The following is a 60,645-nucleotide window of genomic DNA, read 5'->3' on the forward strand; positions in this document are numbered from 1 at the left end:
TTAGGGAAAAGTTATTGTTTTGAAATAGTATTTCAAATTGAAAGAAATCACACATCGAGAAACTCAAGAACACTGGCTTGGAGCAGAAATTTTGTCCTCATATCAGAGACAGTTCTCCGATGCATTTACAAAGTCTGAAGGATCTTTATTTACATGATCCGAATTGGATTTGTTGGTATTTGGTACCTAAATTCTCTAAAGATGTAGTGGCACCAGGTACCTCCAGCTCAGGCTGTAGAGGCTGAACACAGTTTTTTCTGTAGCTGGTTTTCTGGACTGTCAGGAACCAACATGTTGTCATTGTTGGAGACGTCTTCCTCCCCTGAATCACCACAAGTCCATCTATTAGTGTTTGGAGGAGCAGCGAATTCCCTGTCTGTCTACCACTTGCCATGCTTTGCTTAATTTTGTGGAGTGGTCTTGCAGTGCATGAGTTGCACTCCTGCAAAGTGAAATTATTAAAGGGATATATGGTTCTAATGTAAAGGAGGGCCCAGCCCATGAAAGGTTGTTCAAAGTGAAATGCCCTGAAAGGTTTATGGCGTGGATACTGGGTCCTGAGAGCATACCATTTCACTTCAAACGTCTGCTCCCATCAGGCCACAGGATTTGCCAGTGAAGACATAGCCTTTCTGTAGTCTAAAGAAGTAGCAATTTCCCTTATGAAATGCAGAGGACAAAGACCAGGCCAGGGAAAATGAAGGTATAAGGAACCTATCTGAATATAAAAATGGGTTGGTTTTTATCAGTACATGCTATGAAGTTCATTTAGATCTTCAGACGGTGAGTCTCAAACTAGTATGAGGAAGCTACGGCAAGATAAATGGGAGGCAACTGCGAGTGGAAGTGGGAATGGAACAAAGAGCTGGGAGGAGAGAAGCAGAACAATGGCTGGCAGCATCCAAACCATAATTCAGTGAATAGGTCATGGGTGAAACCTACAGAAGTTTTGCCACTGACTTCATCCTAGAACTCCACACTGCTTTACGTCCACCAGCTTGAGCAGGGTGTGATTTTAGGGCTGTTACAAACATATTTGAACTTTCAAACAAAAAATTGCCCCATCAACACCTCACTTCCTGCTCTCATGCTGTGATTGTGCCCGTAGCTCTAAACTAAGCACAGCCACTCAGCAGGAATAAGCTGTCGTTGATCTACTGGCTTAAATAGCAGTTTCTTAGATTTATACCTGCCTGATACCCTACTCTTGGAATTTGGCAGCTAGATGAAGAAAGAGCTTATTCTGAAAACTTTCATATTTTAAGATGAAAATGTCTGTGTCGTCTAAACCTAAGTATGTACTATAAAGCCTATTACCAGCTGTAGTTTACTGGCAAGGCAATAAGATACATGAAAAGAAAGAACAGGTTGCGACTCAGGTAAATCAGAAATCACTTCAGGCTTGATAATATTCATGACTCGTACCTCCTGCAGTAAGTTGGTTAGTTGGCAGAGGAAATGCACGGGATCACTATAAATTATTTAATTCAGAAGTGACAGGAAAAGATTATTAATGGGTGACGCTATGATATAATGCCCTCATGGTGAGACCACCTGTAGTTCAATGAATTAACATTGTTACAAGGATCTTTGCTTGAGACTCATACATTTAATTTGATTGTGTTAAACATGCCACTTATTTATCTTTATTAATGGGATTTCTATTTTTAGATATTGGTCTCAACATGAGCAATGGGACAATACAATCAAAAGCTGCTTCCATGATATATACTCTCTAGGGGAAGAGTGCAGTGTTTCTGTGTGCATTCCTTCCATTCTTTAATTTTTCTTCTGGTCTTGCTGCAACTACAAGCATAAGCCATGACAGAGTCAGCATCTAAGGAGCAGGAGATTATACAGACTAATTAGGTGATGCAGGAGGCTCACTCCTATCAAACAGCTTTAACTCCATATAATATTTTTTATTACAGCAAGAGAAATGTCATATTTAAATATGAACCCTGCTCTGTGCACAGTGCTCTTCTGCCTACTTACTTCCCTCACATGGCCATCATCCCAAAAGCTGAAGCTTCCCCTTCTTTTCCTTGACTCTAACACTTCATGCATTTCACCTACTGCTGTCTCACAAATCCTCTTTTGTAACCTGGTGCAAGACCTTATTGAAAATATGGAGCCAATCAAGCCTAAATGAAGCCTCAGACCCAAACTGGAGAAAATATCAACATGGAAAAGTCCCACTTAAACAAGCAGTTATGAAAAACAAACAAACGAACAATAGAATCAAAAGTGGTCTCTTCCACAACTCCCCGGCAGAAAACACTAACATAGATCACATTTGAAGCCCAGTTTTGGTGCAATTAGAGTCAAGTAAGTTCAAAAGATATTGCAATATCGTCAATATGGAAAATTCTGTAAAAACTACTAAAAAAACAGGAAAAATCCTAGTACAGTCATTTACTCAAAAATCCATTCATTGAGAAATGAAAAGTTAACAATGAAATTTTTTATCACTTTCTTTGCTGACCTAAAACCACAAAAATAAACTTGCCTTTCTTACAAAAAGTTGGCAGTTACCATAACTGCCCTAGTCTGAAGAAGAGCTGAAGCTCAGGTTACCTTTCAGAACCTACATCTTGAAGGAAATCTGAAAGACAGTCCACTACAAATACAGTTTAAGTTTTATACACCTACATAAAATACTGAAATGATCTCCTGTCCAAATACCCCAATATTTTGATTCATTTGTCTTATTTGTTTGATTATATTGAAGAATTCTTTCATTTCCTTTCCCAAGAAGAAGAAGGACAGCAGGATCCTGAGGCAGAGGAAATATTTCAATATAAAAGTAAAAGCAACATTTTGTTTTACAAACAAGAATGAGAAAATGACCCACTCATAGGTGAGAAAGTGCCTTTGGTGGGTGTCCTGGTAATTTCCTCAGTGCCATCATTTTGTTTACAACAGAAGACCATAACAAGAATTAAACATGGAAGCTGTATCTTAAACACATTTTAAAACAGTTACATTCTTGCAAATAATTAACAAAGCTCCCACTACACTAATTAGATATTCAAATTCACCTAGTGGTTTTGTTGACACCTCCTACACATCTCCTGATACAGCTATGGATAACATGCAGGAACCATACAGTTATTTTAGGAATGTCTTCATACAGAAAACTGTTGCAAAACCTCAGTAATGATGCAGAAACGTGCAACAAGAAGTTCTTCAGTCTGATGGTGGGTTTTACACTCCTTCTGCATATAAAACCAGAAATCATCATGTAGCAGAATTCAGATTTTTAGCACTGCTTTACAAACACAGAAGGTATAAAATAATTCCATGTACTTATAACTTACTGTCACTTATGTCAACAACAGCAAGTGTACCTGAAGCAAGTTTATCATTTCAGAAAGCACATTCTATGAATCTGCTCTGCTCTTTACTGAATTCAAAAGAACTAGCAGGTGCATTTTAGAGGCAGATATTTGCTTCTCAGATATTTCAAAGGGGGCAGCGGGCACACATTGATGTTTGCGGAAGGAGCTGTAGAGCTACAAGGAGCCACAGTGACAGTAGCAGGGCCCCACAAGCATCCCCTACTCCAGGAACTGGCCATCAGTCTCAGAGCAGGGCAGTGCTGGCACAGATGAGGGCATCCCCCATCCCTGTGCCTATAGGACGACATGGCTGGAACCAAACCTGGCCATCCTGGTCTGTGTGTGACCCCTGTTCTCCTCACCGGGCCTGATCCTGATCCCCTCCCATGGACTGACATCCCATCCCAGCCTCAACCTGTCCATGAGTTGAGGATCCTCCACTGGGGTGGTGGGCTCCTGGCTGGTACGCCACTGTCTGGCCCCACACAGCCGATCTGACTTTGAGCCACAGCAGGGCGTACAATGGCATTTTATGTTCAGTTTGTATAGAAAAACATACAGGTTCAAGGCAAAAGTTTCAGGCCCCTTGTGGGACATTCACCTCAACTGATTTTAAGAGTAGAATCCAGCTGCCAGAACATGAGCGCCTGGTGTCACACAAGGTCCCTTAGGCTCTGCCACCTGGCCTCCAGCACTGCTCCAGTAAGGCACAGATTTCCCACCACTCCTGCAGTACACCCGCAGCCTTTCCACGGGCTGGGCCGTGTCTGAATGCCTATTCCAGGGAAAGCGAACTGAGCCCTGACTGTCTATATCATAAAACTGAAATTCTTCTTCAGTTTAAGCATCTAAATTTAGCTATGACAGATGTTGCCATGGGAGACGTGTCTAAGCTCACATCATTGTCAGTGGAGCTCTAGTCAATACAGTCAGGGGAGGTAAAGAGCTGCCCAGACAGAAGCTGTTTACTTTCTAGTGGGCTAATTCACCATCTTGAGTGTCAGGGAGCAGCAGGAGTGGTTCTGCTTTGGAAGGGGAGCTGGAAGCTGAGGGTGGCAGCAGGGCAGGCAAAGTTGTGTCCTCACTGACACTGGACAGTCCTGGAGCATCTGTGTGAGCAGAGCTGAGCAGAATTAGCTGAAAGCCCTGCAAGTCTGTAGTGGCAAGGCAGACCTGAGGCCAGAAAGGCAAATCAAGGAGCCAAGGTCAGGCTCAGGGAGCTGCAAGGTGATGCAGGGGCACCCATGCACTACAGCTCTGTTAGAGACCAAGCAAAAGAGCTCCCAGGTGATGGAAGAGCTGCACCCCACTGAGTCAGAGAGACTTGCACAGGTCCTTGGCAGCAAACTTCATTATCTGCACTGAATAATTGACTTCTCTGTCCAAGGATAGGTATTTTGTGCTTTTGGGATGTCCTAGTGTACCCCTCCTGACATCTAGCTATTGCTTCAGAAGGGCTGGTGTCTCCTATGGAATTTAGACACCAGTCCACACCATGGAGAGTCCTACTTGTAGACACCTAGTTGTAATCTGCAGCTAAATCCCACTCCAAGGGTCCTGCCTGAGCCAACTGTCTGAACTCCCTTTGCTAGCAGTGCTGAGAGAGAAGCAGCTCCAGAGACAGTTCAGCTCATTTAGGTAAGTTGGAGAAATCTCTCTTTAAAGGTGCGTTCCTCCCTCTGTATAGAGGAACCTAGATGATTGATGAGAGAAGATAGCTATCCAATAACCAGCTAAAGTTTAATGAGATGTCCCTCACCTTTTGTGTTTAGATATGTGGCTGTGCAATGGACACTGATTAAAGTCTACAGCCTAGTACAAGTTCCTAGTGCAAGGACTCACTAACACTGAGGACAGCTACACTGCATGTACACCTACAGTGTAAAACTCTGCACCTGTGTCTTCTCAGCCCTGGCAACACTAGCTCCTAGCTCCTCAGCTTCTGTCTGTACCCTCTCAGGATCTTTGTAGAAGCTCTCTGTTTTATCTGCGGCACTTGAATGACTGAAGGAGCAAAGCTGCGTGTGCTCTAATACATAAGGGCCCACACAAAAGCAGCAAAAAGGACCAATTTTCTCATTTTAATTCAATAATTTAGTCAAAGCAACAGTCAACAGATTGGAGACCTGGGCTCAGTGACCTGCTCTAAGCCTTACATACCACTCCTCCAGAGCCCTCTCTGAAGGCAGAGAGAAGAAACCGTAGACAGAAAGAATACTTGAGAGCATCTAATCAGATGTGTAAAGCACTCATCTGAGAGAGGAGAAATCAGCACTTCAGTTTCTGCATCAGCTATTATTTATTTCATCAAATGGCTGCCTGATATAAACCACAAACATTAATTGGCACAGAGAGCTGTGGTATCAAAGTTCTTTGTTCTTGTTCTTATACCCCAAGTAACTACGGATTCCAGTGAAAAATGCGTAAAAATTACATAATTCATTTACTTCTTTATACATCAACTCATCAAAAGCCTATTGAAATATTTCTTCCTGCTCCCTGCATCACACAACCCCACTAATCAAGCCTGGAAGTTTGTTAAGGTGATTAATACAGCAACTCAGTCTTTTGGCATGGATTGATATAAAGGTGGAGGACAGAATGAGGACAGAGCCAGGCTCTTTTTAGTGGTGCCAATGCCAGGACCAGAGGTAACGGGCATAAACTGAAACAGAGGAGGTTCCCTCTGAACATCAGGAAACACTTTTTCACTGTGAGGATGACCAAGCACTGGCACAGGTTGCCCAAGGAGGTTGTGGAGTCTCCATCCTTGAAGATATTAAAAAGCCAGCTGGATATAGTCCTGGGCAATGTGGTCTAGGGTGGACCTTCTTGATCTGGGGGTCAGACTAGATGACTTGCAGAGGTCCCTTCCAACCTCAGCTGTTCTGTGAGGCTGTGCTTATTTCACTCACTGGGTCTGGAGGAGCGCCAGCTGCATTGTGTCAGTAGGGTATTCCAAGTGCTTCAGGGCTGCCTCCTGAGCACCAAAGAACTCAGGCACCAAAGTTTGGAGACTGCTGAAAACCTCTGCAGAAAAGAGAACCTTGTAAAAAGTAAATAGATTACTTGGGCACATGGCACATGGCACATTCTGCTTTGCCCCAGGGAAATCTACTGGAAAAGGTCAATGATTCCATTTATTTCTGACCCACTTTAAACTCTGCAAAGCACATGATTTGGTGAGCTCATTTACACTGGGTTGAACAGCACAGTGAATATGCCTTGGGTGTTAATCATTTCAATTAACAAAAACTAATAATTTTGACTGAAAAATGAAAGCAGACTCATACTCTCCCTCACAGCCGAATGCACAGAGTCTCCATTAATTTCTGTCAATCCATAAAGTGCAGCTAGGATTGTCTCCTCTCTTTGAGGCCAAATTCAGTATTTGGCTGCAATCTGCCCTCTTTCTAGTCTCACCTGTCACTCAGTGGGAAATCCACAATCTCAGTAGTTGTTTCAGGACATAGTTTGTCCTTCCAACAAAGGGCATCCTGTTTTTCTTTATTAGCTGGTCTTCCTTTCCTCAACAAAACCAAAAGCCTTACATAATTAAAGCTGTAGCTCTGTTTCAAGGTGTTTTTAAAGACAGTCTGAAGGAATGTATTAACAATAATGCACACAGCAATGTGAGTATAAAACGGTACACAGATTCTCCCTTAAACAGTGAGAAATGGTGGGAAACAAATTGTTGTGTTATGAAAACTGACTGTGCGTCAGAAGCAAATTAAAACAATCATTCAGAGGGCAAAATGTGATTTTTCTGGAAAACTAGAAATATAATCAATGGTGTAAGTGTTTGAAACAATAGCAGAACTCTATTTAAAAGGTTTGCAGCTTTATTTTTCAGTAGCTCCCTCTAGCTTAGCAGCTGGACCAAAATATTTCTAAGTTTAGACCCATGAAGATGCAGACTAAATATAGGATGTAAAACAACACTTTTTGAAAACAAAACTCCAAAATTTTCAGCGGTGGGTGTCTTTGGTAAGAGGTTCACTCTTAGGTGACTGGATGCAGGTCTTACTCATTTCAGTGGGATTTGTGGGACTAGGCAGTTCTGAGCTCATGGACATTTTTATCCAGCCATGTCTATGTACATGAAGGGGTTTTGAACCCGCTCTTCATTTTCCAAACAATTTCTTTTCAGCTACTTTTTTCACTCTGCTTCCCTATATAAACCTTTTTCTCCCCCACTCTTTTCAAACAAAGAAACACATCATTTGCTGAATCCCACACATCTCCAGTCTGGAGATCTCCTTGCTATACCGTCAAACTTCCTAATTTTGATGACACCAGGAGGAATGATATTCCCCTCTAGTAATAGTGGAAATACCACAAGATGTTGCTCGGCGGAGTATTGACTGGTTTCATTTCATGTCATCTTTCAGTAACATATGGAATGTAAATTCACAAGTTGTAATGACAAAACAGGAGGGAACAAGTACTGCAGTCACAGATTCCTTCATAAAGTTGAGGAAGTTATCATACTGTTCAGCCATCACAAGTCCCCCAGGAGGTGGAGGGCCAAGCCTAGCTATTACCAGGTGTGGTCTGCACATCTTTGAAGATATTCCCCTTCTCCAGCTCCAGCAGTTAATCTCATCTTGCAGAATTTAAATTGAATTGTTGGGAAGAGTCTGGTTAATGTTATAGAGCAAGAAGAAGACACTTCTCTTCAGTATATGCATAAAGAACCAAACTCCAATAAAATTAACTGTGATCATTTTGCTGTTGTGGCCTTAAGTCAATCTTAAGTACAGAAAGTAACAGTAATCACAGAATAAACATCAGGCAACAATATTGTTTCTGGCTCAAAACAAGAAAGTTAATTTCAAAGTTGGAGCAGTTACTCTTTTCCACATAAACTGTGACACTTCTTCAATGAAACTTGACCCAGTCAAGGCAGAATGAGAGCTATCCTCCTTTAACAAAACAACATATGACTACTCTTTTCTCTTATCTATGACTAACCCCAATTAGAATTTACTCTTTTTATAAATATTCAGGCATCATTTGACGTACTGTTGAAGGAAGATAAATCTGAAACCATTCTGGAAGAATCACAAAGATCATTCACAGGAGGCAAATGCACTCATCTGTGAGAAATGGGAAGTGAAAGCTCTACAAGGATGGAGCACTCTCAAACTATCTGAAGCACTTGATGGATCTTTTCCCACCCTCTGTGATTAATAGAATGCATAAGCTATTCAGTCGCCAAGCATTTTGCTTGAGGAAGCTTCGATTTGAAAAATGAGACAAGTGCTTCCAGTGCTGTCATTGATAGGAAATTAGGTGATAAAAGAGAGCGCATTTAAGCAGCTCTTAAATATTCATAATTAGAGCTGTCAAACTGCTATACTATCCCTCTCTCTTCTTGCATTTACCCAAACGTTCTGTCAGGAGTAATGAAAAAAGCAAAGCCAGGGGGATGTGACAGTACTGAAGTGCTTCAGAAGTAATCACAGGAGGACAAACACAGTGTGGTGGTGGTTTTTTTTGCCCAGACCACAGTACAGATACAATCATCAAGTCAGTTGTACCTAACAGTTAATTTGCTATGTTGTGAGGTTTTGAGTTACTTTTCTTTTAATGAATGGCACCATCAGAGGCTTCTCCTTCTGCTACTTCCTCTCTGTTGGGTACAGTAACAGAGCATTTGACTTACCAGCTTTTGATTGTTTTCCTAGAAATCCATCCCAGGATGATTCTTCTCATGACTATGAAAAAAAAAGAAAAAATTATCTAATGCAAAATTGTAATAATAATCTAAAAAATGGCTAATTTGTTTTAATGTTGTGAAAAAAATTATATGTGTATATAGATCTTTTGTTTTCTGACAGAAGAGGCTCTCAAGCCAGGATATCCCAAATATGAAAGTAGGTATACTCAAAAAACGAGGGATTCAATTGTTAGGAACTTCATTAACTTTTGTTTTAGCAAGTTATTAATTTAGAAGAACTACAACTCAGCTCTACTTTTTTGGTCATTTTTGTGCACAATGTGGCAAGAAACTGCAGAACTTTATCAGCAGCCTGAGATGTGCTTGAACAGGCAGTTGCACAAGCAAAGCAGCACTATACATTTCAGGTTGCTCCTAACTAGACCAAATCTCTGATAGGCATTTCCAGACAAGCAATATCTTCTTGGGTGCAAATTCTCACCATTTGGTTCATCACTACAAAAACATCTGCTCCTACAGAAGACGATCTTTGCTTCATTTATGTTTTTCCATACAGCTTCTAAAGGTCTGAGTTCTTTCTGTGTTGGGAGGAACACAAGCAAGCTATAGCTGCAGCAGTTCAGGTGCAGACAAGGCCTTAACCTGATGTAAAGCAAACTGCAGTGACTTCCAGTTGCCTTCAGTGTCCACTAGGTTGACCCTTAAGGAACAGCAAGGGTGGATTAGAATGTGTCACATAGCATCTATAACTACTGCTGGGACCATTTCTAAATTAGAACAGAGTTAAAATATTGACTTGAAACCCACCTGAGAGGCAGAGAGCAGTACAAGGCAGTAATCGGTACACAGTAACGTTGTTCTCTGCTTTTGGTACAGGAAATGAAGACAAAAAACAAGACTAACATGTAAAAATTAAAGGGATTGGCATTTCAGTTTCATGAAATGAAATGAGATACCTCTCTTTTCTGAGAGGTACCACATGGTTAGAGCTAGGAAAAATAACTGATTGACAAAATATATTGATCATATGGAAATTGATTTTATAATAGCAAGGAATGAAAAATCCCAAATACTCCAGAAAGCAAATTGAGTCCAGGACAGACTGTCTGGGTGGAGGATGCTGTATGCCCCTGCATGCCCAGCTCCAGCATCACCTGAATCACCAGCAGACTGGTTTACAGCTGTACATAAGCACAAGCACTTGCAAAACTGTAAAGGGCTGTAAGGAGGACTGGACTTTATGGCTTGTTAGGCTGCATCACTATGATAGTCTTTCTGGAACAAGCAAAATACTGTTCTTCATTCCTTTGTGACAGTGGTGGGTGGATACCGAAACATTTCAGCTGTCACTTTTCGATTTTATGTTATGTAGCTTCACGTTGAGCCTTAATTTGCTTCTTTTTATAGCTCAAGTGTAAGGAATACAGTTGAACAAATGTTACTACCCCCCCCAAGAAACAACAAACCTGCTGTGAATATTGATTTGCATTTCTGAACAAATTCACTGGGATTACACTCCTAACTCATCTCCAACAAGTAATCTGGTGAATTCTCTAATGAGAAGCAACTGCAACAGTGAGCTGGGAATGCTGTGCCTCAGCCGTCAGACAGGATTAGGTCTACCGAGGACAAGTGAAGGGGCTTTGGCCAAATACCTTAAACTAGTCACCCCTTCTCACCTAACAGGACCTGGCTACAGCTACAAGGACAGTGACACAATCTGGCTTCCCCTTCATGCAGGTCAGGACATTACTTGTTCTCACACCCCAAAGCCCTCAGGGAGGCCATATTGAATTTCTTCCTCAAAGGTTGCAGAAGTACAAAGCAAAAGATATTGGAGACTTCTACTCCCTCCCCATTCCTTTGATGGATGGATCCACAGAGCTGACCTACAGGTGTTTTGGGAATCACTCCTGAATTTTGGTAGCGTGCGCACGAGTGTAATAGCAATACATAAAGCATAGCTGTATAAGTGCTTTCTAGTGCAAGGAGCACCCTGGTTTTAATGTTATACTGAAATATTTACAGTATCTTTGTCTTTGACCATGCAGAATAAGCAGGAAAATATTGACAGCACTATAGAAACACAGCAGCAAGTAAACAGCTTTAAATCCTGAGCCACTGAAGCCAACAGGAAATTTCTGAGCAAGCTGAACTGGATCATTGTGTACTACCTCTCCACAGACGTTTTAAAGACCTATCTACTGCTTTTATACTGTACTCAGAGCACAGGCTGCTGTACCTGAAAGCCTGCAGTTTCAAGGAGAGCAAAGAACAGAAATTGCCACCTCTCTTCTTTCCCTCACAAGAAAACTTGCTCATTTCTAGTGCGATTTTCTGCCCGTCCGTCCCTAAACTGACTCACCTGAGGTCAGGCAAGTGCCAGTGGCACATGGGAGTGGCAAGGTTCCACAGCCAGGGAGACAAGGGAAGAAAATGGCACCACAACCCTCTTTTGGCAACACACAGCCCCTAAAGCAGTTATCTGTGTTATCACTGCACCCTGAATGTCCCAGCGCATGAGACTCCTGGCGCTGGATGAAATACATGAAGCTGCCATGAGAGGCTCCAAGTAGCACAGAGGATTGCCTGGAGTAGGCTCTGTGAGCATAGGATCCACTGGATAACACCAGCCTCTCTGCTGTGCACAACCACTTCTCCACATTACAGGTTGGATGACCAGCTGCATCTGGTATCTCAGGTCAAGGAACTGAAAGTAGGTGAGACATAGTTGGGGCAAGAAGAGAGCATTTAGCAAGGGCATTCAAATGAGTCTGGCCAGTTGACTGGCCTGCTTTCCACCTTTAGCCTTCAAGAAATGAGTAAAGATTTTCAAGGAATTCCTTAAGAATTTTGATTACCACACCCATTTATATAGCTTCATCATCATCTCAAAGCACCCAAGTGTAGAAGAAAACTAGACTATGAATAAAAATGTAAGCAAGAGAAGAAAAGAAACAGGAAAGGAGAGTGGAGGAGGAAAAAAAAAGAAGCTCTTCAGAGGACATAAAAAGAAGGAAAGAAGAAGGAAAAAAGATTCTGGACAAGGAATATATATGTACTACCTGGAATGTTCTCTACCTGCCAAGATCCCACACAAGAAAGATAGGATCCTCTCACCTACCTGTGACAGCTACATAACAAGGGCTATACTTGAGTAACTCAAATTGCCAGTAAGTTTACTTAAGAGAAACAGGCACTTCTAGGGGAAGCTTTGCCTTGTCTCAAAGGAGTTATCCAGAATATTTCAGTGTCTCTCCACTGACTCTAAAAGGAGCCTAAACAATCAGCTCTGTGTGGACACCTATAGTGTAGACACCTAGTCAGTTGAGGTTAATACCACAGTAATGTCCCCCAGACTCCTGCATGGTCTCTTCTGCTTCTTGGCATACTTCGAGCTCTGTGTTTCCCACTTCTCAAAGAGAGGTGCCCAACACAGACAAAAGCTGTCATACTGCCAAGCTGGAAATCAGCTGAATGCTTGGGAAACCAGGACCTGGCACACAATACACGAGACAGGTAGACTAAGATGTCCCAGGGTATCACTGACATGCACAGTCAGTTTCTAGCCATAAAGCCAATGCCTGGGCAAGTAGCAATCAGTGTATTCCTCCCACTGTGAAGACTTCGATAAATAACGTAGAAACAGCAACTATGTCTACTTCAAATTTGTCAAATACAACTGCCTGTGGTAATCTGCCCTCCAGAGGCTGGGTTCAGCTCCTGTGTAAATCTGCTGAAATCAGGGAGAAGCCTTAATAGAAACAGAGCACAAGTCCTAGTAGAATGACAATAGCAGGCACATTAAGTAGCATACTAATTCAGTTCACTAAATTGGGCACTTTCCCACTTTATTTAAATAATTATAGTGAAAGAGACATTTATAGAATGAAAAGTTTGGAACAAAGTTCAATTTAAACAAAACTGAATGAAATAAAAAGGTACATTTTCAGTTGGCAGAAAGAAATAGACTATATTTGGATTTCGGTCAGAAATTCAAGGACTGTTTTTATTGCCTCTAAATATGGCAGCAGAATTCTGAAGTCCCTGGTTCTGGAAGTGATTCTGGAGGCACATCCTCTTTGGAAGAAGATTAGGGTAATTTTCCACACATTTGTGTTTATTAATAGAGGAGGGAAGAAAGTTTCAGCTGTCTCAGAATTGATGGAACCTTGTATGAGCCTCAGTGCTGGGAAAAGCTTCTGTCCAGAGCTTGTACTTGCTGCATTTAACAGGCACCTTGCATCAAAGCATTGCTATTTTTAGTCACCCACTTCTTCCCAAGAGAAGTTGAAAAGTTACCAGGAATTCCCGATCCATTCAAGAATTTACTTTTGAATATGTTTTCAGGCAGATATTCAAGTAAAATGATGCTGATTTCAATTCACGCTGATGAGTTAGGCCACGAATGGTGATGATCCCAGTTTATGTCCATGGTGGCCTTTCAGAGGGTGTTAGCAGAATATGCAGACCCTTGCTGAACAATGGCATGGCTCAGCTACTTTCCTCTTTTCTGGGATGCCAGCCTGACTAATTGCTGGCTTTCAGTATTTTTGGATGTATTTGGGCCAACAGCCAAATGACCTTGAGCTTATTGTGTTCTGCCAGCTGTTCAGTGATGCTCCCTGCCTACTTCTCACCTCCCTCCCAATTCTCACCTGCAGAGCTCAGGGGTGCCGGCTCATCCCAACAGGACAACTTCCCTTGCCCCCTTCTACCCAGCAGAAAACATTCTTCAGACAGAAAAGGCCACATTTCTCAAACTTGTTGACTTCAGTGGAATAATTTCAGGTTTTACCTGCAAAACAGAGTGGGGATGTGCAGTGAGCACTGCTGACATACCAGTGGGGAGCTCTGGGGTGACACAGCTCTTCCAACATTTTTGTGCAACCTTGTGCCCTCCACGACACCTCTGACCTGAAGTTTAGGCAGGAGACACTTGCCAGGGCTGAAGAAGCACTGAAAATTGGAATATTTCCATGATCCAGAGCTCCTCCAGGCACACTTGAGTCACCTTCAGCTGCTAGCTCTGGCACTGACAGCAAGCATTTCTGCACAGACTGTGCAAATCTGCCCAGGACCCTGTGTGAACATTTGGCTGCGAATGTCCTCAATGTCCCGATTCCCTTGTTATCTGTACCCATGCCAGGAAAATTCAGGTGAGCTCAGGATGGAAAGGCGAGCCACAGTCTGCCCCTTGAACTGCAGAACAGCAAAGGTATAAACCAAAACACTGAGTACATGGGACCTCTTCGTACTTTGAAAATGCAAGTGCAGCTGTTGGCACACTGGATGGAAGAGATGTAAACAGACTACACATCCCTCCTGAAAACTTCCTGTGTACCTACATCTGCACCAATCTCCCTCTGAAACAGCATCAGATTAACTATGCATTCATAGAATCACAGAATCGTTCAGAGGCTTTTAAACCTTGTGATGGTACTGGAAGAGGAAAGAAGAAAGCAGGGCACTTATATATAATGAAGGCATTTACAGAAGCAAGACTCTTTATCTGTTTACTGTGTGGTACCAAATAGAGGATTCAGTGAGCATGTGCATCAGATAATTGTGAAAAATGTATCTGCATTATCTTTGTTAAATATCTCACTAATGTGAAACAAAGACTAAAGGTCATCTGTCAAATGTAGTTGTGAGGCAGGAAAAAAAATCTCTTATGTTGGATATCTTGAAACCTTTAGGCTCATGATACTTTTCTGGAACAGAGAAAATGTGATCAATGAATCATTAGGAGTCCTGTGCCTGACAATGGAGGTCAAGAGTGCCTTTTGATGATGAGTTTAAGATGCTTTTATTAACCTGTCTCAAGATGGTTGATTGCTTTCTAATAGGATGAGACCCTCTGCACCACTTGAATTTTAAATATTTAGAGATCTTCACTGTCAAACATTTCTCAATAATTCTTCACAATAAATGAATTATTGTGCAAATGAAACTCAAGGTAGTTTTTAATAAAATCAGAGAGATTTTAGTATTCTATAAAGACTAATCATGCTTTACAAAGTATTTTCTAAAATAAAGGTAACTAATAGGAAGAAACCTGGAAATGAATGAGGAACTAGGTGGACCTCATTTTCTGTTCACACTAAGTTTCTGAGTATGTAAATACATAATTTCTAATTCTAACTGCCTCCAGTTGAATTCTGGCTCATTATAACAGTGCATATGTGAGAAGAAATTAATTCATCTATGCTCAGGTCCTAAGGAACAAAGCCATTTTCAGCCTTGATGTTTTTTGATACAAAATCTATTTTGCACCTCATTGGCTATATAGATTACATTCACATTTGCTTCACAATTCTGTTACACAGTTAGAGAAGTGCAAAGGGATGTCTGACTAAATGAGAATCAGGCCATCACACATAAATTTTCACTCCTGTTTCAAGATCCCAGTTCCCATTTCATTTACACCAAAGTGAATCACAAGTAAATCCTTTTAAATCCACCAGAAATAATGAATAGGAAAACAGAGTAAGGAAGATCTTAATTAGAGGAGATGAGCAGCAATATTCCGTATAAAAATGGCTGCACATTTTGTAGAGTTAGAATATATAGGATTTTGTTCATGCACCTGTTTTAAAACTCTAACAGTTTAGGCTTTCTTCTTGAAAGGTAGCTTGAGTATCACTTCTGAATTTATAAGCAGCAGAGGACAGTTTTTCATTAGGTCCTGCCAACCCCAACTATTCTTAGTAGATGAGTTTCCCGTATCCTGTTTTCACCTTATGATACGTTAGAAGACAACTTATTAAGTCACTAACTAGGCTCGTAGCTGTTCAAATTCATATAACTTTACTTATTTATTGTGCAGCTATGTGGCATAATGCTCAATTGTCTCATCTGCCATCTGCTTTGGTGTCAAGATGTGCTTTTTCCAAGTGACATTCTGTTGTCAATTGAAGCATTCTTGACATTTCTAAATGTCTTTGTTAAGAAGTTTGTGGTCTACTTCATGTTTCCACAAGAAAGTGTTACTGATCAGTACCACCAATACCATGGGACTTACTGTTTCTGGCAGACTGAGGGACCGCTCACCCTGCCATTTCTAGGCAGCACTCTAGAAAATTTTGAGGCTTTGCAGTCATTTCTTCCAATTCCCTGACAGTTTCACTTCTCGGTGAAGGATTCAGATGGCTTCACTTGCTCCGTTTGCTATTTTGCTCTTTACTTTCTCTACACGTTCAATATTTTTCTGACACTACATGCAAGTATGAAATCAGAAAACTTAATGCTGGTTGTGAGGCCTTAGTCATCTCATACAGGTCAGGACTACAAAGAGTTAGTATGTTATTGAGATGCTCAGCTTGCTGTTCTCAATTTAATATGGACTGTGTACTGTACTATGTTATACTGTGTACTGTATTGCAGTCTATAAAGGGGAACCTCTCATTAGGCAGCACTTGTGCACAAAACATTGTTATACTGCCTCAAAAGCCAAATATGAATCAAGTGTGTGAGGATAAAATAAAATAATTAGCTGGTCTTATTCTTTGAGGTACTAAAAGAGAGGCCATTGGCAAGACCTGGGAAGCATGTTACTGACTCTCATTTAGGGTATCAATGCCTAAGAAAGATGTAGGCATATTTGAAAGCTTTCAGGGGGACAGCAACAAGAATAAAAAGACTGGAGAACCAGCAACAGACAAGGATGGCTTAGAAGCAAAACCATCATCACTGTAATTTCTGGAGGTCCTACCCATTTGCCATGCTGCAAGCATGTGATTTTTGAATCCCTGACTCAATTCTTCCAGCCCACAAACACCAACATGTCCTCTTGGGGATACTTTTAAAGATCCCAGGAAACTGTAGGGAACTGTGGGAGAGGCTGCCTTGCTGCAGGCTCATTCACAGTGCCCACGTGGATATGTAATTCAAGTTACAAGGATGTTAATAATTGTTTGAGCATCTGCAAGACTTTTTTTTCCCTTACATACTGTTTTCAACACCTTGGCCTGATTGTATCCTTTGAGGATACCTAAGTGTATCTTGCAAATATTCGCCTAACTAACTGTGTCCTAACTGTACCCTCAGAAACAAACACCACAGAGCAACTCTTCAGCCTGATTCTATAAAAATGTTTCCTTTCAATTAGTCCCACTGACAGTCTGTGCAGAAAACCGGGCTTGGATAGCTGGCAGAGCTGATGTAACTCAAGGCCAAGTCACACCTGTCAAGGATTAGGCTGTAGACCTGTACTGTAGCAATGAGAATATTTGGTTCACAAAAGCTTTCAGGAATAGGCCCTGCATAGATTTCATAATGCGTTTAAATAACTTATCTTAGACACTGCAAAAAATAAGTGGTTTGTGCCATACAGAAAAAAGTCACAACAACACATTTCAACAAGAGGTAATTAACGTATTATTTGGCCTTTCATTTGTCAGTTCTTATAACATGGTGCTCATGGCCAGCAGTTACACAAGGACTCTGTTAGCAGAGAAAAAGTTCATTAAGAAATTCTAACAGTTGCATGCAACAGTTATTAAGTATCATAGAAGGTATTTGCAGACTTCCACTTTTCCGCTTTAGGGTTTACACTGAGAATAAATACACAGTGTCTTTGTGAGGCGCTTCCCATAAAATATGTATGCTAAAACAAAATATATGCCCAACAATCCATGCTCTATCAGCACAAATGCTCCTTCATTTTGATACCACAGTAAGAATGAGGGGCTTCAATGTTTTGCTCAGTGAAATACACCACTGGGGGATTTTTCATCCAAAACTTGCAGTTAAATACATACCTCACTTCAAACCCCGAAATCAGCAGGACTCTTCATGTGCTTGAATACCTTCCTGAATCAGGCTGCAAACAACTGGAGTTTTACCACATAGCTTAGCTAATGAAGCTGAGAGATGAAGCAAGGTAGCAGCCAACATATTTTGGTTTGTCTCAACAGCTCTCACCCAGCATTAGTTCTCATTACCTTGGCAAGCCCCACTCACTGCCCACAACTCACGGAAAACCTGACTAGATTTCGCTCTTCTCTACCTAACAGTCATGTAATGACATGCTTTTGGTGCTGCTACAGAAAACGTTTGCTAAAAAAATACAGCTAAAGTGTGTCTTCTGGACTCTGAAGTTCTATCATCCCATTCATTTTCAGACAGAAGCATAATCTGAAAGCAACTTCTCCTTGAAAATTGCTGTCATGCTCCACCCTGAAAGATGGCAGAACAAAAAGTATTTCAAGTGATTTCGCGGACGTGTACATCTGGGCATTTTGCAAAGTTTGCAACAATTTGTTGAATTTTCCAATATTATAATGAAATCAACTCAGAATCATAGCCTGTGTCCTAATTGATCACATCTCAGCAAATCTGCACATAAAAAATGATAGGTTTCTAAAAGGAAGGGATCAAAGCTCCAGTTCATAAGGTCTTTAAATTCATGCTTAATTTTATCTGCCTGGGTTGAAACATCAAAATCTAAACAAAGGAAAACACAGGTGGTTAGCTTGCAAAACAATCATTCTTAGCTGAACGTAGGTAGGAAGACAGATTTACACGCATATTTTATTTCTATATGTATGTAACCTTAAACTAGTATAATTTACATGGAAAAGGACAGCAATCAATATTGCAGTAGAAGTGCATTTTTCCTATATACAGAACAAAGATTTCATGCCACCTTGAAGACTACTGCTGAATCCATTGAGATTGTGTACACAAATCTGGGAATTTCCAGTCCAAAAGCAGCCTTTTTAGCGAAGGAGATGTTTGATAGTATCCATCTAATTTTCTTTTAGTTCAAACTGTTTGAGTTTATAGGGTATATTTAGAAGACACAGGCTTAGGGTCAGATGTTTCCATCATAATAACTCATAGCCTGAACAAGAGCATCTCCCAAGACCTGTTTTTATCCTCAGTAAAGTCCTAAACCACCTAAAGGGGTTTCCTTCTTTCTCTAATCAGCAAAAAAACATAATGAGAATATGCTTTATCTAGAGCTGTTTTGCACAGCTTGAGTAAATTGGAGTGAAGGAAAAGCTGCAATCATTCAAACCACTCATTTAAAGAGATGTTGCTCTCCTTCTTCCCTACTGATCCTCTACAACTCATTGATGAAGTATTTTTCCACATAGCTTTCCTCTTCCTCCCTCTACTCTCTCCAATTGCAAATGTCTGTATTTTCATTGATGTAGGATACAAAGGCCAGCAAAGGTCTTACCAAGTGAGTGAAAAGCAACTGCTTTCCAATACATAGCACTGCCCTCACCAAATGTACAGATGGAATTTTCCATGATCCTCTAGTTGATAGATAACATCAATAACGGTTGAGTCATAAGCTTAATTCACAACTCAACTATTTCTCAAACTTACCACCACCTGTTTCTCACACTTATGACACCATTCAAACTTATCACACCATTTATATCAGTGCATTATAAGAAAGTTAAGCCTGGCTCACTCACGCAATTTAGTAGGTACTTCTTCAGGTCCCCAGGAGTGATCTGTAAACCTGCAGCAGAAACACACGTTCTCACACACCTTGGCAAAGCAGGTGGCTGTTTGGTCCACCAACAAACTAGTCCAGTGATATACTGTGGACTGGAGCAGAGTTGCTCCACAGATCAGGGGAATTCAGACTTGGTGCGTCACAGAAGTAAGTAGAAATACTGACATGATCATGGTATAGACTAAGAGTAGCTTCAAATACAAGAGCAAATAAGTAAACACAGCAGAAATAACAGGCCTTTGAGGTCTGTTCATTAATGCAGTGAAGAAGAAATGACAGAAGGGATGAGAGCAAAACAAGGATCCAGGTGACGGGTTACATGGAGCACCTCCAAGGCACTCCAGATGGGTCTGTACGAAGTCAGGAAAGCACTGAGAAACCCAGAGAGGAGGCAGGTGCAGGATCATCTTCAAGAGAAAAGGAAGATGTCTTTGTCAGAATCGGGGATATTTGGAGAGCTTGAGTGCAAATGCCTGGCCTTGTAAATACTATGAAGAAAGGAGCAACAAGGAGCAACAAGGAGCAACAAGGCAGCCCAGCACACACACTCCTATTTCCATACAGCACCTCATGCTAACAGGTAGTCCCAGCAGCAAAGATGGAACATGAGTTGTGTGAGACATCTTCAGGCTTTAAACCAAGAGTTAACAGTATTGCAGATTCATGTACCCTTGGCTAAAGAAGCAAAACTTTTCTCCCTTTCATTTATTATGTGAAAATACTTATTTATCTTCATTTTATTGCTTCTAACTACTGCTACACACAGAACTGCTCTCCCCTGCCTTAAAATTTCCTTAGTAACTGAGGAAAATTACAGACTGAGCAGCTCCCACAGTGCCTGTAGAAAGATTCTGGAAACTGAGATTCTACCCCACTTTGCCCTTTCCCTCTAGTGCAGAAGCTGCCGAACAGAGGCACACTGCAGAAAACTAGAAAAATAAGGATGCAATGTGCAGAACAGTTGATTTGGTTTTGTGGTGGCACGAGGGAGGCTCTGAACAGCTCAGAGAATCTCATCCTCCCCAAGGACTCAAGAGCTCTGACTGCAGATTAGGACGGGGATTTCCTGCCTCAGCTCTGAGGGCTCAGATTCAGCAGCAGCAGGGAGGTTATCTTGTGATGGCCAACATCATTCATGTTCCCAGTTATCCCCCCACCCCTCTGAGATGCTCCCAAACCCCTTGCAGGAATGCCTGAGCAACCTATTTAGCCTCTGGTTTAGTTTATAGTGTATTATAATAACACTGAATTGCTTCCAGTTTCCTTTAATGCACCAAGCTACAAGCTCTGGCTGCTACAGGAGAAGTCACGGGAGATCTCTGCTGCTACATGAGCAGTTATGCCATCTTTACAAGACAGACTTCTTCCAGAAGATGCTTGGTAGGCTGCTGTAGTCATGAACCATGGTTTCTCCTCCAAGGGAACTATCCCTGCTTGTGAGTCAAGCTGTGGCTGATTCTCACAGTGACAAAGCCAGTTTGAGAGACTGATATTCTCTCTCGAATGCCTAGGCACACTTTCACACTCCCACCCCACCCCAGAAGCTACCTCCCTCAACTGTGCTGATTCAGCTACCTTGTGAGCATAGTCTAAAACCTGTGAATTGATTGTGTTAATTTCTAGGACTTCTTTTTCAGTGCAAGAACTATTTTAACCAAATCTGATTTCACTGGGTAATGACACAGAGTCACAGCTTTAGGCTGTATGGCATTCAAAATTAAAAATATTTGTTTATCAGAAATTCACCTAATTTACACTGAACCACAACATATACCCTAGGTAGAAGCTCATAGAAGCTTACAGAAGATATTTGCCTTACATGAGTCACCTGTGGTTACATGTGGTTGAAAACCTTCCTAATATCTTGGATTGAACCTATAAAGTGCCATATTCCTGTGTACAGAAAGATCTAAACCAAGACATTTTGTCAGAGGAAAATGTATTAGCAAGACTTTGAAGTGACTACAAGCAATGTAACTGAAACATCAAATTTGAAGCGCAGCACTTAGTATCTTTTACTTGGACACCTACAGTGTACATTATCAAAGTAGCTCGTGGGAGGCAGAGTTGCACACACAAACAATTTTCCTGCTTCATGGAAGAACCTGCATGTACATTCCCCACTCCTCATCACACCACCTTCAACGTGTATTTCATCACTCTGTTGTGAAAGGTAGCTTTAAGAACACACCACTCTGAAAACACATTGAGGACAAAATTCCCTCCTGACTTATCAGCCTTGCTGATAAATGGAAATGTGGAGGATAAAAGGTTACAAACAGGGTCTGGCGACTCCTTTCCTTGCCAACTGTCATGTAGTGCTGAGGCTTTGAAAACACCTCTGGCAACCAGCACTTCAATCACTGTCACACAGGAAGGGCTGGGAGAAGATTCAGGCAGTTGTGGTGCATGAAATGGTTGTGGCATGTGTATGAAATGATGCTTTGATCTATGCCTAGCCTCAGGTTGAAAGTTTCCCTGATAAGTCACTGAAGAATCATGGCCCTAAATGCATTGCACTGTCTTGATTTGAGATCAAGTTTCATCCCCCTTCCTTTAGTAAAAATCAACATTCAGATCTCACATGCACACATGAATGTTGCTATCTGATAGGCTTAGCCACATGTATGCAGTATTTGCACATGTACATAAAACGCTGATTTTTCTATTGAAAACATGTCCCAAGAAGCTTTTTCCAAGGCCACGGTTGGAAAATTGACTAATGAAAGCATTAGAATATAGGAGCTGGCACGGTCATTGTCAGCAGACATACAGAGATTAATGTTACTCTCAATTTCACATTTGAATTTGATTTGTTTCCTTCTGCCAGTAAAACTGTATAGTGACTATGGCACATTCTTTGTGTCATGGATGAAGACTTGCATGTTCCATCTCACTCCCAGTGCCGGAGACATTTCCAACCATGAACCCAACCCAAGAACAGAGGAACAGGTTTTGTTCGTCTGGTTGCAAGTGTAGACTTAACCTAGGACAAATCTCTGTACATGACAGATTTCTTCTAAAGGAAATATGTTAATTGGTCTTTTTTTTTTTTAACCTGTAGAAGTAATCTTATGTCAAAAAGTAGGTCTACTGTAGACAGGTGATGAGAAGGACTGACCCTGGAAAAAGAACACATTACTACGCTGCAGTTCTTTCCATCACTGTCTGATGAAGTTCTCACTCTGTTCTTTAAATTGTCCTTAAAAACACCTAATAAAACCAAGCCACATCATTGTTGGTATTTCTAATATTAAGACCACACTACAAGAAAACTTTCCTTAAAAAAAGAAATTAGGTCACTGTAAAGCTCATAAAAAAGCAAACCACATCACAATCTGTTTTCAGCCTGATTCCCTAATGCATAGCAAGATAGGCATCAAGCACTTGGGAAGGCCACAAATTAGCCTAGCTTACTTTTGTTTACCCAAAATCAGCTCAATGAAACCACACAGGCACAGCCAGTCAACTGATCAAAATAGATTATGGTCTACCAATCACTTTCCATAATGCCTGCAGTTATCCAAATCTCCCTGCTATCTTGCCAGCTATCTATGTTCTGGCTTCTGAACTAAAAATTAGGTTCTGCTTAGTATCCACTCATAACTGCATTTCCAACTACCCAGTCTTAGTTTTGGAGCTGGAGTTACAGCCTTCTGAGTTTCATCTTCATGGGGTTTTTTAGCATTCTGCTAAAATCACATTAAATCCTCTGACAGGAAATCTAATTCTGCTCATTTACAACCCAGAAATGTTTTTAAGCATGAGCACAGGTAATATCATCAACATCAATAGATCTTGCTTAGAATTAAGCATGCCCCTTTGTGTATTTCTATTAAGGCCTTACAAGACGGAATGACCCATTATCTGTAATGGGCAATTTAACTCTTGTGATAGTAAAACCCATGACTACCTAGGCATATTTTTTCTATTTTAGTGCTGAAGTAAATCCTGGTATTTGATAGAAGATGGTGGCTCAGGTCTTTGAAATTTTCTTTTATTCCTTACAGACAGTTATTTCACATTATATGGACTAATGAATAGGAAAAAGTCTTTGTTTAGCCACATTTTCACTCCTGTGCTTTATTATTTGGACTGCAAAAGCACTTACAAGCCCCAGGAAATAAGATACACACTGAAATACATTAAATACACTTTACAGGGGTAAAAAATGTATCAGGAAGAAGAATTTGGTCCACAAAGTGTTGTACTAAATTTAGCTTCAGTGAGCAAACAACTTCTCTCTTACAGGAAGAAATTCTACAACACAGATTTTTACTTCAAAGTGTACTGAACAAAGTCAATGGAAAGGAACGAGCTGGTGACAGTATGGGTATTTTAAGGGCACTTTCTACTATTTGCCAAAATTACCAGCACTTTGGGTTTTCCTGATAAAAGTGTTCTTCATAATGATCCTCACAGCAGGCTTATGAATTGGTTGAATCATCTTGTAACTACATCTACTGCCATCCAGAGGTAATTGGCAAAAGTTTGAAAAGTAAATCTAAGTTAATGGTATCTAACAGTGAGACACGAATACTGTAGATTAGAACAGTTCTTATCAAACACAAATTTAAAAGCTGTAGCCCAGCAGAGCAGAAACTACAAAAAATAAAAGTCAAGTAGGATAACTCTTTATTCCTTTCCAGCAGAAAACCAAAACCAACAGTATGTCACATTGATGCTGCAGTTCTTTTGGTGCATCACATATATCCTGCATTATGCTTTCTATTAACCTCTCGGACAAGTGTTTCTGCAAATTACACTCTGCTATCTTTTGTTTTCCATGCAGACCCCCACTGTAGTTAAAAAAAGCAACCCAAAGCCCTACTGCCTTCACCTCAAAGAAAGCCTGCACTTTGCAACAGCATCCAATTTCTGTATGATCATATCACAGTAAGGAAAGTAAGCAAACACTAAGGGATTAAGCACATACAAATGTGCCATGACATGTGTCACTATTGTTCATACTGAATAGATGGAGAACCTCGTGGACAGAGAGAGTAATGATGAAATTGTTTAAGTATCTATGGACTGTGAGTGCTCACATTTAGGGATAACTGCTTTCAAGTCCTACAGCTGAGCACTTGCAAATGTATCCACAGGCATTTCCAGAAATGTGATATTTGGGATTCTAAAACTAGGAACCCAAAAGCAAAGATGATCAAAATGAATAAACATTTCTAAAACTTCATCCTTTAAAAAATGTTGGAAAAGTCTATTAAGAAAGCTGGAGGAAACATGAAATAATAAAAACATTTGTTTCCTAACAGCTAATTCTATAATTCAATATTGATGTCACCATTTCATCTTTTCAAAAGCTCAAATTTTCAGCAGTACAGACACACCTGTTCATTTATGAGAAGCTCTGTGCCTGCTTGTAATTCTCAGCTCTAAACCAGGCGTTCCAAGCTGGAAGAGTGGCTATGATTATGACAGTGAGCATCTCAGAAGCCACTTCTCACAATGAGATAATTTCCCAAAATATCCATGACTCTATTTACAAATCTTCTTTGGTTTACAAACCCATTCAAATATTCTTCCAACTGCCACCTTCCCAACCACATTGTGAAATCACAAGCTCAGAAATGTCCTGTCTGACTAATACACCATCACTAAGTACAGCAGTAATGATTTTGCAGTCAGGCTTCTCTATCAGGCACCACTGTGCTCAGGACACTTGAAGCACAGTTGAACAAGGTTCCTTCTTCAGTATGTCCTGTACTTAAAGATTAAAAGGTTTGTTATTGCCAGGAAACTAAGCAGATATTTTCTTCTACACATCAGGAGAGGGTAAACTAAGACTACCGAAGTTCTGCTTATAGTAAGTACAGCCTGACTCTGCCAAGGAATACAGTAAAACCATCCAAGATTTCAGTTCAGTCAGAGTTTCTCCCATGCTCTTTAGAAGACTGAATCCTTGAAAAGATGCAAGAAGCTTTTTCAGAATTATTCTCTAAACAGATATTTAGATTATTTCTTTGAAGGCATTTCTCAAAATAGTTTTAAGAATGTGTTGGAACTTGTGACAAGTTTGAGACATAGCTAATTTGCTGAAAGTGAGATTTTCATAAACTGGAAAAAAAAAAAAAAACCAACACCAACACGAAAATATTTACAGATTTCCTCTGTTGATTGTTACTGTTGAATCCTTTGTGCAGAGACTAAATACACTGAATCAATTCATCTCCTCCAGCAATGGAATACACAACAAAAACCAGTAAAAGGAAAAAAAGGCCATTAAAAAAAAATTCACCTTTTAGCTCCATCTGAGACAAAGTACAGAATTTCCTGATACTGATCCATAATCATAAGGGTGCCTCTATTACACTATTATCGAAAAATTACACTGAAGCAATTGAGTAAAAGAACAGTCCCATTTATGGCACTGGGACCACTTATGCAATGAATAACAATTTCTAGAATATACAAAAAGTCTGAAATTCAGTTCTACACAGTAGTTGCCAGAAAGTAATTCTTGCCTTTTAAAGTAATTCTTTTTTTACCTTCCTTAACAGGTTCATGCTATCAGGTAAAACAAGACCAGTTCCTGGCATGCACTCCTTATTCTGTTCCTGTGACACACAGTAAAATCACGAATGCTTAAAGCAACTTTGGAAGTGCAACAGATATTACCAATTACCTCCTCTCAGGTGCAGACATTACCGGAAGGCTTCTGTGCTTTGTAATAGTACAGCACAAAAGAACTCAAAGAGCTGCATAAGGATAAACCAGGAGGGTATAGGGATCAGTGAAAATATACTGATCAGGCTGCCAAAACAGTAGACCTTGCAGTTCAAAAGTATAAATTTATGCCTAAATCTAAACAGTCCATGTGCATATTTTCAAAGAACTACCTTAAAAAAATTTAATCTGTAATTCCAGGCGGAAGTATGAGCTGTCCAGGACAGGGAACAAACTATTATTCAATGCAATGCCATCTTGTGGTAAACGGGAAAGCTGTCTGTGCCAAAAATGCACAGGGACAGAGACTCTGCTGCTCCGCAGTATACAAACCATGTTCAGAACTGCTGACTTGAAAACAGAAAAAAATATATATATATATATTTTAGCATAGTTAGACTTACAAAATGTAAGTTGTGATATGCAAGGCATTAGAATTCGAGAATCAGCTCTGGAGTTCTCAGTACAGGAAAGACATGGACTTGTTGGAGGGGGTCCAGAGAAGGGCCACAAAAATGATCATAGAATCATAGAATAGTTAGGGTTGGAAAGGACCTTAAGATCATCTAGTTCCAACCCCTCTGCCATGGGCAGGGACACCTCACACTAAACCACACCACCCAAGGTTCTGTCCAACCTGGCCTTGACCACCACCAGAGATACATCATTCACAACTTCCTTGGGCAACCCATTCCAGTGCCTCACCACCCTCTCAGTAAAGAATTTCTTCCTTATATCCAATCTAAACTTCCCCTGATTCAGTTTTAACCCATTACCCCTTGTCCTGTCATTACAGTCCCTGATGAAGAGTCCATCCCCAGCATCCTTGTAGGCCCCCTTCAGATACTGGAAGGCTGCTACGAGGTCTCCACACAGCCTTCTCTTCTCCAGGCTGAACAGACCCAACTTTCTCAGCCTGTCTTCATATGGGAGGTGCTCCAGTCCCCTGATCATCCTCGTGGCCCTCCTCTGGACTTGTTCCAACAGTTCCATGCCTTTTTTATGTTGAGGACACCAGAACTCCACACAATACTCCAAGTGAGGTCTCACGAGAGCACAGTAGAGGGGCAGGATCACCTCCTTTGACCTGCTGGTCACACTCCTTATGATGCAGCCCAGGATACGGTTGGCTTTCTGGGCTGTGAGCAGAACACTGAAGCCAGCTCATGTTCAGTTTCTTATCAGCCAACACCCTCAAGTCCTTCTCTGCAGGACTGCTCTGAATCTCTTCTCTGCCCAACCTGTAGCTGTGCCTGGGATTGCCTTGACCCAGGTGTCGATCAGAGGGATGGAGCACCTCTCCTATGAGGAAAGGCTGAGAGAGTTGGGGTTTTTCAGCCTGGACAACAGAAGGCTCAGGAGAAGCCTTAGAGCAGCCTTTCAGTTCTTAACAGGGGCCTATAAAAAAGCTGGGGAAAGATGCTTCAGCAGGGCCTGTAGCTACAGGGTGAGGTGTGATAGCTTTAAACTTAAAGAGGGGAGATTCAGGCTGGACCTGAGGAAAAAATTCTTTACAATGAGGGTGGCAAAATCCTGGCACAGGTTGCTCACAGAGGTGGTGGATGCACCATCCCAGGGATAGCATTCAAGGCCAGGCTGCATGTGTTTCTGCCCAGAATCAGCTCAGGTGGTCATGGCGATATAAGCCAGATCACTGCGTAGGACTCTATAAATTCTCCCAGAGCCCGTCTGTTTATAAATAGCAGGGCGGTATCTCTGACCCGGTAATGCAGGCAGTGTCACCTCACTGGTCACTATCCCTGTCCACCCTCTCCCTCCGCTGCGGGCAGGCTCACCCACACAGCCCGCCTCACTCTATGGGGAGCTGCCCTCCAGCACTGCAGTTTTGACCCTGACACCAGCGCTTGCAGGCATTGTCCTACACCAGTGACTGTCACACATAACAACACGCTACCAAAAAAGCCCCCAAACCCATGAAAAACCTCGGGAGAAGGCCCAGGGAAAGCCCGCTGGAAGTAACAGCTCCCACACACGCCCTCCCCAACCCCATAGCCCCCTACGCTGAGGGGACTACATTTCCCGGCAGGCATTGCACAGAGCCCGCCCTCCGGACACCGCCATTCCGGGCGCGGCGGCGCGCTTTCCGGCGCCGTAACCGGGAAGGGTTTCCCTGCAGTTCCGGGGTCTCCCGGTAGGAGCAGCGCGCACGTGTGGGAGTGGTGCGGCCCGGCTTGACCGCCGCTATGGCGGCCGTGCGGGTGGAGGAGGTGCTGGCGGCCGCCGAGGAGCAGGAAGCGGAGAAGCGGCGGAGTGTGGTAGTGGAGAAGGAGCTGGAACTGGAGTTCGACCTGGGCAACTTGCTGGCGCTGGACCGCAACCCGCCGCCGGCGGCAGGGCTGCGCGGGGCCGGCCCGCAGCGGGAGGCGCAGCTGCTGGCTCTGGCCCGCGACAACACGCAGCTGCTGGTGGCCCAGCTGTGGGAGCTGCCGGCTGAGCGCGCTGGCGGGGCGGGAGGGCCGCTGGTGGCGCGGCTGCCCGAGCCGACCTTCCGCCTGCCGCGGGAGAAGCCGCCGCCGCGACCGAAGCCGCCGACGCGGTGGGAGCAATTCGCGCGGCTGAAGGGCATCCGGCGGCGCAAGCGGACTTCGCTGGTGTGGGACGAGCAGGCCAAGGAGTGGCGACGGCGCTGGGGCTACCGGCGGGCCGGCGGCGACCCTGCCCGCGCCTGGCTGGCGGAGGTGCCGGCGGGCGCCGACCCAGAGGAGGACCAATTCGCCCGGCTGCGGCGGGAGAAGCGGGAGCGGGTGGCGCGTAACGAGCTGAATCGACTGCGCAACCTGGCCCGGGCCCACCGGGCCGGGGCCGCCGTCCCCGCCGCGCCCCTGCACCCCACCGGCCACCAAAGCAAAGAGGAGCTGAGCCACGTCGCCCGGGTCGCCCGCGTTTCCACCGCGTCGCTCGGCCGCTTCCAGCCACGGCTACCCAAGGAGCCGGCAGAGCCGCCATCCCGCAGCGGCGGCAGGAAGCGCCGCTTCGAGCCGCTGTTGGGCAACCTGGCGGCGGAGCGCAGCCGGCAGCTGGAGCTGCTGAAGGACATGGGCAGGAAGAAGCCTGTCCTCGACATCACCCGTGCTGTCAACAAGCAGCTGCGCCAGGAGGAAGCCGAGGCGGCCGCTGCCAAGGGCAAGAAGCAGTCGCAGCGGGGGAAGCGCGGCCGCCGGCAGCAGCGGACTGGGCGCAGCAGCAAGAAGAGTGCGGCCCGGCGACAGCAGCAGCGGCCTGCGGGCGGCAGCACTGGTGGCAGCAAGAGAAAGAAGGCATGAGAGACTACATGGAGCACGGGGCTGGGGGCGCCTGCTGAGGTGTGGAAAGGGACTGTCACTGCCAGCCTCCTGCCTCGTGCTCTATTCCCACACCTATTTGTCAATAAACATAGTCTGGCCTTTCTTAAAATGTCCTGCGTGTGGCTTTTAGCTGGCAACCGAGGAGGGCTGTGTTCCCCATCCAGGGGAAACTGGTGGTGCGTCGACGGTGTCAGGAGCCCCGGGTCCCTCCAGGCAGGGTGTTTCGTGGGGACAGTCAGGTAATGTTATCAGGTAATGCTTCACGGCTGGCTGTGGCTGGAGCATTCCCAGGCAAGACTGAAGCTGTGCTCTGCTCAGGGCAAGTGGCCTCATGGTGGAGCTCTTGCTTTGTAAATCAACTGTTGCTGCTCAGCTCTCTACCGGGCTGTTACAGAAGGAGCATGAAAACTTACTGCAAGGCTTATTGCAGGGCCTAAGAAATAGTACAGATTTCGTAGAGAGTTCTGTTGAGTAAAAGAAAAAAAAACAAAGTCAAAGTTGGTGACCAGCCATTGAATTAGAAATTTATATTGAACAGCAGTTAAAACATGAGTTTCTCCTTGTATTAGTAGTAATCTCTCATTTCATGGAAATCGTTTCACGGTGTTTTTCTTTACTAAGAAGTTTGAGACCAGAAGTTATCTCGGACTTCTGCTTGTTATTCTTTTTGACTTTGTAGTGTCTCCTGTACACGTGAAATAAAAGAATACACAGTCTGCTGGCCCAAAGAGGGGAAGTAAAACAAGTTCCAGCAATCTGAAGTAAATTAAGTTCTCAAACTTGCAAGTAGTAAACTCGTGAGTGGTTATTGTCATAATATTTTGCTGCAAAACAGTTTTTGAAAAAGGTGACTAGCAGTTTTGTTGTCTTACTCTTTCAGTTCAGTAGGGTGGCAGCATGTGCAGAAAGTAAAACCTCTTTGTAAGGCAGTTGCTGAGGGCAGAAGGGGTACGTGCCCCTTGGAACTGAAGGGATTTGGGTGTCTTTGATGGACTGACTATAGTGCTCAACCTATAAGCTTTGCTTAGGATGTGTTCTTTGCCACTTAAATGTTCCTCACAACTGTGCAGAGCAGACTGCACCACTGCAGGCTGCTTCAGACTTGCTGGTGGCACAAATGGTCTTGTGGGCACAAGCCACTGAATACCAAACCTTCATCGTAAGCAGATAGGCAGCGCAGGGGCAAAAAGTGTTTGGACAAGTGGGAAAAGTTGCTTTGAGATACATTCCAGACCCCTGATTCTTTCCATAGGGCACGTCTGGTGCGTCCTTAGAACAGGTGTGGGCTGCGTTTGCATTTGAAGGACCCTCGGTTACCTCAGGAGCGCTGGCTGCGGGAGCTGAGCGAGGACGGCGCTCGCTGCAGCCTTGGTTTGGTCCCGGTGTGACTGACACCGGGGTCGAGGAGCGGACGGGAGCCGGCGCTGCCCCGCCGCCAGCCCCGAGAGGAGGCGCTGCTGGTGGCTCGGCCCCGAGCCGCGGCCCCCAGAGCCGCGGCGATGGCAGCCGGGAGGCAGCAGGCAGTCCGCCTTCTGCGGCAGCTGCAGCGGGCCGCGTGAGTGTTGCCGGGCCGGGCCGGCCCATGGGAGCCGCCGGTTCGGCGGGGCTGGGGCCGGAGGCCGGCGGGGCCACCCGCTGGGTTCCTTCCCTTTATGGGCAGGTGCCGGCAGTGGGGCGGGGGCTGAAGTCTGGCGGCCGCCGCGGGGGTTTCCCAATGCCCCTGACTAGCGCTGACCTCCCGCCTCACATGGGTACTCCCATGGGCCAGCTACCAGGGCCTACGCGTGCTCTCCTGCCGGTGGGACCCCAGCCGCCGGGCTGCCGCTTCCCGCTGCGGCCCAGGCCTCCTCACAGCGTCGGGCTATGCTGGCAGGCCTCGCTGGGGCTGGGCATGGAGGGGGGGGTGCACACAGGACACTTGTGCAAGGACAGATTTGTGTTTCTGCTTTAGTTTTCCCGTTTAACCATGCCGTTCTCTTTTACGTAGATGTCGGTGCCCAAGCCATTCCCACACTTACTCCCAAGGTAAGACTTGATTTGCATCTCCAAATCTGTGAGAGACCATGGTCCTGTAGAGCCAAACATACCAGTGTAACCTGGGCAGATGGTGCAGGTAGCAGGTAGGAAAGAGAACAATTTACAGGATAAGGTAAGCACTTTGTTATTTTCCAGCTGTACAATTATAGTGGTTATTGTTGGAGAGATTTATTGTTTCCACATAAACCACAACCAATGCAGCCTGTCCCTCCCTGCCTTTACTATGAGGCAAGTTGGTCAGAAATCTGCTCTGACCAACTATTGCTGTCATCACCAGGGCCATCTCAAGATCTGCTTTTGAGGGGAGCAATGTGCATTTATTACATTGGGAAAGAAACAGGAGGTGGTATGGATAAGAAGGACCTGTTCACAAAGGTCTGCTTTGGCCTGGGGAGTGTAATCTCCTTAGGGGTTTCATACAACTAGCCCTGAAAATGCAGCTCACATAGGCCAGGGTTGTGGAGTAAGAGCAATATTGCTGTGCTGCGTCACCCTAGAAGGAATTTCTGTTTGCAATGACTGCAGGGAGGCTATGGGAATAGCTGTCCATGTGCTGGTCAGTATCCAGATCCAATAACAATCAGTGTTTCAGGCCGTAATTTCAGCAGTGTGTAATTCTGAGTGCCTTGGTTTCACCTGCTTTACTTAAGACACTCTTTAAAGAATTACCATTACCATTTTACAAATGGAAAAGCCATGTATGTGTTCAGGTATTTGTTTTGCCCAAGACCATCATACAGCAAAACAATAGCACATCTGAGAAATAGAATCTCATTCTTCTGCTTGTCTGCTTGATGACCTACTCAGTCAATTCAAACTAAGCCCATGCTAAATAGAAGTCTTCATTAAAAAACCCTCTCTGAAAGTTTTAGGCAGCAGTTGAGTCTATAATGTAGCAAGCTGGTATCAGTTCAGTAAGTCTCTAAATAGTGGGAACTGATTTAACAGTGACTGTAGCAGACAAAAAATGTTTGTTTTGTTTCTTGGCAGTGTTCAAGCAAATAGTGGAATTTTCAACTCAGTAAAATTCTTCCTGAAAGTTAAGTTTGGCTCAAGAATATAACAGCAGGGCATCTATTGTATTATTAGAAAGCAAGAGAGTAAATGGCTTTGACATATTCTGAGCCTGTCAAACTAATGACTTGAGAGTACAGCGGACTCAAACTCCAGGAGAGGTCAAACATGTACAGCCTGGCAAGAGACAGCAATGAAAGAGCTGATGGCAGCTGGCCTGAGCTTGAATAGAAAGTGCATAAAGGATTTTAATACATCTATCTGTTACTGTTGTGGGTCAGTGCTTCGGTGCACGCCATCGTGTCAGTCAGACTCATTATCATGGCTTCGCTCATTCTATCTGAATCCAAATCACATATTTTCAATTAATATAGCAGACAGAAGGCATGACTTCAGCAGGAAGAGCAGAATGCCTCTTCTGATCTTTTCTTGGAGAAGAATGGGCTGTTTCAGTTCATGTAGTTTGTTCCACTTTGGGGCAAAATCAGGATATGTAAGAAATTGAGAGTTTTGTGGTAATTCCTGCAAGAATGACATGGCAGAGAGGGGATGTGACTGAAATACTATCCTTATAAATATCTTCTCTCTTCTACTGAATGAAGTTGATAGTGACCCACTGCTCCTTATTAAAACTCTGTTTATTATGAGCAGTGCATGCAGTTTCTTAATTTTCAAGCAAGCAATTCAGTTTCAGCTGCAAGTTCACGACTAGGCAGAAGTAAAAAGAAGTGTAAAGACCTGTTAGTATCACTCTTACATGTATAAAAGATGTTCTCTATCCATATGGAGGATGTCTCATGGATTTGTCTTAAAAGTTGTTCTGAAAGTTATCATGTAGACCCTACACATTTGTAACTCCTCTCAACCTATATGTAGCAGCCTGTATGCTCTGAAGATAGTCAGTGCTACTTGGAATGTGCTGCTTTGGGCTTTGCAGACAGCAAACAAATTCTCGTGCAGACTTTGTGCTGAGTTACTCAGGTTTTACAGGAAAGAATTAATTCTTGAAAGAATGAAAAAAAACACACTTGATTTGACTTATATTAATCAAATCAAGTACTTGGATCATTTAATCTCACAAACAACAAGGGCTGAAACGGGCAACTGTTACCCAGACAAGCCAAGATGACCTGTGCAAATGTATTAGTGATTTTAAAAGCAAAGGAATCTGTCAACTCTAGTATTGAGATACAGATTAAAGTCACTTTTTGTTACCTAATTTTACTGTTTCATTTCCATTCTAGTCCCTGAACGGCCTACCCTGGGAAATACAGACTATGCATTTGAGGTAGATTGAATAATAAAATATATTTGATTTAAAAGTAGTATCTTTTATACTTACAAATATGTCATTTAACAAATGTTTAAGTTGGTAAATATTTGTATTTCGCTTTGACTGCTTGGCACTAGATGCATTTCTCAATTTTTCCAGAAAAAATAATTATTTTTTTTTTTTTTTTTTGGTAGATGGCCATTTCAAACATCCGATATGGAGAAGGAGTTACTAAAGAGATTGGCATGGTAAGCTCCCATAGCATAAGTCCATCACCGGTGAAGAGTTATTTTCTAAAGGGCTGCTTGTGCTATCAATCCATTTTATAAGGGAAAACTTATATATGGTGTGTCTGAATCTCTACTGCTTTGCAGGCGGTGTAGTCACATATGTAAGCGTAAAAAAGGTTGGAAAATACTCTTTACAGAACAGAAGCATGTTACATCGATGTTGCTGTGGTAAAAGTGAGCACATGAAATGCAGCTTAGTGGATAATGAGATCGTTGATGATTTACCAGGATTATACAAGAATATTTTTCTCTGACAGGGAATTTAATGCAAAAAGCTTTGAATCCTGGTGACTCACCAGGACTTTCTCAAGAACACTTCTGTCTCTTCTAGTGCTCATTAAAATGAATCAGAGAGTTTCCATTAAATTAGCTGGATATTCTAAGTTTGCACTGTGAAAATGTATAGTTTTTGTTTCAGCAGTGGGAGATGATTCACCTGAGTACATTGTTTCAGTTTGCCTTTGTCACCGGGATTCTTCATTTGTCACTTTTTCCTCTCTTCCTGGCATTTATGGCGTTAACAGTTCTCTTGTCTTTGCAAATTTTGTAAATTAATAGATAGTAAATGAAGTTAAACAGAACTTCTGTCTTTAAACAGCATTAGGATTATTTAGAATTGCATGTATTCAGTAGCTATTGTGACAATTAATTTAGCAATGGTTAGCATGTAGTAGTATTTTTCTTCTTTTTGCTACCTTATTTTGATTTTTCCTCAGTAAATTAATATTCAGTCTTAAATTTTGACGATTTTAATGCTGTGCTTTGGTAGGCAGTTAGGGGAGACCTAACCTGTGTCCAGAGCTTTTTATGTCACAAATTGTGTAGGAAAAAAATACTTCAAGAAAATATTTCACGTTCTACTGTAGTCTTAAGTGGCTCCTCATGGTTTTCACTTATTCAACATCTTTATCATTAGTTTTCTTCTGTCATAAGACTTCACCGATGTAAGCTGGGCACCCTTATTCTTTATGCTGTTTTCTGCATCCTCTATGTATGTGGTTAATCCTCTTTTTCTTTAGCTGATACTGTTTCAAAAATTTTACAACTATAACCAACTATTTTTAGGTTGGGTTTTGTATTATTTTTTAATTTTTCCAGTTGATTTGGATTAGTATTTAAATAGTTTAATTCATGATTTTATACCAGTTTTTTGTTTTTTTTAATTTCATTGTTATTGTAGGACCTGCAGAATCTTGGTGCTAAAAGAGTTTGTTTGATGACAGATAAAAACCTCTCCCAACTTCCTCCTGTAAATGCAGTATTGAATTCCTTGGCAAAATACGGTATAAACTTTCAGATGTATGATAATGTCCGGGTGGAGCCAACAGACCAAAGGTACTACTTCTGATAACATGCTTCTCCAAGTGCAGCTGCTTAAATGCTCCCTTGTGACCTGTATGCTGGTCTTAATAGTTAGTTTCTCTATATGCTGTTTTTCTCCCGACTAATTGGAAAGCTTTTCTTGTTTTCCAAGTTTCCTGGATGCCATCACGTTTGCTAAAAAGGGAGAGTTTGATGCTTATGTTGCTGTTGGAGGTGGGTCTGTAATGGACACCTGTAAAGCTGCCAACCTCTATTCGTCCAGCCCTATGTCAGACTTCTTGGATTATGTCAATGCTCCTATTGGGAAAGGGAAGCCAGTCACTGTGCCCCTCAAGCCACTTATTGCAGGTAAAGCAGGAGGAGAAGAGGACTCATTCTATACTCTGTATGATATTTTTGCTGAAATCAGGTTACCATGACTATTTCAGCTTTCTTTCAGCTTACTGCTCCTCAATTTGTATTCAGCAGCAATTTTGCTATTTACTTCAGTGGAAATAAATCACAGGTTTTGTCATTAGTTTGTCTAGTTCAGCCAAATTTGACTTCTTTTACTGAGAAAAGAGATCAAAGTTTCTCTTTGACTTGTTGGCTTCTGATCAGGGATACTGCCACGATTTCCTGGGTCCTGTATTTTTTGTGGCATTGCTATTGTGGGTTTATTTATTTATTTTTCAATATTATGTATTATTTATTATTTGTTGTTATCCCCGTTCTTCTTTTTAAGTTCCTACAACATCTGGAACTGGAAGTGAAACCACTGGTGTTGCCATTTTTGACTTCAAAGAACTAAAAGTAAAAACCGGTGAGGTTTGGTTTTTTGTCTGCAAGTCAAGACAATGACTTTTCCAATGTCTTCATTGTTTCTCTTCCTTAAAATAAAGGGATACTGCATGTCATTCCAGGTGTCATTCTGTTTGATTGAACTACCACAGGCAAATTTGAAGAGCTTAAAGGTTTCCTCTTTGAATTAAATTTATAGCATAGTGACATAATGAAATACCTATGTAATATAGTGGATTATAGTTTGAAGGCAAAACAGGAAACTAAGATCTTTCAAGTTCTTAAATGGCAGAAAATTTTAATTACAAAGGAAATTTCTACTTACATCCAGGGTCAACCAACTGTTCCTTATTTCCTCTGTATTTTTCTTTCTGCTTTTAAGACTTCTGTTTCTTTGTTGTATAATTGCAACCAAATGTTCCTTTTCCTGACTTTTAAAACCTCAGGCCTAAGATGATCTGCAAGTGCGGAGCACTGTCTTCCTTTGGCCTTTACATCCCTGGCAAATAAAAATTAAGGCTAAAATGTCATCTTAAGCTTCACAGCTGTTTCGAGGTTTTGCTCAAACACAACATGTGAATTTTATATGCCGCAGTCTGCAGTACATGGGACCCAAATGGGTGTGCTAAAGAGTTCTGCCCATAGCTCAGTTTCCTAGTCTGTGTGTAGTCAGTCTGTCTGTATGTCTCTCTCTCTAAGCTACATCTGTGCCCTCGTAACAAAAATATGAAGGCACAGTTATTACGAGTACTGAAGACAGCAATTAGCAATGGCAATTGATTGTAAACACAAACCAGTCTTGCCATCTGATTGTTCACAGAAGATACAAATCTAAGAATATTGTTGCAGATGCCATTCAGCACAGACATTTTGAAAGCACAGGGTACTCAGGAAGGGTTACAAATGGAGAGAGAACATTCTGGTGTAATTCACTTCAGGCAAAAGTCTCAAAGCATCTAACTCTCTCACAAGGACTTAATCATCGGTAAGACTTACATTCATAGGTACTCCTCAGTGTCCCTTCTTTCTCTTTTCTTTTATCTTCATAGTTTCAAATCATTTCCCCTCATTATTGTTAAGTTTTGAACATTAAGCTTGCCTTTCCTATTCTGTTGCAAAGAATCTGTAACTCCTTTTTCTTACTTACATATTGCAGGTATTGCTTCAAGAGCCATTAAGCCAACATTAGGCATCATTGATCCTTTACACACACTCTCTATGCCTGAGCGAATAGTGGCCAACAGTGGCTTTGATGTGCTTTGGTGAGTTCTCTGTAGAGGCTGCTACTTGAATTTCCAACAGTTTTGGTTTTTTACTGTGATTATTGCAGAAAAAATATAAGGCGCAGAAAAGGATGATATTTTTTCTTCCTTTCCTGTTCTTGTGAAAGTGGTCTCTGTTATACTTCTATTTAATTTCACGACCTCCCTCAGAATGTATGGGAAGAAATCACTCATTTGCAGAAATTTTAGTATGTTTGCAGTGCATTGGAGAAGCTATTTGCTTCCAGGATGGTTGTTGTCAGGAAAGAGAGTCCAGGCATCCCTTTTTAAGAGATCCTGTGTAGATGACTAATCACAATTGCGACAGCATTTAGCATGTCTCATAGACATAGCAGGGAGCAGAGAGCAAGGATTTTCTAATAAAAGCCACAGTGTGTCAACAAAAATTTTTGATGACTTGTGGGATGTTGGCACATCTTAGCCCATTTAAGACCATTTTCAAACCTGTCTCATAATTTGCTTTTCACTTGGCACAAAATTTTCTCCACCCTAAACCTACAGCTTTTAACAGCACAAAATGCATGGAAGTTTCTGTTCAGAGGGGCAGAGCTTAATGTGCTCTGGATGCTGTGTATATAGAAGTAAAAAATGTATAATGAAACTGATTTCTTGGGCTGGGTGAAGTATCCTGAACTGCAGTGTCTGTAAGGGAATTGAGGCATTTGTTTGTATGTGAAAATGGTTTGGCTGTAGTTCTGTACATCTGAATGTGGCTATGTAGGCAGTGCCCCTTTTTTATGTGGTCAGATTCATGAGTCTCTGGGAGATGAGACTGTTGGCAGTTCCATTTAGCTTAAATATCATACTTCTAATTTTTTAACAGTCCATACATCTGAAAGAAAGGTAGTTTACAATGCTTCCAGTGCTAAAGTCTCTTACGGTCCCTGTCCTACAGAGAAGAAGTGCAGCCATTGCAGATGCACAGCGCTCTTCGGTGAAAAGCATTACACACCAAGATGCCAGTTCCTGCAGCCTAAATTTAAGCATGGTGTGACCTGATAGATTGTGACGGTGTTTGGATTGTCTTCTGTGTGGAAAGTGAAGTGCTCTGGAGGTGCCCAGTATTCTCCTAGTGGTCTATGAGATTGTATTCCTATTTTTGGCAACTGTTAAAACACCAGAACACCAGAAATAAATTAGAAGAACCTGCATTCACAGGACAGCAGGGGAGTAATAAGGAGCTCTCCCAGTTATATAATTCATGTTTCAATCTTCCTTTTAGCCATGCTCTGGAATCATACACGGCTCTTCCTTACAACATGCGCAGTCCCTGCCCTTCAAATCCAATTAACCGGCCAGCTTACCAAGGCAGCAACCCCATCAGTGACGTCTGGGCTCTCCATGCTCTGCGCATTGTGGCTAAGTATTTGAAAAGGTAACACACTTAACAGCCACCTCCCTCACAGTATGTTCAGTGTCCAAAAAGGGGTGCTTAGAACTTTAGGCTAAAATAAGGTGAACTACAACATTAAACCTTCATTTTCTACCCTAGATTTCTCTTAAATAAAGCAAAAAGTTTTGAAAGTAGTATCAGGGTTACTAGGTTGTCTTGAAGAGGCAGCTTTTTAATGCTCTGTGGATCTGTTTTATAAATCCTTAGTTGAAGGTGTTTCAAGCTGCTCAGTTAAGTATGGGAGCAACATTCACATATTTTTGTCAAGAATCCGTTTTCAGTGACAGTATAAGGGGAATATATGACAAAGTGAATGAAATACTGTGATTTGTGTGACCTTCAGTGTAAATTAAGATACTTATACGTCCACCAAGAAGGTAAATATGTCCACTTATGAAAGTGCAGAATTATGCATTTACTGAAAACTAACTCATGCGTAGAAGATCTTCAGTTTACATTAAGTTTTTACTTAACTGGGATCAGTTTGGTAGGAACCAAACTTCAGTTTGATCCCTAAAAAAATATATTCAGCCTGTACACAGTTTTTATATCCCATGTGCACTTCTATTAAAGATCAGTGTGAGATTTCATATTTTTAAAGACTTTTTACAGTACCTGGCTAGTCAAAGTAGTTGTTTGTTGTCCTTGTGGAATCTATTCATGAGACTTTTTCTTCATCTTGTCAAACTACACAAGCAGTCTGATGCATAGGAAGGCAAGGAGCTCTTCCCACACAGATGGTGAGGTCCAGACCACCACCTAATGAGATGATGAGAAAGCTGGAGGGATCTTGGAGTGATACAGAGGATTGCCAAAGCTCCTAAGCAGAATTGTTAAACTGCTGAGGTGAATATGGCTAAATTCACTCTATTTACTCCGTTTTTGGAAAAAAATGAAAGGAAACTTGCCCTTCACTGAACCAGTTTGATCTAGGTATCGATCCAGAAGCAGTTCTCTGGCTGAACTGTGACCTGATACTATTTCCAGCATTTTTATCTCAGCTTATCTTTAAAGTTTTTGTATATCTGTCTGTAAAGAAGCCCTCTCTGGCTTTTCAATACTGAATTACCAATCTGTTTGTGAATTCACATTGTTTCCATGGTGCACAGAGCCGTCAGAAACCCTGAGGACCGTGAAGCAAGAGCCAACATGCACCTAGCAAGTGCTTTTGCTGGTATTGGCTTTGGCAATGCTGGTGTTCATCTCTGGTGAGTATGGAAAAATATTAACCCCATCCAAAGTCAGCTTCTAGCTAGTGTTTGCTTCAGATTGTCAATCACATTGCTGCTTTTGTTGCTGAATATACAGTAAGACATTGTAGCCTGGCCTGTGATGCAGGGCGAGTCCTGTGCTGTGAGAAACTGATGGGCCCTTGGCATTTATGTGTATAAAGATTGTGTATTATGGCTTCTGATACTCAAATCCAACCATGTGAAAGTTACAAAACATGGCCTTCTTTACCTTCCTTGTCAGTAAAACACATAGGGATAACTAAAATCAGTGGCATGTAAAATGTTGGATTTCGTGCCAGATTCTGCAGTGGGACAGCAGTGAGGTAATTCCTGAACTGATGCATTTGTCTGTAAGTTTGTCTATGGGGTAGGCAAACGGCAGGCTAAAATGAGCTGCAGTTAATATTGCAAGGCAATGTAGTTTCATACAGGTAAAAATCACAAAGGAACAAAGCCTAAGCCTGAATTGTGTGGAGAATTTATTAGCAGTCATTCTCTTTGGAGACCTCCTTTCATGCCTTTTGTTTGAAAATACCCACTCTTTAATTATACTTCAAAATTCATGTTTATTTTTCTTAGTCAATGTGATCATGTAAGGGTGCAAATTATGCTATTTTGGGCATATCTCCATTACTTTAGTAACTGAACTTCTTTCCAGTCCAGTCATTGGAGTAATATAACTTTGCACATGCAAAGTAAGGAGGTACTGCTTTTTACAACTAAGTCCATAAGGTGCAGGAGGTGAGTCATCTGTACTTAATATCCATACAGATTGAGTATTGGGACTGTTCATCAGGGACTGTAGTGATAGGACAAGGGGTGGTGGGTTTAAACTTGAACGGGGAAGTTCAGGTTAGATATAAGGAGGAAGTTCTTTACTGTAAGGGTGGTAAGGCACTGGGATGGGTTGCCCAAGGAAGCTGTGAATCCCTGGCAGTATTCAAGGTCGGACTGGACAGAGCCTTGGGTGACATGGTTTAGTGTGAGGTGTCCCTGCTTATGGCAGGGGGATTGGAACTAGATGATCTTAAGGTTCTTTCCAATCCAAATCATTCTATGATTCTGTGATTCTGTGATCTGTACTGAAGAGACTTGCATACCAAAGGCTGACCACACAAGGGACCGAACACAAATTTTCCAAATACCAGGAAAGCTGCCCTAACCACTTTCTCTCTGCTCTGTTCCAGCCATGGAATGTCTTATCCTATTTCTGGTTTGGTGAAAACTTACAAACCAAAGGATTATAATGTGGATCACTCTTTAGTGGTAAAACTTGGTTTATCTTTGGGTTTGTATTGTATACATAAATTATTGCATAATTTCAGTTCTTTTATCTCAAATTAATGGAGTGGGACTTTTTAAAAGGGCATGTGACAGGACAAGAGGGAACAGTTTTAAACTGAAAGAGGGTAGATTTAGCTTAGACATGTCAAAGAAATTCTTTACTATGAGGGTAGTGAGACACTGGAACAGGTTGCTTTGCATAGTTGTGGCTGCCCCATCCCTGGCAGTGTTCAAGGCCAGGTTGAATGGGGCTTTGAGCAACTTGATCTAGTTGAAGGTGTCCCTGCCCATAGCAGGGCGGTTGGAACTAGATGATCTTTAATGTCTTTTCCAACTCTAACCATTCTATGATTCTATGAACGAGCAGTAAAGCACATTGAAGTTGAAAATAAATGTCCTGTTGATGTGATTTTATTCTTTCTCTTTTTCCCCTCCCAGCCACATGGCCTTTCTGTGGTGCTGACATCCCCAGCAGTGTTTGCTTTCACGGCACAGATGCATCCTGAGCGGCACTTGGAAGCTGCAGAGATACTAGGTAGAATCTCTATAGGTACAACTGACTCATACAAATGGAATTCTTTCCAAAATGTCTTTTGGGGAGGAAAAAAGAAATGTGTACAAGCAATTGTAGTTGGGTATTGCAGGGGTTTTAAGTTTAAAAACGAGATTCTGGAGTCTGAGTTACACATAATGCAAACTTAGGTAGAATGATGCTAAACTTGGATGTTGGATGATGTACATAGAGAAGCAAGCTGGAGAAATATGCTTCTTTGCTAGAAAACAGAAAGGTTGAAATTAACTGTAGATCTGTTACTAATCAGGGGAGAGTAGCTGTGATTGGCATCTGTGTTGGTGCTTAATGGAAAGTAGTTACCTTAGAGACCATCAGACTAACAAGTATTTACCTGAATCTGTTAGCTAAAAGGAAGCACTTTGCCTAACAAATTCCCTGCTGTGGCAATGAATTGGGACAGTGATGCTTTGAATTGCTTCTGATCCTTTTCTGTAGCACACAGCTGTGTTTTTCCATCTTCCTAATGTAGGCCTTAGCTTGTTTGTAGGTGTTGGAATTTTTCAGTGGCCAATGTCAAGGCAAAGCATGGAGTAGGGGTTCTGCGATGGCTGAGAAGTGAGTTAATGAACAAAGTGGCCTTTTCTGCTTCTTAGCAGAGTAAAAGTAAATGCTGCAAGCTGACAGTTCATTTAAAGGTTACCTTTTCATACAGTGGTTTCTTATCTCTGCAACCCATCACCAGAAGGTGTTCTAGAGAAATGGTACCTCTTCATTGCACCTCCAGTGTGACTGTGTGTACTAAACAAGCTTTCAGTGAGGTAATCTTGGAGCTGTTAGCAGTCTAGCTGTGACAGCATAGATCTGCCATTGGCTAATTTGTTTGTATCTAAGGTCAGGTTTTTTGTCTGCACCAGATTCTGTGTTGTAGCTAAACTGCTGCTAACACCCAGGCTCACTAATGAGCCATCAGAGCCACATGTGCAGCAGTGAAAAAAGTAGAGGGAAAGTGGTTAGGGCAACTCCCCTTGTGTTTGGAAAACTTGTGTTCAGTCCCTTGTATGGTCAGCTTTCAGTATGCAAGTCACAGCCATTCAGTCACATGTAGGACTGACTGCTTGTGTAAGTAATCCGAAAGAATTCTGGATTTCAAGAAGGAGTGTGACTTTTATATAGACAATGAAAATATCACAATATTTTAAAGAGGATGTAAACCAACATGGTCAGAAAAACTAGAACAGGGGAAAACTGTTTATTTTGTAAATGTTTATTTTGTAATTTATTTTGTAAATTTTGGTGGTTCAGCCTTCCTCCAAAGTACACAGTCCTACCTATGGCCAAAACCAGAACACAAAAGTAGTCAGAATCATATACTAAGCTACAAAATGTCGGTGTTCTTACAGCAATAACACACAACTCAGAGTTGACTAAAAAGTGTTTCTGGATAACTGGGCAGCACAGTGTATCTGAGAATTTGAACTCTGGCTTCTTGATTTTAAAACAAGTGGTTGCAAAGGAGTTCCTGTAGGTTTTGTGGTATGAACTGCTGCCATAAATCCTGTCTCTGAAAGATGTGTTCATTTTCTCAATAGAAATTTTAACTATGTTACTGTCTGCCTTGCTGTGCTGAAACATGTCACATGGAAATAATTTGTTAATTCCCACCTAGGGTGTTTACTCCAACTGACTACAGTAGCCAGTTCAAATCTGTCATGTTGCCAAATGCAATGCCTAAGAAGATATTTTATGACAAGAAGCAAATCACTAAATAGTTATGTTGTGTGTATATACAGCTGTGAATTGGGTACAGCCAGAAAAAAGCTTAATACTTCCCTAGGTGGATTCTTGAAATATGTGTGCATGTGGCCAAAAATTTTCTAAGTGCAGCCAAAGACTGATGTATCCTTTAGGTTGAGCAAAAAGAAAGTGCTAAAACTACAGCAGTATTTTAAAACTGCCCTTCACATTTGCTGTCCTTTTTTTGCCCCTTCCTCCCTTTCCCTTTTACTTCAGTATCTGAAGATACTGGATTTATGTTCCAGTTACTTCTGTACAGCAAACCCCAGGATATACTCAGAATGTATGGCATAATCCCAGTAGCATAAAATTTTGTACAAGACTGTCATACCTTATTTATCAATTTGCCAGTCTTACTACCCGACTATCTGAGCTCCTCAAATGGGTTTGTTGATCTCCTGTTCATTCCCTTTGAACATTACACTGAACTGTGTGAGGATCAGGGAAAATATTTTTCCTGTAGCCATGTTGTGCTATTACTCATCTCTCAGTATTGCACTTGGGCCTAACATAGTTCTGGTGTAACATCATTGAGGTTACGCAGAGAACAAATTTAGCTCAGCTTATGTTGAAAAGAAATTGTAAGGAGGAACCTGTGTCTTCTATTTGAACATGTTTTTCTTATTACTCTTAAATCCTGACTGTTCATTGAAGAAGGGGAAGGAAGCTATTCTGCAAGAAATATTGGCAGTCCTTCACTTTATATTGATGCTTTCATAACTTGTTCAGTAGATATTTCAAAGATACCAGTTTTCCTCTATGTTCTATGTTCTCCTACGCAAGTCGGTACATATTCAAATAGCATTAAGTTTAGTATTTATTTAACCCCTTGAATACTGCTCTGCCCTCTCCTATCATTCTCGGCCTACATGGTCTTTGAATGCGTAATTAAACAGAATAGTCAGCAGTTTCCGTGTCCTCTAGATGTCAGCAAACTCAAGGCCTTAAAATAAAGTTAGCACTTGGCAGACTGTCCATAAAAATAAATGCCATTGACGTTCATGCTGTTAGTTTCTTTCCTCCCAGCAGTTAGTCAGACTGAAAAGTGCTTCTCCCTGTGAGCACAGAGGAAAAGGAAGTTAACCTCATGTGGCAGTTAGTCTTTCTGGCAGCAGATACCTGCTTCTCCTGATCTTGTTTTATTTCACCTTTCATAAACTATTCCAACTGTAAAATGAGGACTGATTCCTCGTTTTACTTAGTGTTGCTTTTAGGGCAGTGACTGTTAAGTGGGGATATGTTTTCAGCTGATAATATGATTAAATTAAGTCCAGAACAGGCTTTCTCCACTCTCTCCACCCTACAGTCAAGGCATTATTTCTTATTTTAGGAGCTGACATCCGCACTGCCAGAATCAAAGATGCAGGGCTTATTTTGGCAGACACGCTCCGGAAATTCCTATTTGATCTGAATGTTGATGATGGCTTAGCTGCAATTGGGTATTCTAAAGCAGACATCCCTGCATTAGTCAAAGGCACTCTGCCTCAGGTAAGACAGAAAGCAAAAGTTTTTCTTGTCAAATAAAATGGAGCAGATTTTTTAAACCAGAAGTGTTTCTTTTCAAGCAAATGTTATTTCTGCTGCTAAAGGAAAACAATTAGAAGGGAGAACATTATGGATAGTCAACTGTATTTTGTTTCTCTGCACAGTTCAGGTTTGTCTTTTCAATGAGATGGAGTGCATGCTGCAGTCTGTTCTTTGCATGGATTCAGGAAGAATGGTTAGGTGTTTGGCTTTGTGAAACATCACAGTTTTTAAAAAGAAGATGTTTTTCATAGACCTTTGATCTTTGTAGGAGATGCTGCTTTTTCCTAACTATCCCTGTTGATTATGTATGCAGAATGGGTTCTAGATAAAGCCTTCAGACTAAGTGCTGTCTGGTAAGAATGATGGAGCTCACTTGCATTACATTTTTCCATATCGAGAAGTTGCACTTTTCTTCCCAGATGGCTTTTTTGTTCCATTGACCCCCATCAGAATTTGAAATAAGGTCCCCTGGGATGATACAGATTAAACTTGTAATACCCTTTATTGTTTCAGTGCTCACAAAGACACTGCAAAAAGCAACACATTGCTCCAAAAGCAAAATCCAGTGTCTTCCTTGTAAAAAGGCAGTTTTATTTATATACTATGGACTCTTCTGTCTACTTAGGGTTTACTTCCATCAAGTAGCAAGGGAAATAAACACCATGAAGAAAGTGAAAATTTTGTAGGCTGAAAGATTATTAACTTTTAACAGCAGTACCTCTTACCATGTCTGGTTCTTCTCATTCATAAATCTGAGAGACTTATAACAAAGGGTAAGTATTAATATTCCCATTTAATATACCTATTAAAATGACACAAAAGTGCATTTAGGATCACACACAACAGAACAGTGGCAAGGCCAGGAAGAAACCTAAAGTCTCTGAGGGCCCATCAAATAGATAATGCATATAAATTGTTGTGGGACATTTTTGAGGTTTGTTCCTTTAAAAGTGTTGGGTTTGAGTCATCACAAATAGCACATCTTGTTACAGACAGGAGTGAGTGTGACAAAGAAGATGCTGTTCCAAGGTCTAGGGTGGCTGGCCTTGTGCTGATGTTTGAGGAGAGATGGGGAAGACTGAAGATGAGAGACTGTGGAAGGGCTCTTCTCTAGCCCACCCACCCCCTGCAGACATCCCAGAGGCAGCTGCAATGGGGCTGAGCTTCTGCTGAGCCTGGAGCTGCTCATTTTTGGCGCTAGGGCAGAACACTGAGTCAGACTGAGGGAGCTGGGGCCTTGCTGTCTGGGCACCAGTAAGTATCAGCAGGCTTGTGCAGAGGAACTGGTGGTGCCTCTGTGTCCAGGGCTGAAGGAGGGGCATCCTTTTGCAGCCTTCTGTCAACAGAACTGGGAAATGCTACAGTCTGTCAGGGTGATAGTCTCCTGTCACCCCATGTGACCATACAGGGCTGCAAAACTGTAATTTGGCCCAGAGTGCCGTAACAGAATAGAATAGAATCAACTAGGTTGGAAAAGAACTTTAAGATCATCAAGTCCAACCGTTACCCCAGGACTGCCAAGACCAATGCTAAAGCATATCACTGAGGGCCTCATCTACATGGTTTTGGAATATAAGCCTGGTTTTTGAATACAAGCCTGATTCATTGAGTACTTGAGCACGGAGTAGTTATATTTTGCATATTGTGAGGCTGAAAAAGACCATATTCTCTTGATCTGGTGCTGTTTGAATTTTATGTTTGGTCTCAAAACTGCATTGAAGAATCTTTGCCTTTTCTGTGGCTGCATCTATGTGCATAGCAGCGCTGGTCAGGGATGGGGAGAGAGGTGTCATTTGATTGCTACTGCTGTACGAGCAAAGCTGCTCATGTAGGTAGGTATGCACATAAAGCTCCACTTTTCAGACTCATCACAAGCCACACTAACCATGCTGATCATGATTATGAACCTTGAATATGTCACAGCTGGCTTCCTTACCATGCTATTTCAAGAGAAGTTTACAGAGTGGTGGCCTCTGGCTGTGTAACCACATCCAGCCTGTCCACAAATCACAGCCTTGTGGCTTGGGAGGGAAGTGGAGCAGCCACAGCATTGCACAGTGGCATTGTGGTGGGCATTGGTGTGTGCTCCACTCTGGAAGGCATCTGAGCTGAGCCTGCTGCTGAGGCAGGGGGCTGGAGGAGCCCCTTCTCCAGCACCCCACTTGGTGCACAAAGCAAGGTCCCTAGCAAATGACATCCTCTGTCTCACATGTAAAAAAGGGGGGAAACAGGATTGCCTCTTCCGTGAATATGTTGAAACAGGTTATAGCAGAAGAAACTCCCTCTTGCCAAAATAGGGTCATAGAATGGTTTGGGTTGGAAGGGACCTTAAAGATCATCTAGTTCCAACACCCCTGTCATGGGAAGGCACATCTTCAGCTAGACAGGTTGCTCAACACCCTGTCCACTCTGGCCTTGAACACTGCCAGGGATGGGGCACCACAACTTTTAGGGGCAACCTGTTCCACTGTCTCTGAAGATGCTTGTAACTCTCTCCAGTCTTTCAATAAATGTTGAAATAGTTGACTGTTGAAAGCATAGAGGTGCTGATAGTAGCCAGTATGAGTACATTAATGTTAGGCCTTTCAGCTGAGTATTCCTGCAGTGACTGCATACCTTCACGAATACAGCTCCTCATCCTCAGTAGCATGGCACTTTTCTGAATTGCCATCCTTGTCTTTGTGGTTATTTTGTCAAGCAGAGCAGTGAAGCATGTCCCTGAGTTTCATTTCAGTCAAGGGGACTTCAGCACCAGAAAATTTTGTTGAATCACCATCCAAATGAAGACCAATTACAGCTGTTTTGTAGTCTGATTCCAAGGTGCCGGGCTATTTCTGAAGCAGTTTCACCATTGTCCCTTGCTGTGTCTCTTTTTTGGAGTCTGAGTTGCAGGCACTGTTTGCTCTCCTCATCTACAGCAGTTCTTGGGCTTTGAGAGATGTTGTATTTTGAAAAGCTTGGTCCCTAAAAATTGAACTCCGTAGTTCCAGTTCTGGCAAATGATTCAAAATGGAGTGTATTCCCAGGATAATATCCTCCAGAATACTGACGTCTGTGACTGACAGGACCCTTGTTTGAAGTACATGACTTTGCAACTGAATTGCATTCTAATCTTGCTTCTGTGTATTTAATTACAGGCAATTTTAACTAATATATTCTTGAAAGTATTGTACAGTTGATGATGCTTCAACCTTAATTACTTGATTGCGTATTTGCAAAATCTTGTTATTCTCTGTGAAGGACATTAGTACAAAGCCACATAGTTCAGCTACTGTTTGATTCATTTTATTGGCAACCTTCTGTAATCCAGTGTTTCATTATTCTTGCAGGAGAGAGTGACTAAACTATCACCATGTCCCCAAACAGAAGAAGACTTATCTGCCCTCTTCGAGGCTTCCATGAGGCTTTACTAGCTTAAGCATTTTGTTCTAAAAAGTATGTCCTGTTCTAACACAAAGGTAATTTTTGACAGAAACAGGGCTGAATTTGTTTAGAGAATGGATGAACTTGGATACCTTTGACTTCTGTTGAATCCTACACTGCCAAAAGGTCAAGTAATTCATCTTCAGCTAAATGGTGCTTCCAAGCAAAGGCTCGATGGTGGTATTTTTCTTGCTTAGGAGTCAGTGGTATTAACTTGCATAAAAGTTGTAGCTTTACTGAAGGCTTTCTTGTGCTTTAGAGGTGGTCAGAGGTGGAAAACTATTTTAAAGGATCTTCCAAACCATTTCACAAATCATGTTTTTATTTAAATTGTCTTTAAGAAGTCATGCTATTTAAGAAATAATTGAGGTGATTTTTAATAAAGAAGGGTGAGTCCCCTGCAGAAAGTGTCAGCTTCCTATATTCTATCCCACTTCATCATCTTTTTACTGTCCGGCTTCACTAAGAAGGCTGTTGAACTGGGGTGCTCTTTTATTGTTAGATTAAGAAAAAACCTACACACTTCATGGATGTTTGGAAAAAGCTTCTTGAAAGTTTGCTTTGGGTTAAAATTGTGATGTGTCTTGTCAGATATTTATCTTTCCTTTTAAGATCTGTAGGAAGTGCTCATAGGAGAAGCAAAACCAGAGTAAAGTACAGCCACATGGTCATCAGGAGCCACGTAACGGCAAGACATCATCCATCATGGTCATTTTATCTCTGTGGAGGCAACAGCTCCCTTTTCCTGCTGTGTTCCGTGGAAAGAAGCTGACAACGCTACTTTGCTTCTCTGTATAGCAGTTGGTTTTGCTGAGCTCCTGCAGGTGCTGTCACTCAGAGTGCAGCCACCAGCTTAGGGAAGTGGTGGTGTGCTGTGGTTCAATATAAAAAAGTGGTGGTGTGGCAGTGGCTGCACAGTGCTCCGCTGGGAGCAATGGTTAAACATGGGAGTGATTGTGCACGTTCAGAGCAGTTAACCAGCTGGTTGACTGTCAACTGAGAAGAGGAAGTGGGAAAGGGGGAAATGAAACTTATATTTTAATACTGTTTTTCTTTTTTAAAAACTGCACATGGTTGTGTGTACAGTTCATTTAAATCGCATTCTGCTTCATGCTGGACCCTTGCAGCATCTGACTCATGCAGCTACCACGGCACAAGACAAACACAAGAAGAGCCGCATAGCCTCCAGTGTGGTTATTTCTGTCTGCTAGCAAGGGGGCATTTTTCAGTCACCCAGTTGCAGTAGAAAGCTCTGCACTTAATGCTCTTACAATAGGTGGATGGAAGCTGGACATACTGTTTTTAACCACAGAATGGGTTTAGTGTCCATAGGAACTGCACTGCCAGTATACCTCAGCCTGTCTTGTGGTACACATTTGATTTCCATTGTCCTTCTAAATCTTGTCCTCTGATGAAATTGCCCACAAGAACCTCTGCCACAAAGGCTGATGTTGTAAGAGCAAGGGGTAAGGGATTCACTCTATTGTGTGATGCAAAGCTGCCATGTTTGAAAAAACAAACAAACAAAACCACACAACTTTCTGTCAAACCTGTTTTTATATAATTTGTTTCGTCTTTCATTCCTGTTTCTCCAGGCTGAAGTAGTAGTACAGAGTCCTGAAAAGAGAATCTTTTCATTCCAGCAGCCGTATACATAGGACCTATGCTGTGTTTGGGGAGAATATACTTTCTGGGGAACTGAACAGCAGATAGATTTCATGTGCAGCAGAGCACTCTGATGGGCTACTTAGGAAGGCAGGGGATGTCTTCCAGCACACTTCTTATTTGCCATTTACACCAGTATGGCAGTTAATGGCAGGCTGCATTTTCAGCTGACAGAACCTCACATTTAGCTTCCTATACCAGGTAACCCACACCTCTTGCTAGTTTTTAAGTTTCACGCCCCCTTCTGGTATAGTAGGTTTTATCCCTATGTTATAGATGAGACAAAAGATTTGGTGTAATACCTAACCCAACATAGGCAGATGGTGCTGTAGAAGGGCCAGTTCAGTTCTGTTTTCCACGCCCCTTTGGCAGCATCAGGGTCTTTGGCTTAAAAAGGTTGTGAAATCTCACTCAGACATCAGCTACACAAGTGTTCTTTCACACCAGTTATTAACTACTAGTGGAAATTTTCTGGGGAAAAATCAAGGGAGCTCAAGTCATCCCACAGTGCTCTCCTTCAAGTAGCGATGGCCTGACAGGGAGTCATGCCCTGGCTCGTAGGCAATGGTCATTTTATTCACAACTGAAGAGTTGTGTGGTTTTTTTCATGTATTATCCTACTAACTTCCACTGTACTGAGACAACCTAGTTGGTCAAATACATCTGTATCTTTGAACAAGCCTGTTTTGTGCTCATAAGCCTGGCATTGCCATGGGAGCTGAAGTGACTCTCTAATTGTGAGTGCCTGGCAGTGGTTGGGCACTGGGTTGAAATCAGGGTTATGTGAAATCGGGGTGGGTTGTTCTTGTGGCTCTTGTTACTGCTCTGTTACTCAAGCCCTCCGTAACAGATCTGTTGCTACCTTTAGATAATACTGAAATGCAAATAACAGATAATATTGTCCTTGCTATAAACACAAGCTTCTTTGAAAGTGTTTGAGAGCAGTGTTTAACTCTGTCACGTTAACTTCAGTTCTATGAAGTAACTGAACCAAAGCCATTCAGAGAAAGTAGGCTTTCACTGGCTTCACAGACCATAGTGATTCCTCTTGCAAAGTCGTTTGCGTAGTGAGCTTGGCACTGTGGAGACAAAACCATTGCGTCTGGGTGGCAACCAAGAGCAATGGTAGAAGCATTCCAGAAATAAAAGCATCCAAACTGTTGCATAGTGTTTCTGTGGATGGTTAAGACTGGACTGTTTCTGCACACCTCAATCTTGTGTTATCAGTACATAGCTGTATGTATTATTGCATATTTCATGACAACGCCAACAATCTTTGTATGTCATACTTCTTAGCAGTAGGGCTTGAAGAGGAGGAGTCCCTCTTTGTGGAGTTAGAGACTTACTTTCTGCCTTAAACAACTGTAGCTATACAAAAGGATGTCAGTCTTTACATGGAAAACAAATGCCCGGTTTATCTAGACCATGTTTTTTGAATAAATTTTAAGTAAGCATAAGTGGCAGGATTTAGTAATGACAGAAGAATGGTCTGAAGAGGCTTTAGGGGCTCCTGTTAAAGTAGGAGTTACCACATTCATGACTCTTACTGTGGGCATTGACTTGCTACTCCTGTCCCCTAGTCCTGTATTCTCTTGAGTTCTGCGCAGGCAAACACAAGCCAAACCCTGGCCCTTCTGGTTACTCACTCAATTATCTACAGTGATATGGTTAGCTTTAGGGAGCAAGTATGAACAAGTGCATGTGTAATGCTGATGAAAATAGTTTACCAGTGGGTGTCCTTCTACCTGGAGTACTAAATGGAAAGCCACCTCCTTTCACAAGGTACTGGAAGCTTGCAAGGTTCCTGCTTGGCATCAATAGAAAGGAGGGCAGCTGGTACAAAAGGTTGTCCGGCCACTCTTTTCCTATGCCTCTTCCCTTTCCACTGCTGATTTTCCAAGCAGTTAAAGCAAAAAGGGAATGAAGTGAAAAATAGGTAACCAATGTGCCTGAATCTGCGAAAGTCTCACCATCATCCTATGTAAATCAACTTGGAAGAATCCACAAGATAGGTTAGGGTACATGCTCATTCCTCAATGTACCATCTTTAAGGCAATGTGCCAAGACTGTTGTCTTCTGTCTTGTGGCTTGCTTTCCATCCCCTTGAGGCCTGAAAAATGAATGACAAAGAGTGATGGTTGAGAGACACAGCCAAGCTATGTCTGGGCACAACCCTCAAGTAAACCTGCTTAAGCGCCACTGTGCTCCAGGACATGCAGAATGCCTTGGGTTCAACAGCTCCAACCTAATCAATTCATCACTGCATTAAACATGTCTGTGCAGAAGAGACAAAGACAACCTGATGCAATGCAGCAGGAGGCCTAAAGGTATGGTCTCCATTTTTCCTGAGACCATCCCTATGTGCTTCCTAAATAAAAAGGAGCTTAATTTAAATTCAAACACCAGCAAGAGCGTTTTCCTGATCTCTCTAGGAGCTGCAGCTTGTGCAGCAGTGCACAGACAGCTTGTCTGCTGCAGAGTCATCTCTGGGTGGTGAGGAGAGGGTCTCCCACACCTCCCACCCATGCTGATCCTGCCTGAAAGCCTGGTTCCATCTTTGAGTTGTCACCAGGCCAGATGCAGAAGGAGAGGTTCCTCTTTGAGCAATGCTGTGTGTGGCGGGACTGTCATGACTGAATTTGCAGAGGTCTCAGCTCTCTTTGCGCATGCAGTTACTTAGCTGAAGTGCACACGTGAGGAATCAAGCAGGCTCTGTTGCCAAATGTTTAGTACATAGTTCTTATGTAGCTGTTGTGTAGCTGTTCATGAGAACAAGCAGAAGCTTCTACTCGTGGTCTGAATTTCTCAGTGAAGCTGAGACAAAAGCCCCAAAGCTGGCCTATCATTAGGAAGGCTGCAGTTCCCTTTGATGCAGCATTTCTGAATGTGGTTTTGTATTTTGCCAGTTTTAGGCTCCTATTAAATAACCCAGTAAAATGTTACTAATTTTCTTCTCTCCCCATTGTACTGAAACAGCTGTCATGAGTGAGTTGGTAGAAAACATTGTACAGCCAAATAACAAACAATAAGAGGAAGAACCATTTGACACAGCTCAATGGAATGTTAATCAGGGTTTTAACTACTTTCCTAATAATGGGAGAGGGGATGAAAAAAGTACATTCAGTCTTTGGTTTGTTTTGAGAAATAACATGTACTTGGTTTTCAGAGAACTGCAAATACAACAAATAGTAGCAGATATTTTCCTTATTTCTCTGAACATGGGAATTAAAGGGGAAAAAGTTAATGCATATCCATGGGGTGGCACAGTTAAGTGGAAGCAGAGGAAATGTGGCACGCATCCTTTGGAGAGCCGTGTTAATCCACACGGCGCTGTAGAGCCACAGAGCTTGGTTCTGTGGCCATCTCTGGTGACAGCATGTACACCACCACAAAGTCAACTGAGCAGCAACAGAATGATGGCTGCACCTACCCGGTAGTCTGAGCTCCCTTTAAATGTTTAATGCTACTGTATCATTAAATATATATATACACACACACCATAGCACCAACACTGGTTTATTGATGTGGAACTTTTCCTCTGTGTTCCCTGACTTGCAGTGACTTTGACCTACTTTAACAATGCGCTTGTGCCGATCCTGTGCTGCACTGCTTGGATGTTTGACCATGCAGCCTTAAATTAGCAACTTGACATTGAAATGCTGATTTACACCTGCAGTCAAATGGATAACACATGTTAAAGACTGAATGTCAGCAGCTCCCATACGTTATAGCTTCATTCTGTGGCATTGTCGCTTGCCTTAATGGGATTTAAGGACACCATTGTGCTACATTGTTGGTACGGTTATGGACACAGCTGGGGGGGGCTGACACAGTGTATGGACCTTGTCATCTCTCTAAAAGCTGACATCACTTTCAAAAAACCACTGTGAAAGTTTGGATGTTTAAGCGTTGTTGTATATTTGAAGGCAGCAGTGGAAATAAAGAAGCTTTTTTGCTTGCATAAAAATGAGTTAACATTGAATAACTTGCTCTTCTGACCTTTTCACCTTAAGGAAGATTAATGGTCATTTAGATCAGAACTTTCCGCCTGATCAGAGGTCTGAATGCTTCAGGGATTCAGACAAAAAATGACAAAGAAAGTAATTTCACCTCTAGGTCACCAGCACAGACCTATGGTGTCTCTCTAGTGACCATTAGATGATTGCTTAGTAGATTATGTGTAAGAGTTGGTGGTCATAATCCATTTTTCAGTGGACCAGGTCCCTGCCTCGTGAAAGCTGTCACTACACGCTTATCTAAGCAGCAAAAAATGGGAATTAACATGAACAGAGCCTGAATTGTGTTTGTCTTGCATAAGTAAAACCTCAGAGCCTCTCTAACACTTATTTCAGTGGATCAGTCCTTCTCCAGGGTCATCTTTCCAAGCCAGGAAAGGTTGGTGCAATGTCAGTGCTGTCAGACACCGGTTGCACTTCGGTGTCTGGAGCACGAGGTTCCTGTTCAGACACACAGTGGCACAGCTTGCATTTCTGGCCATCCTAGAATAGCACATCCTGTAGCCTTTGTATTGCCCAAGTTTAGTTCTTGGTGTGATCAAGCTGGTGTACTTCATACCGACCGTATTGGTATTTTAAACGGAAGACCTAGAATGAGGACTACTCAGTTGGTAAAACTGAGCACAGAGCTAAGGGCCAGATTTCTATGGTAAAGTAACCGTCTGTGACTTCTCCTGTCAGCAATTATAATGTCACCAACTGTAAAGCACAAATCAGGGACCTGGCCATGAGAGCCAAGCTAAAAACGCCAACCCGCTGAACAAAGGGTTGGGTGATGGGTGCTAGACGTCTAAGCGTGTCCTTCAGTGGAGACATCTGCATGTGCATAGCAAACAAGGCATTGGTAAAAGAACTGACGTGTGCGCAGGCATATGCATGAAGTTGCTTACAGTTGAGACACTGAGCCTGAATATATAACAAGGTTACGTGCTAGAGAGTATAAAAAGTAAAAGAGCTAGGATTTAGGAGTCTACCTCTTTTTGGCTGACCAAGTTGAGAGACTATAGAAACATCAGGTTCCAGGGCAACATTGGAGATGAGAACATGCATTTTGCAAAGCATTGTAAAAACCTGAAGGATGTAGAATTTAAAACTATGTAGTTATCGAGGAGAATGTGCCATGGCTTTTGCAAAGCCCCTGAAATATCTTTCCTGTTCCGTTTTGGTTTTCTCTCTCCCAGGCTTACTTCTGTACAATGCTTTCTTTATAGCGGATAGAACAACTGAGCAATTACAACTAAAACTGCATTCATTAATAAAGGTAAGATTTTAAGTGTAAAGTCTAACAGGACAGAGAAAAAGGACAAGTAAAGATCATCAGTTCCACAAAAATCAAAGATCTCAGAAGCTACGTGACTTGAAAAGGACTGACCTCTATGTAGCTTATGTGATGGAAAATCCTCTCCTATGTATTTGCCGCATTAATTCCTCTTGTTATCTGAGGAGATCTGCTTTAATCAGATTCCTACAAACAAGTCAGGTACTTAGAGCAGAAGATCTTTGACACCGCTGCTGGCAGCGCCAGTAGAGAGGCTGAAGACCAGTGCAGTAATGAGACCAGATAACCCATTTCATCTCTCCAAAAACCTTTTGGCATCAGAGGGAGTCCCCCCGTTTCCGCCTCCAGTCTCATAGCTGTATGCTCTCTGGTCATTTGACATGCTTTTTTGCAAAAAGCTACCTCAAAAGTCTCACATTTCAAAGACACAGCAGTTCTGAACTGATGGTGCTGCTCTGTTCTAAAACCTCCTCTGTCACAGTGCCATCTCCTGTGCTATCTTGCTGCTTCATACAAGCACTGTACCTGAAATCTGGATCAAAAGGAAACTCGTAAATTTGATCCTGCTTCTCTGCCTTTAGTGCAGCTTCTCCTACCTCCTGTTTTCTAAGTTGCTGGCACTGGTGCCCTAATAATGCTGGCCCTTGTTTTACATTTAATCTCATTTTCACACAGAACTTAAGCCAGAGAAGGCAATGCCATCTGATACCTTCCAAAGACCTTCATCCCACAGAGCACGTGTGTTGTACGTGGCAAAAGGAGCTTGATGGCTGCATTGAGGACACTAGAGACAAGTAAGGTGACAGTTCAGGTTGCCTCATTCTTTAGACTTATCCGTGGAAGAAATCCTAAGTAGTTTGTGGCTGGTTACCCAAGTAGTGGATTTTCCTCCTGATGGTATGAGATATAGTATGCAGGTGTAGCACAAGAGCTACAACTGCACAAATCCAGGAACCACAGGACAAGCTTTAATTAATGTGCTTCTTTGTCCAAAAATGGCTCTGTTCATTATCAGGAGCTGGTAGTTAAAATAATCTTAAAATGTTTTAAAGGGACAAATGAGGAGTGAAAAAGCCTCATCCAAAAATCGCTGCACTTTATCAGAGGAATAAAGACCTCACTGATCAGTTAGCTTGAAAAATTATTAAATCAAGAACAAAGTTGAAGTTTAGCATCTTAATAAGCTATTGTTGTCACAGCCCAGTTTGAACATATTGCTCTTTTGTTGACATTTTTAATGCTTTCTGTGGATTGCCAGTACACAACCAGTATATGAAAGCTAGTTAAGCCTCCACGTGCTCAGCCTGTCCCTAGCTTTAATGCTGGCTTAGTGCAATCCCTGCTGCTGGCACAAGGTCCACGGGACTTAAACCTTGCAGTGGTGGGCATTGTGTTTCTCGCTCATCATTGTATGGGCTTACTCAAGTGTGTTTTACAAGCTTAGGGCAAATTTGTGTAGGTCCAATTATCTATATGTAACTTTTTTAAGAGGAGCCAACCAGGCGTCTTTTTTTTTCTCTGGATCCTGCAGTATCTTTCTGTAACTAGCGGGGGGATGCATTCAGCCTGGCTTCCAGCTCTGACTGGTGTTTCTTTTCCTGATTAGCAGAGAAGGCATTGCATTAGCCCTTTCAAACTGCACAACTCTCTCATCTCCTGATCCCCTATGGTGAATTTAAAGTTCAGAATGTTTTATAAATGCCTCGATCTTATGGCCATTTGGATAAAATCTGTGATGGCAGCTTCCAGCCAGGTGCAAATTAAAATGCTGTGTTTGATAATTCTGTACTTACTCACAGACCTTTCAGCCATGCAGTGCTAGTTTAATTTTTGAACTGGTGTTGCAGACTGCTGTAAGTTTGAGGCAAAGTTGTTGATCGCATATCTCTCTTCTTTCATTTAGAGAAAAATAACAGACTATGTATGAGACTCTAACTATATATTTAGCTTTTTTTGTTTGTTGGTTTTCCTTTTCAGTCATTGGCAATTGAAATTCTGTGGCCCTAAAATGAAGTGATTTTTCTTCCTCGAAAAATGCCACTTGCATTGCATTGCACAGACATGTTTTAGAGTCAACGCCTGCAGTGTGCATGTGCAGTTTTATCCCGTCTTATTTTTAAACTGTGCATATCTCTAGTTCACAATCCTATTGCAAAAATAGCTGGGGTTATCCTTATCATATTGCCCAGCTAACAGTAAGAAATAGGCTCAAGTGGCTCAGTACAGATTAGATTCACCTCTTATGCAATAGGGTACAAGATCCAGGGAGAAGCCAGAGACCTGCCTCATGAAGAGCTCTGCTCTCTGTGAGCCAGGGAATCCCTTGGCAATGTCTCTTGCATATGCCAAGATGCTTCCCACTGACTTCACTGGAAGAATGCTGCACTGGAAAGGCATTCGTTTGTTTCCAAAGGCCAGGATAAATAAGGTCTAGAGGTTTCTGATACTTACATTAAATCACTCAAAGTGTTAATTACAGTTTTTGTAACCATAATTAGTATTTTGTTACTTGTTTCATTTTAAGCTTACCAGCTCTGGCATACTTGGGAAATAGGACAAGTGTCTTCACTTGTTTCTACCAAATGCAGCTGAACAGATCCAGCCCATGGGAAAAGCATCCTTGCCATCTCTCCAGAAGGACGTTTTGCTAGTTTTCTGAGATTTTCTGCCCCATTGACAAGGTTCTCTGGGCCTTCTGCTGTTTCCACCAGTTGTTTTCCCCTCAGCCTCAGCCTACATCTCTTCCTCTTTTCTACCTTTCCCTCCTTTCTGCCCACATTCCCAAAAATCAAATAGCTTCCCCACCCTGCGCCTGCAGATCAGGTTAGGTGGATGTTTTTTCAGACACCATATGTCTGTTCTTGTGTGCTGAGTTGTCTTTCTCCTTAGTTGTCTCTGTTCACCTTTGCTTGCGAAGTTCTTGCACCAGATGTTTTGATCATTTGCTGGCAACACTGGGAGTTCAGGTATTTGGTAAACACAGCCCATAGTGAGGAATGGATTCTGCATGTTCACTCGGGAGCCTTCAGTCAAAGATATACCCCAGTGCAAAAATATTTTGGGGTCTTGCATGGCTGCAGTGGCACCACGTGAATTAAATTAATAGCTTATAAATTGTGCTTAGAAGTGAGGAAAACACTGAGCCTAGTTTCTGAGTATTTTATGTAATGATCTGTAGAATCAATAACTGTTTGGTTTCCTGCCCCCACCACAGGCTGGACTCTTGCTGGGTCAGTAAGGATTCGAAAGGAAATACCATGTGAAATTGTGTGATGCAGCTCTGCAAGCAGCCCCTTGGTTGGAGATGTGGAGAGCACCTTCCTCAGCTCTTCAGCAGGTTGCATGCCGTTGAGCTCTGTAGTACACTTCCTTGGCAGGTATTATCACACCTATTTTTTTAGCTAGATAAACCAAAACATTTGTCCCAAATAACTCTATGAATAAATAAAGCTAAAAAAATATAACCCAATGGTGTGCCTGCGCATGTCAGAGAGGTTGAAACCCAGTGATCTTTAAGGTCCCTTCCAACCCAAACTATTCTATGATTCAATATGGGCAGTCCTTCTCTTGCAGCAACATCAAGACTACCTGTAAAACCCAGGGCATTCATAGTGCTCAACTACCCTGTAAGCTTTGGACAATAGGAAGCCACAAACTCCTTTTCATCAACAGTGGAAAATTCATTCCCAGATGAGAATTCCACATGAGATATATCACAAAACAGGGCCCTTCTGAGCCATATTTTTCTGTATAGAAGTGATGCGAGAACCTTTTGTCAGCTCTCTGCACAGTGACTCAGACCCAGAGCATCATGGGCCCTGTAAAGATGGGTGTTCAAAGCCTATCTTCTTAAAACCTAACCTATAGCACAGTGAATGACAGCTGATAACCAGCTCTTGAGTCTCAGTTCAGTTTCCACATCCCCCCTGCCCCTCAACACGATGAAACACCAAGTGTTTGTTCTAACGTTAAACACCAGCTATGATTTTAAAATACCTTTAGGTCATACCTACAATTAGCAAAACAGTGACTCAGATCCAGAAGTGCCTCTTCTCATTGGACTCTGAGTATCCCAAGGTGAAATAAAGGGTGGGTTAGATTTGTTATAGCTTTTTTCTCTTTTTTTTGGTCAACTATTCAGTGTTGCTCTTCATTATTTTTTCTATCCTTTTGAAAGCTTTAAAGCCTCCCTGCGTAACTGCCTCTGCTCCATTCACTGCTGAGTGGATGGTGCGCTGATCTTTTTCTCGGTGGGTAATGGATTTGGTTTGATTGCTTGACACAGGAACAATAGGGGGATAAACAATTGCATTCACACCCGTGCAGCTCCCCATCTGTTGAGCGTGTGCGCCTTCAGAGGGAGCCGGGCAGGGACAGATGAACACGCCAGCCGAGCCTGATGTTAATGACATCAGTCATACAAGCGGAACATGTGGCGCAATAAATCAAAACCTAATTGAACTTTTGCTTGATTACATTGCCAACCCACTGCTCGTTTCAAACACGGCGCCGTTTCCTGGGACAATACCCCCAGCCCCGCAGTGGTTTTGCTGCCTATGGGAGGTGACAAGTGATATCAGCTTCTCTTCATTCATTTCTTTCTTGGAACAGTGATGCCTTCCACTCAAACAAAATGCTTCCATGCTCAGGATGTGTATTTGACCAATATTTATTATTTCAAATAAGAAACATTACATGGATAAGAGAGTGACGGCACATGTTCACTGGCACTTTCCATCTGGGACTGTTGGTGGCAGACGTCTATAGGAGAAGACAGCACTAGTTTTTGTGTTAATTACACACACGTGCTAGTAATGAAGGCTATTCATTAAACTGATATAATTTAATATCATTATTCACACTTGAAAGTGTTTCTGCTACATCAGCTGCTGGAGTCCACGAGCCAGTATTTTCTATCCTAGGTGTCCATGGCAGCAGTAAGTCACTAGAAGTTGGGGGTGCTGATTGTCATAAACGGGGAAAAGAATACTTTCTGATGGGAACGTTAAGGAATGGAAGGCTTTGGCA

At 42.2% G+C, this 60,645-nt stretch overlaps 2 protein-coding genes across 4 annotated transcripts; both read left to right on the forward strand.

The window, feature by feature from the left end:
• The first annotated feature begins 28,316 nt into the window (after nt 1-28,316).
• RRS1 (ribosome biogenesis regulator 1 homolog) lies at nt 28,317-29,679 on the forward strand. Its single transcript, XM_080610214.1, has one exon. It carries the CDS (start codon nt 28,390-28,392, stop codon nt 29,467-29,469), a length of 1,080 nt encoding a protein of 359 aa, XP_080466340.1. The 5' UTR covers nt 28,317-28,389; the 3' UTR covers nt 29,470-29,679.
• A 2,321-nt stretch (nt 29,680-32,000) lies between these two features.
• ADHFE1 (alcohol dehydrogenase iron containing 1) lies at nt 32,001-56,405 on the forward strand. 3 transcript variants are annotated; one of them, XM_080610211.1, is made up of 12 exons: nt 32,001-33,829; nt 34,009-34,062; nt 35,285-35,439; nt 35,579-35,775; nt 36,152-36,229; nt 37,364-37,469; nt 38,713-38,865; nt 39,993-40,091; nt 41,303-41,381; nt 41,838-41,934; nt 45,038-45,195; nt 48,564-49,052. In XM_080610211.1, the coding sequence occupies exons 2-12, from the start codon at nt 34,009-34,011 to the stop codon at nt 48,645-48,647; spliced, it is 1,260 nt and encodes a 419-aa protein (XP_080466337.1). In that variant the 5' UTR covers nt 32,001-33,829; the 3' UTR covers nt 48,648-49,052. The 3 variants fall into 3 exon arrangements, with proteins under 3 accessions (XP_080466337.1, XP_080466339.1, XP_080466338.1); XM_080610213.1 differs by lacking the exons at nt 45,038-45,195; nt 48,564-49,052 and adding an exon at nt 56,293-56,405; XM_080610212.1 differs by having other exon boundaries at nt 32,001-34,062.
• The last annotated feature ends 4,240 nt before the right edge of the window (nt 56,406-60,645 follow it).

The sequence above is a fragment of the Psittacula echo genome, assembly GCF_963264785.1.
Source record: "Psittacula echo genome assembly, chromosome: 2".
NCBI classification, from domain to species: Eukaryota; Metazoa; Chordata; class Aves; order Psittaciformes; family Psittacidae; genus Psittacula; species Psittacula echo.

Bases quoted from the DNA above. Each gene is read 5' to 3' on its own strand.
- RRS1 (XM_080610214.1), top strand. From the start codon at position 28,390: ATGGCGGCCGTGCGGGTGGAGGAGGTGCTGGCGGCCGCCGAGGAGCAG.
- ADHFE1 (XM_080610212.1), top strand. From the start codon at position 34,009: ATGGCCATTTCAAACATCCGATATGGAGAAGGAGTTACTAAAGAGATT. The intron at 34,063-35,284 runs GTAAGCTCCCAT...TTGTTATTGTAG, and splicing joins TTACTAAAGAGATTGGCATG to GACCTGCAGAATCTTGGTGC. The intron at 40,092-41,302 runs GTGAGTATGGAA...GCTCTGTTCCAG, and splicing joins AATGCTGGTGTTCATCTCTG to CCATGGAATGTCTTATCCTA.